This window comes from Pyxicephalus adspersus, chromosome 6, assembly GCF_032062135.1.
Source record: "Pyxicephalus adspersus chromosome 6, UCB_Pads_2.0, whole genome shotgun sequence".
Lineage (NCBI taxonomy): Eukaryota > Metazoa > Chordata > Amphibia > Anura > Pyxicephalidae > Pyxicephalus > Pyxicephalus adspersus.
The window spans coordinates 15,415,018-15,482,379 of record NC_092863.1 but is presented as its reverse complement, the minus strand read 5'-3'; the positions used below and the strand labels follow the sequence as shown (position 1 = coordinate 15,482,379).

Below are 67,362 nucleotides of genomic sequence, written 5' to 3'. Positions count from 1 at the left end.
TGGTGTGAGGGTTAGTGAAATAACCCCTGGGTATTCCGTACCCTTTGATTTGTGTATAGAGTACAATGGCCATTAAGGTCAACCTAATGTAGATGTATAGAAAGAAATGGGCCCATATACCCCTTCCAGGACCAAAAAGCTTAATAGTCAGGACCTTATGAAAACAAAAGTGATCTATAGGCCAATTCCTTTTTTTTCCTTGTATTTGGACATTGTAGAATTGATGGTATACCATGGGTGACAGAGTACTTGATCCTCTAGCAGCAGATATTCTTCCAGTGCATTCAACTGCTGACAATGTTCATATTCTCTATATTGCAGGACTCTGAAACACAGCAATTATCAAAAACTGGGACCATGTCACGCAAGATAAGTGTGAAATCTATGAGCCAGGCTCACAACTCATTCGGGTAAGTGCAGCCTAAGGCTGATTTATATTCAAACATCTGCAATATTTTAGATAAATGAATATTACTAGCAAACATTTAAGGGAAGTCAGTGGTATCTGAACCAGGATGGAACTATAAATAGTCGGGCAACTTTAAAATTAGTGATAAAGGTCAGGTTTTTTTCAAAGGTATTCATTTTTAAAATTATTAATTACATTTTTAAGGATCAAGTGTTCTTTGTTTTATCTTTGGGCTGTTTAATCTTTGTAATGGCTATTGGCTTGATTGTTCTTGGACAATTTTCTCCTAGGACTGAATATTTTTAGATTATTTCCTGTTTTAAGCAATTGTCCCTAGGCTATATTCTGGTATTATTAAACTTTCATAGCTTTTTCTCTTCCGAGTGAATGTTCTTAGGGTATTTTCTTGCATCATATTTTAGGAATATATATTCACTAAAATAGTATTAGAACATTCAATCCTAATGTCCCATCCTAGAGATACTATGAGTGCCTACAGGGTATCATCTGGACTAGAATTTAGCAGAGGCTGAAAATAACCTGGCAGATAATCTAACTTTCCCACACTCTATACAAATCAAAAAATTTTCCTTTGACCACATTCAAACTGTGATAATGCTGACATTGCACTGTGCAAATTTTACGTTTGGTTAGCAGTGTGAAAAAGTTTAATCTATTTATATTTTGCTTTCCCTGGTTCCTCTTTTCTCCCCCTCATCAGCATGCCAATTAAATGAAATAAAACTAATATTTAACTTATGGTGAACTCTTGTACTTCTCTTTGCAATGGCGGCAATTAAAGCTGGTGGAAGGGGATGGCAGGGGGTTGTACATAGAATTCTACAAATTTACAAATATTAAAGTGCCCTGATGGGTGGATGTTGGTCTGGAGGAGTGTTTCTGGGCAGATTACATTTGCTGCAGACCCTAGGTAATTCTCAAATGTAAAACTCATCTACCAGTACTAAACAAAAAAAAAGAATTCAATTGAATTAAAGGGATACAACGTGGAAAGGCTAGGGAACCAAAGACTAGATGATGTTGGACATCCAATCAAAGAACCTTCCCATATATTCTAATATATATATATATATATATATATATATATATATATATATATATATATATATATATTCTGGAGAAGATAGACTATCATGTGAAAACCTAGGTGAGCCAGTGTGTAAATATCTCGGCAGGTTCCTTGTATTATCACTTGTATATGTATACATTGTGCCATGCTGAATAAAAACTACCAATGTGTTGATACAGGAGAAGCTGCAGGATAAAGGATCCAGTTGCTCCTCCATCGGTTCCAAGTCCAGAGTAAGTATAATAATTTGTTGTTGTGTTTTAGTCTAACTAAATCTAATGGTAATGTAGTTACTGGTCCTCATGCCTATAAATAACATGGTGGGAGGTTTACTCCATTGCTGATGGGCATACAGGCTGGCATCAGCATTACAAAGGCCTGCGCATTATCTACATAAGTGGTAGACTAAATAAATAAATACAAGAAAAACATCTGGCACCAGACGCCAGTCTCGTCATTTTATATTGGCATTGCTTAATTCTTTCTATTCTCTGTTTTTTTTTAGAATCCCAAATGGAAAGACATATCCTAGTGCCCCTAATTCCCCCATTATGAATAGTGACCTTCCATTACCCCCTCTACCCGCAGTATACGAGCTTTGTGTCCCCACCATGGATGAAACAGAGACAACAGGGCCAGGTGAGTGAATATATCTCAGAGCTGACTTCTTTTTTCTATCTTCTAGCAAAGTTTAGCCTTTGGAAAGCTCTACTTTGTCTTCCATTTGTTCTAATTACCTTCCATTTGTTGTAATAAATTCAGTATACATCGGCTGATATGGGCATGCAAAATAATACAGAGGAAATAAAGTCTTACTTTTCTAAAAGAATCGTTCTTGGTTTAAGTAATTATAGTTACTCTTTCTCTTCCTTATGACTATGGCTGTCCAAGGAAGGTAGGCTTTGAGCTTTGTTGGCAGAAACTTGGACATGATTTACGACTGCTTTAAAATCCACCAGGAATGGTATTAGGTGATAGTGATGTATAAATATGTCCAGGCTCATTTTGGTTGGGTTTGGTAAACATTCCAGGTTCCTGAATCATCCTGAACATGAAAATGTTAACCTTGACACCGGCTTGTTTGGAAAAGTTATGCATTGGATGAAAACCCATTGAATGGGTACACAGTATGAAGCATTCCATTCCATTCCAATCACCTAATGATAGAAGATCTGGGGTCTCAAATTCTGAATGATACCAGCGCCTTCTTCCTTCTTTTCACCGGATCTTGTAACACTAAAATTATCAGAAAAACACTCACATTTTTGTCCTTCTCCGTAGTGGCCAGTCCTTGTCGTGTGATTACCTATAAAACAAATTTGTTAAAAAAATCAATATTGTTCTTCTCAATAAACTTTACTTAAAACAATAAACTTCTTTGTTCACCTGGAGATGCATTTTGGTATCATTCCAAATCTCCTTTTGTCCTATTGGGGGTAGTACTCCACCTTGTTCAGAGGGCAAGCAGAAGATTCTTCCTACCTCTCTTACCACTGTCCTGTTGTCAGTAATTTCCTAAGAGTGGCCATGCTGTCCTGTTGCCTAATAGGTATCATCGTAGCTACATTTTGTACATTGTAACTTCCTATCGTCTCAATGAAAAGTGGAATTGCTGAATTGTTATATTAGATTGTGGTGTCTGTGTTTGTGCCACAAACATGGGATCAGCACTATGGACAGCACATAGGAATTCCTTTCACCTGTGCAAGAAAAAGAGTCTAATTCTTACAGCTCTACAAGTCTATAGAAGATAGACTATCATGGAAGAACCTGAGCAATCCAGCAAATCTGTGTGGATCCTGTCCAAGATTGAAAACCTTTTCAACATAATAGCAAATGATATTAATAAATCCTTTCCAGGTTTACTGGATCACTCAGGTTCTCCCGTGATAGTCTATCTTCCCCAGTATTGGAGAGCTTTATTAAATCAGGCCCAACGTACAGGGCAAACTGGAAGGGGAAAATGACTTTGTAATTAAACTGTTATATAAAGCCATGGATATATCTCAGCTGCCTGCTATCTGATCAAGTATACAGGATACTATTAACTAAGTAAAGTTCTAGCAGGCTGAACAGATACTCTTTGTACATATCAAATAGACATAACAAAACATTTTCAATATTATATTTATTTGTTGGGGTCTTCATCCATTTGGGTTCTGACTTGTATTGGAAGACTTGTCAATTCAAACTTAAGTTGGATCTATTCTGACCTTGGATTGGAACTCCAAGCATTTCAAGTTCCAGTCCAACATTTCTATACCTGGCAGTAAAAAGTATAGCAAGCCACTCAATTATTACAGTTGTCAGCCCCCATGGGCCGGATTGGCTGAGTTCCTTGATATTTGTCATTGACAAGTAAAGTATGACCATAGAAGTAAAGTAACTGTCCACAGAGGCCAACTAGAACCTCTGATTTTTTTTCCTATACATTCAAAGGTAAAACATGTCTGATTGACAACAACCCCACATTAGCATTGATTCATTTTCTCTGGCTCACTGCCACTATGATGCTGTGACTTATAGTTCTACAAATAAGCCTCTTTTGTATTGATATGTTTGTATTGTTCAAAGAACAATTTATATATATATATATATATATATATATATATATATATATATTATAATATAATTTGACCTTAGAATCACCAATGATCATCAGTTATGTAATTTTATTTATTAATGTGGGATCTGCAATGTACACTCTGTAGATAGAACTGAACACCATTTGAAAGGCAGAACTAGAGATTATTTAAAGGCTATTAGAGGTAGTAAACCAACCGACTTGGTTAAGCATATTTATTGAGTGTCTAGTTAAAGTATTTAGGATTACAGGGTATAAGACATTCATTTCATTATAAGGGAGGGGGTAGATGTGTTTAGAAAATTGTGCATTTTGGATGTATTTTGTTTTTATTAATTCAAGTAAAATGCTAAGTAATAAGTATTAAAATGGGTAGTCTATTTTCTAAGTAATTCTGATTCTGATATATAAGAAGTTCATTACGTTAATTGGTTACCCCCCAAAATTGACCTTAGACTGTATTAAATACATATGACTGAGGTAGGGACATTAGATTGTGAGCCCCTTTAAGGGACAGCTATTGACATGACTATGGACTTTGTACAGTGCCGTGTAATATGATGGCGCTATATAAATGCTGTGTAATAATAATAATAAGCAAATTGTTAATTTCCATGAATACATTAACTGCAATTTTGGACTCTTCCCACCAGATGGTGCTAGAGAGTATTTTTAAATATAAGTTTTTATTAACAATAAAAATGTTTTATTATTTATATAGCAAAATTATTTTATTATTTTTGGTTTTAGCGCCTGTAGCACGCACCCACAGCAACCTTACTTTTTTGGCGTAAACACAAAGTTATGTGCTGTCTGGTATTCTTAGTTTATTATATATTTGAATGGATTTACCACCAAGAGTGTTTCTTTTTTTCTAGCCTTATTGGATAGTATTGTACCATGGTATTAGACATTTGTAATTGCTTTTAATAAAGAGATGGTACAAGTGCAGTAAATGTTTGGTGAATGTCATATTCACTGCTTTATAAATATGCCCCTTGCTGGCTTTAGATGCAGTTTATTATCTAGCCTAATCAATGTTCATTTTTATTTCCTATAAAATGGCCAGATTCCTGTAAAGTGAGTCCTGCATGAACTAGTTAATGTGGAGAATAAATATAGAGAACACATCTGCTGGTAAATCAGGGGGTTAATGGATATCCAAGCTGAATTCTCCATATCTGCCACTAGATGGCACTTTGCTTAAAATTATTTTATTCTAACCTAGGACTGTAATTTAAATGGACCTACCAATGAGAGATGATGTGGGCCACCATTGATGGACTCATTGCATAGAATACTAATTACCTGGAAATAAAGTCACACCTGTAACAAACATATAGATAACACAATTACTGAACACCTGAGGTGTATAATCATTTATTGTACAGGACAGCAATGACATCTTACATGATCTCTCAGTGATTGGTCATTTTTAAATGGTTAGCCTTTTACTGTGCAGTGTGCTCCTAAGTTTAAATATCACCAATATCATTCTGTGCATGAAACTTGCTCATTGTCCTCTTGTTTAAATAGATTTATGTGGGGTGCACCAACTTCCTCCCACCAGTGGCTTATTTGGTTTTCCCTTGTATAAGCCTTGTATGTATCAGCTTGTGTATGACTTTACTCAGACAATAGACAATGAGGGCAGGAAGTGGTGGGATGAATTTACCAGCTGTGCTGAAGCGGAATCGGTGCTATATAAATTATTTAGAAAAATTAAAGTAATATACAAGCTAGCAGCACACCCAATTGTGCTGAAAATTCAAGTTAAACCTGACCTCATCTAAGATTAAACCTCCATGGTCCAGGAAATCATAGAAAACAGGCAGGGGTCAAACTCTTTACATAAGTCCCTCATAAGTATTTAATACCACTGACTTGGATTAAAGGCAATCTGTGCAGTACAAATATCCTAAAGGAAAATTCCCTTTGCAAATTTGCAAATTCTACCACTACTCCTATGCCACCTTTTCATTCCCATATTTTAGGTCATTTGATCAGTAAAATTCAAACTACTTAGTGAAGCTGCATGGCATGGCTTAGGTTTATAGTGGCAAGAATAACCTCGGATAGACAAATGTACAAAAGGAATTTACATAAAATTAGAATTTTACTTTAAATGTGGACATAATAAGTATAAACGACAAATAATAGGTATAAATATTATTAAACAAATAGGATACAAAAATAAACACATTACCTATTAAAAACACATTTACAAGTGATATATGCAGAAATAGATTTAAGATTAGTGACATCTAGTGGTAAAATTGGATACTACTGGAAAAATAAAGATTAGGAATTTATGGTCCTAAATTTTTCTATTTATTTTTCCTGTGTCTTCTTAGTGACAACTACCAATCTTGTGTCTGGTGGGAATAAGAAGGTGAAATTTACCAAACAAATATATTGCAGGAGTTGAGATTTTAGGTTAATAGATTACAAGGTATGTGTTCAGTGAGATTTGCAGCCAAATCTTATTTTATGCTGGAGTAGCATGGGGTGCCCTGTAAGAATGTTAGGAGAACATTTCCCAAATATACATTGCCCCCTGCAAAGCTAGCATTGAACACTTTAGTCAATTTATTGTAGGAGCTGGGACTAGAAGACTCTTTTTGCAGGAGTTACATCAATAATAACTATGCAATAACCAAAAATGATCTCTGTAGATCCATCCATGAAAAATGCAGTTATCTACAATATCAATTTAAATATCAGCAGGAGTGTAGCATTGTCCCTGGGTCCTGACATGGGTATTAAGTCTAGCCTTCATAATCCCCTCAGTTTTCACTCAAGTGCCAAATTGACAAAAATTATCCAAATTAAACACTGAAAGCAGGCTTGCAATCACGTGAGCAGGGAGGCAGTTAGAATTCAAAGGGGGAACCTATGGGGTGAAATGTGGCCCTATCATATGTTTATCTGTTTATGAAATAAAGAAGCTTTTTGTTTAAAATGACATCTTTGGGGTAAGATATATTGATGATTGCATTTTGCAATTTCAACACTAGATGGCAACATTAGATAATTCTGTTCACAGGCTGGACTCATTATTGGAGTCACGTGTGAACTAATGTGCATTAAAGTTCTAAAATGCATTTATAAAAAATATTCCTTGATTGCAATTTGTGTAAAAGCTTATTATTTAAAAAGAGATTCATATTTTAAAAAAATAACTGATTTTAGGCATGCTATCCAATATGCAGGGTACATACATCACCATGATTACATTTACCATCAATCATAGTACTGCATTGACCAGGGTTGGGGATGTGGGTAACATGGGAATGCTTTTTTTTTCCTTAACGATCCTGTATTCCACCAAGTAAACCATTTAAAGCATGTAAAAAAAAATATTTCTTTACAAGACCAATCATAACATTAGACTAGCTACACCACAAAAAAAAAGATTTTCTAACAGTGTTTCTCTTGTTTTTTCAGATGGCTGGTTATCGCACGTATCACCTACAGATAGTATTGATGAATTTCTCCCACCACCTCCTCTTGATTTCGCAGTGACAGATACATGCTGGCCCAAAGTAAATGGTAACCAACACACACACAATCTGTCTACATCAAAGTTTTACAAATAAAATACAATACAAAATGTATAGATGAATAGCAAGGGGGATGGCATGCATCAACTCTACTAACCTAAAACCTAAAAGGTATAAAAATAATAATAAAAAAGTAGATGCCAATGCCTATTATTCTTAAACTTCACTATTACAGTATCTTAATTCCTGTAGTAAAACTTTAGCCTGTGCTCTTTGTCTCTAGCAAATTTGGATCTAGCGTTGCTAATTAAAATTGTCCTCCCACTTGCCAATTTTACACTACTGTGTTCTCTACGTTCTCCAAATTCCTATACTAAAACCCCCACTCGTACCCTTTGTCCTTAATATTTAGCTTATTCTTCCTGAATACAGTTGTCCTGCCACTGGGTAATTTTTCAATGCTGTATCCTATGCAGTAATTTAATTCTTGTAGTAAAGCCCCAGATCGTTGTTGCTAGTACATTTAGGCTTAGTCTTGCTCAGTTAAAAGGTTACTGCTTCATGTGATGTTTTTTAATTTATATAGTAAAATGTAAAACTTGCCTTAACTTTTTTTGTCTAATACATTTTAACCAATTTTACACTGCTGTATCATTTACTGTCTTATAATTCCTAATGAAAGCTTGCTGGAAAATGGCCCTTGGCAGGACAGAATTGCATCAGGGAGAAAAAGATGTTAACTTTTTTTCATAAAGTCAGGAGGTATGCTTACTCACCTTGTAAGATTTAATACCTGTCCAACAAACGGCACACCCACAATAACAAGTGACACTTAATACACTGAAGAAATCTGAAATATTGGAAGAATTTTATACACATGTGAAGTCATAGCAACCCAACGACCTCTCCAATTCTATTTAGTGTTGTCCTTATTCCTATTGTCATGGCTGGTGCACAAGCTAAGACAGAAAAATACAGAAGGGATAAGTGTAAAAACTGTCCTCCTGATGCAGGAAAGACAGTTAATCATTTAACATGCTGTGTACTGATTCCCTTCTTATAGTTACCATCTGCCAAAAATAATCAGATACAAAAATAATAATTATAAAGTTATGAAACCAAACCCAGTTTTTGCTCCCAAATTTACCTTAATTCCAAAGATTTACCTGCAGTACTTTTTTCTGCCACAAGATGCACTCATTATGATGGTCAGTATTATTCACCACTCATATAATTCCTAGTAATTAGCTAATTTCTCAATTAATTTGCTTTCTCTTCCTATCAGCTTTTTTCTAAGAAGATTGACTCCTTTGGCCTGACTTATTAAAGCTCTCCAAGGCTAGAGAGAATACACTTTCATCAGTAAACCCGGGTGATCCAATAAAGCTGGAATGAAAATATTTGCTAACAAATAGCCAATGACTTTTAGGAAACCCATTTGCTGGATCACCCAGCCTTGGAGAGCTTTAATAAATCAGGTCCCTTGTACTAATTCTTCTGCTCAGTGTCCAGCCCTGCTGCACATAGACATTGAGCGCTTGATAGGGTTAGCCTTTAGCATTTGCTATGACCTTGTTGTATCAATGACTAACAAAATTATTTCCTTTCCAGGGTCTCAGTTGTCTAGTTACACATCTGCAGAATACATCGATGATTCTCTGCCACCACCTCCAGCACCTGAATATGAAATGACAGATTCCTTATGGCCATCTGGAAATGGTATGCTGGATTTGTGTCTTTTGAATACTTTGCTTTAAGGTCCTGGGGAACCCCTGCTAAAACCAATTTTGGGTGGATCAATTGGAAAAAGCCAGTTAAGTGGTGGCCAGTGGAAAGAATGGCCCTTCACAGTGATAATTGGAATGCCACCTTTATAGACAACTAAGAATATTAGAGTCACCGCTCTACCAAGTAGTGATGGCACCAGAACTATGCAAGCATCATCAGCAGTTTGAGGAACCTCTAGTAACCTCTGGAGGAACCCTGGGTTTCAAGGAACTCCGACTGCTTTACAGTTCTCTCCATCCAAAATGTGTAGGGGCGTAACGGTGGGGCCAAGGACCTGGGACAGCTCAGGGAGTTATTAGATATTTCCAGAAAAGAAGAGGGCCATGACATGGGAGAAGGGATAGGGATGTTCCAGGAAAATGACTTTCTGGAAGTAGAAAAGGAGAAAAATGTGTTTTTGTGCTTTTACTTGCAATATTTTACATTGGTGGCAAGGTCTTTTTAAGGGGACCAAATTATAGTCATTCATTGTTCAGGTTACAGGGTTTATACACACCAAACCTAACCCCTAATTTCTAGGAAGAATGTATAAAATAATTAATGTTCCTGATATTGTTCATATCTCCATGGTGTCAGAAATACGTATTTGCTATGCAGAGCACAGACAGTTCTCTAGTATAGATTAGGTCCTATCAGTAAATAATTATTATCAGTATTTTGTTATGTGTATTAACAGCCACCCTATCTTCTCTCATTGTACAGTTCCTGATGTCCCAGAATGTCCTCCTTCCCTGGATGACCTCCCGCCTCCTCCAGACTGCTAGACACAGCAATTTCTCAGAAGTAATATGGGAGGGGGCACAGAGGGCATGCAGCTTTGTCTTTATTTTTCCTACACTAAAGCACATTTCAAGACTTTGAAGTTTTCCTGCGTACAATGGAAATAGAAAATGATGAGTTGGCAGTCAGTGAATCAGACAAAGTGTTGGCGCCTACTTTTGCTTAGTTTGTGGTATACACTGCTTTTCCAAAAGTTCCCAGCCTGTGGGTGCAGTGTTATGATCTGGGGTACAAAAGGGTGCGGTGGTATGATCTGGGGTACAAAAGGGTGCACTGTTATGATCTGGGGTACAAAAGGGTGCAGTGGTATGATCTGGGGTTCAAAAGGGTGCAGTGGTATGATCTGGGGTACAAATGGGTGCAGTGTTATGATGATCAGTACAAATGGGTGCAGTGTTATGATCTGGCGTTGCTTCCATTAGTCAGATCTAGGTTCAACAACGTGCCCAAAAAAGTCAGCTGACTACCTCCATAAAAAGAATGTCTAGGTTTTTCCATCAATGGAATTTTTTCCCCTCATAATGGCATGAGCATTTTCCAAAATGACAATGCCAGGATCTATCGAGATCAAATTGTGCAGGAATGATTCAGAAGGCATGAAACGTCATTTGTACAAATTATTTGACCACTACAAGACCTTACCCTGATGGATACCCTGGGGTGTGCTAGAGAAGACTTTACAAAGTGGTCTGACTCTCCCATCATCAGTAAAAGAGTTTGGGGAAAAAGAATGCAAAATAAATGTTGTGGCAAAAGCTGGTCCAACGAAATGATAGAAAACTTTTTTGAGCAAAGCCCTTAGACATGTAGCAGCAACATTCTTATGGGGCTGGATGGGGAATCAACCTGCTAATCCACCTAAGCTTAGTTTTATTTTTTTTTTCCAAATAGGTTCCAGGCAGTTGTAAATATTCACCATTAAATCCTATATGATTTTTACTTAAAGGCAGCTTTAAAACATGAACCTGTCTTTTTATGAGCCAATGTAAACACATTGTCCTGGTATAAGTAGGAAGCTTCTCCTCCAGTGTTTGGGGCTGGATCAGGCCTGGTAATCTATGTGTGTATATATATATATATATATATATATATACACACATACACACATACTATGTAATGTTTGCAGTTTATCAAATCTATGAAAGTGAAATTTTAGAATACAGAATGTTTACTGACCTTGTTTTGAGATAGTTTTGTACCATTTAAATAAACATTATTTTTACTTTCATGTGTTTGCATATTGTGCGAGGATTAGCATCAAATGGGAGGATGAAATTAGGGCAACTCCTCATCACTTTAGGGATCCGGTCCATATTTATGAACAAAATGAGGCAAACAAACAAAACAGCCTCTCAGCTGCATCAGCAACACTAAAGTCATTTAAATCAAAAGAAAAACTTCCTTCCACAGGTAGCCTGACTCACACATTCACAGCTTAGCACCAGGTGTGCTTTATAGGCTTCTTAGCCTCAGGAAAATGTGGGACCCGGAATTTGGAATCTGCCCTTCCTGCTTGTGCAGACTCCCAGTAAAACCAGAATTTTTAAACAACCAGCAGGGAAAGCTAGAGATTCTATGCAAACAAATTTCTGCTGGTTTCCCTTCAGTAATAAAACTGTAGTCCCGCATACCATCCATCCAACACTTTCCCCAGGTGATCTCTTTGTCCCTGTGTTACACTTGCATATGTAGTTTTGATCGACAAAAGGATTACAGTGACATATAAAAAGAGTTTAAGAAACAAAAAGCTTTTCCTTTGAATATGATATGACATAACAATGCATAATGGCTGCTCTATTGCACTTATATATGAATACTAGCTGCACTGTTCCCTGGATCAATAAAACCAATAAAACGAACAAATCCAGCATAGGAGTGGACAATATAGCACTCAATATTTTTTTTGTGCACAAAAGTGTTTACATTCCCTTTAAATGTTTAAAATGATATGGTGAGTGATTTTTTTTTTTTTGCAATAAATAAGAGTATTACTATAAAAAGTGAAAAAAAGTATAGGAATACAGAACAATTGCAAAAAGGTAACATGCAATGATAGTAGGTGTTAAGGTTGCCCTGATATAGCAGATCCAACTAGCCTGTCGGCTGCATTAGCCAGCCACCTTATATTCAATGTATTTGTCAGGAATGCCAGGGAAGTGTTGAATAACAGCGAGAAGAGTCCACACGTCACTTTGGAACGCAGACATTTACACAAGACTCAAGGTGTGTTATATTAGTGCTAAGTACAGCTAGAGGCACCAAATCCAGAGGCATTGTGCAACTGACACAACTAGTTATGTGTTCATTTAAAATGCTGAGATTGGCAGCTTTACCTTCACTGTATCCCCTGATCCCTATTCTATTCTTGATTCTTCTATATCTTTCTGGGTCATTGATACCTTTCTTTATGCTTCACAAAAAATGCAACTAAGCAGTATTTGCATGTGAACTGATTAGATAACTATGGTGTAATTTTAGTAAAACAATGAACCCTTTCTGTAAGGAAATACATTTGTGGGTCTGTATGACATTCAAGGGAACGTTTTCATCACTCAGGTATAGTAGTACTTTTAAAAATCTGCTAAATATGCTGTTTCAGATATACTTTTTTTCCCAAAATGTGCATTAAAGCCAATGTTTGCAGGATTGGGAATATATGGTTGCATGGTGAAAGTATCCCCCCCTCCGAACATCTTTACATTAGGGAGATTGGGACCTTCATATTGACCATGTGTGTAGATCTAGGAACTCAGTTCAAGATCCAACCAAAGGAGATGTTGGAAACCATAAGGTATGATAATAATAAACAAAGGGCCTTTTCCCTAGAATGTTAATAAAAGAGAAAAAAACTGGCAATGGATTAAATAACGCTTTATATTGAGTGACCACCCAAAATATTATTTTCAGAGGGCTGACACCTTAGAAAAAACCCATACAGTCTGGGATGTACAGGAGCTGTGTTGAGTCATAGTTTAGGAGGACATATTTGATAATCCCCTTTCTACCGAGTTCGATTAGTAGTTATATATATATATATATATATATATATATATATATATATATATATATATCCTACCACACCCAGACATGACAGTGAGTGCCCATGATAGTAATAGGAGGAGAAGTCAAGGTCTGTACAGAGAAGATAAGCTAAACGACTCAGCTTTCCATATTCACAATAGACTTTCAATCCATATTATTGATATTATACAATGCTATGACTTCTCTGCTTACAATATTTATGAGGTATGGTAACAAGGGTGAGCATGAGTAGTCTGTATTCAGATTCCTAACCTTAGCTCTAAATAGAATTTGGATTAGATATTTTTTTTGGATTTACTCAACACATTATTCAATTCATATATTCCATTAAAAATAGGTAGAAATACTACATACATTATAATTGAATAACAGTAGCTCTCCTGTGCAACCAATAGTACAGTTGGGTTCATCAAGAACTTGGGCCAATCAGTACCCTCAGTGGTAATGGTAAGTGGGTTACCAGTGAACCAGATGGGCAGTAATGCACTGTTGTAATCTCAATATAAATAGGATGATGGCCAGTCCGCCTGGAGACTGTATTTATAATACAGAGTGAAAACGAGCAAAAAGCCAAGACAAGTCATTACCAGTGATCTGGAGTCCTAGCAATGACTATAGAAATGTTTTCTGGGGCACTGTCTTGGGCCTGGAGCAGCCTTTCCCAATATTTTAACATGGGGGAACCCTTAAAACAACTTTCAGGTCTTCAGAAAACCCCTATGATTACTATATTCATTGTATATTAATGAAGTGGTCAACAAGAAGAATTCCTCCTTTATTGCTGACCCATGGGAAGAATGTCACACTCACACATAGCCAAAAAGGTCATTGGTGTCACTTAACTTATTGCAACCTCTGGAGGAACCCTGGTTGAGAAACACTGATCTAGAATAAAGCAACAAACATTAGATGACACGAAGGGTACACCAATCAGACAAGTATTCTTAGGAATAAAAACTGGGAAAAGCATATTCATGATGTATCCATGATCATAATCCCACCAGGTAGCAATGTAATGGAGCTCTTAGACACATTCCCGTGTATGATTTTTTAAATCTCTCAAAAATTGGAGAAGATAGACCATCATGTGGGAACCTGGGTGACCCAGGAATCCTTGGCTAGATCTGGTTCAGGATTAAAATAATAGGAACCTCTGAGGTCCTACCACTAATATTGTCTTCCGTGCTAATCTCTAGTTATATTTTTCATAATATACTTTCTTGTCTCCATAAACCATATCTGTAAGCCTTTGTTCTTTATTACAGAATATTGGTTGGAATAAGTAACTTTCCAATTGTACACAAAGGTCTTTGTCTGCATCACATAATGCTTCATTTTGTAGTATAAAAACATTCTCTCTCTATGTCATTAGATCACCTTGAAACATATTTAAGCTGGGAAGCCCTAAAGGAAAAAGCTCAAACTCTGATATGAAAAATCACATGATGGAAGCCAATTCATAAGAGAAGTTATTGTTTTGTTGGAAACATGAACTATACATCTGCCAGGTTTTTTAAAGATATCTGATTACTGTAGTGCAAGTAATTGTTGTACATGCACTTGCAGACCTTTCATATAAATTTTTTATCTCCAGTGATGATGGTGCATGTGCTAAAAAAAGGTTTCCTGCATTGTGCAGTAGAACACTTGTTATATATATATATATATAGTCCAATCATAGAAATTTGGTAAGACTTAAGGGAGAGTTTATTGTCCAAAGGCTTGGACTCCTGGAACATGATAATCAGTGTTTTTTAGTGTCATCTGTCTGATCGTGTTCAAGATACAGTTTTATATTTGTGTGTCCACGTGTTCTATTCCTTTAGTAGAGGACCACCTTAGAACCTTGAACATTATTATAATAGTTATATTAGGAAGCCCTAACTTCCCTGGCAAAACAATATATTTATATTTTTAACTATAGGCAGGTTTCAAACTCATTTGAAAGTTTGTGTTCAGTAGAAAACTACTTCACTGTGGCTCTGAGCATCTGTAACCTAAAGTTATACAACCCCTACTACATTATACTACAGGTGTCAATCCAATCTGTATCCAGGTTAACTGGATGATTATATCTACTACGTAAAATGCCTGTTGACCAAAAAGAATAATATTTGCTCTCAGCATTTTTTTTTCCATTTACTTCTCTTGGGAAAACATGCTGTGTTTATATTCTTGGATGACTAAGCCATTCGTTCCGTAAGCATGTCCTTGTTTAACCCAGCAATATGTTCTAAAGACAAAACCCCTCAAGCCATCCAATTAATTCATGGCATAAAAATAATATTTTAATCTCATTACCAATTAAATTGTATTTATCACTTATGAATGGTAGAATGCATCCACCCTGGTGCCTCTCCCAAAAATAAAATCATATTTATTACTTAGGCACCATTGGATGCAACAGCCTTTATGCCTCACCCATCTGTCTTAGAACAAGTTCATACATCAGATCAATTGATAAGGATGTGTGCAGGAAGGGACTTTAGGTTTGGAAATGACCATATTAGTATTTTTGAATTTTGAGATTGGGGATAAATGGGGGTGAAGCTTCTAGGAATGGTAATTCCCTAAATCACTCATCTCCACCATAGCAGACTTGGGGTATCATAGTGGAGACATGAAGAATGTGAATATGTTCTAGTCCACAACGCATTGTAAATTTCTGTTTGTTGGTGAAGCTGTATTTAAGGTGTGACAACAATGTAAAACATATATAAGGCCTGCAGTAAAGGTGAGGTAGAGAACTCAGGAAAGAAACCTTCATAAGTGGCTAAATTCTGGAATACAGAGATCGGAGTACACCCTTAAGAAAAACTACTTCCATATCCCATTTCACTTAATGTTTATTACATAGTATACAAACTCATTTTAGTCTTCAGCAGATATATATCACATGCTAAAATACATAGATATTTATTATTTTTTATAGTTAATTGTGAAAAATATAGTTCATATGGCTTTTTTCTATATTGCAAGAAAGTAAATAATGCAACAACTTCATAAGTTCAGCTTCAAGCACCTCACCAGGACCCCTTTATAGGGAACCCAGTGCAGAAAAAAAGGAAAGCAGAAAACTAACCCAATGAAGCAGTGCAAAAGTCGTAAGACTGCTCTAGTCAAAAGTCAAATGAGGAATTTCAACTTTGAACATTGCCTTTACTCTTTTAAAGGTCATTTATACTGTTTACAATATTGTTCATGGCTAAACAAAATTCTTTGAGTGAAGTTATTTTGTCATATTACATACCAATATATCAAGTGTACCATTTGCAGGAAGCAGATGGACTCTAGTATCTGCTGTCTGTAATTTGTTTGGTTGCTTCTTCACCCAACAATTCTAATTTATTGCAATCACACAACAGCTGACCGAATCAGAAGAGGAACATAATTACTCCATCCCTGTATTTGCTTCCTCTTACAGCTTTTTATGAGGTTTTAATTAAAAAGAAGCAGTTACAAAGGAAGTAACCCTCTAAAATTCCACAAACCTGTTTTGGAAGCATCCTATGTTAAATGTGGATTTGTAAAACCAAGATTTTACAGGTAATGAAAACATTATATAAAAGATCAGTTAACCTGTCTGTAAACATTAGGAAAAAATAAATCATCACTCTTTACAGTTTCCCTTTAACAAATACATACATAAAAGTGGTGCTTTAATCCAAATATATATATATATAAATAAATATATATATATATATATATATATATATATATATATATATATATATGACATCAGAGCACCTATAGAAACACCCCATAGAGATATAGTACATATATAGTACATACATGAGATATAGATGGTGTCCCAGTGATAACCTGGATCCTAGTCCTGCAAGGCCACAATACTAACCACTAAGTTTTAAAAGGAAAGTATTTGTTCTAATAGAAAAAAAAGTTTGTGCAAGTTTTGACAGCTTGGAAAATAAAATCTTACTTTTCAGTTACAATAAATATATAAATACATTGTTCAGTTCTCTGTCTGTAATTTCATGTAAAAAAATACAGTACCTGAAAATCTTTCAAAGCCTGGGATGTATACATTTTTTCTGCTGTTTCATTTTCTATGTTTTGAAAACTGCCAGCACCACAAACCCATTCAATGGGGTTTATTTATTAAAGGTGTAGGGGCCTATTCCAGCCTTTCTCTTTTTAACATAGGGAACCCTTGAAATAACTTTCAGGTCTTAGCAAACCCCTGCAATAGTTACTATATCCACAGCTCACAGTACTTTGGTGTGGTGATCAGCCGAAAGAATGGGATCCTTAAAGATAGCCAAAAAGATCATTAGTGTCAAATTTAAATGACTTGAGACTTACAACATGCTCATGGATCAAGGAACCCCCAAACTCTGGAGGAACCCAAGGGATACATGGAGCCCCAGTTGAGAAACTTATTTGTCAAATTTAACAACTGTAGGAGAAAGTGTAAAGATTAACCAATCATGTGTCACCAAGTATGTACAGATCTCATCTTACATCTGTGGTATAATAATTGAAAAAAGCACACTTCTTGATCACAACTGAAAAATCTGAAGCACCCATTAGATGTATGTAAAAGTGCATCTAATAGTAGATAAATAATTATTAGATTGTACATACACATCTTGAGTCTATATTAAAGCCAAAGTTATGGGAAGCTGCTCCACAGGCTTGAACTTTGACTAGTTGTATTTAAAAACACATTAAATTATATTTTTATTTAAAACCTAATTGCATTAAAATAAGTTTTTGTATCTACCTGGAGATCAATTTGCATTTATTATGTAATATATAGTATTCTAATGCATAAAATTACTATTTATTTCTATGTGGTTCTAGAATTTGTGTGGCAATATACCCAAATCTGAACCTGTATATCTGGTGCAGGGGGAAGAGCAAGCAGAAAATAAAGCTCATTAGGTTTGTACTTAATTAATTTATTATTTAGAAATTGGGCATATTCTTAGTAGCCTGTCTCCTGCCACCATGATGTGAAGGAAGACTCTTGTTGTCCCTGCCACCATGATGTAGTGAAAGACTCTGTTTCCGGCCACCATGATGTAGACAAGGAATCTTGATTGCTCCTGCCACCATGATGTAGCAAAAGACTTAGTGACCAATTTGTATGGGTACTGCACACACCCAATGCTAGGAAAAAGCTACAGGAAGTGTGACCTTTAGGGAGTTCTACCTCTTACTGACCAGAGCTGGACCTCTCCAGGGACCAGAGCTTCCACACAGAGAGCAAGGGTCCTGTATCATGCTGGTATGTGGCAGACTTTTCTACTCTGGTTGTGTTTTCCTTTGCTCACCTTTTGCTTTCATGCACCTAGAATTTATTTATTGGTTTGAACAGAGGTCCAAAGTTTGGGCAGCTTTGATTACATTCATCCATGTTGCTTTGCTCTACCAATTGGTCACTTGAAATTTAAAACCTGACTGAGCAATGCTTAATTATTACTCTCCACTGGGTGAAGGTTCCATATAATTCAATGAAGATACACCTGGCACCTGCCAAGATAAAAAATCCCACCTCACAAATCCTAGAACCTGCTCAGACCTAAGCTATCAAGCATTGGTAAACTATTTAAAAGCCATTCTTGGAATAATGGGACTGATTTAATAAAGCTCTTCAAGAATTGAGAAGATAGACTATCATGGAAGAACCTGGGTGATCCAGCAAACCACAAAGGGATTTGGTCCAGGATCTAAAGCATTTGCCAGCATTCTACGTACAAAATATTATGAGGTATTCCGAAGATGCATTGTCATTCATTAGTAATACATGTGATAATAATAAAAAGTCAACATTATTGGTTCTAGTTGAGTTCTGACAGCAGAGAGTAAAACATTTCATAAAACTCTGCAAAACTGTCCATTGACCCTTCAGAAGAGATTTGAACACTGGCATGAAAAGCTCAACCTAGCAACCCAAAGGAATAGAGGCTGAAAGTTGACATAACTGCATAGTTTAGGATTGATCATAGACATTGAGCCAAATATAGAAGACTCGTAACTATTCTAATCAAGATGTCCCTGTAATCTTTTTATTTTTAGGACTTGTTCAAAAGTGCCTGGAGGTACTGTGCAATCACATCAGCAGATTCCCAAGGGACGACTTTAGCTTTAAAGGTTCCTTTCTGCTTTTCTTCCATTTTTCGTATCAACTTGTGCATGGGATAACTCTTTCGAGGGAAGGTAACATCTGTGGATGTAAATATAACAGATGGGCAAAAATCGTTGGCTCCATCACCCACGTACAACAGGCCTTCAAACCTGACTCCTTCTTGAGCTCTTTCAGCAAGGTATTCGGTCACAATCTTCCTCTTACACATGTTTGCTGGACACTGGGGGCAATTATGGGTGTGATATGGTCCTATAGTCAAGTAGCCATTCTTGTCCAGCGCAGTAGGGTTGCTAATGACCCTCCGGAAGAGTGAATGATAGCCATAGCCTTTCAGATTGCTCTCAATACCAAATACATTGGCATCTGAAATTAAAACAATTTCAAATCGATCCTGGTTCTTGATCAGAAATCGGAAAAGGGTGGGCATTCCAGGAGAAAGTGGGATCTTCTCATATACGGCTTTGATGTCAGCTATCTTTACACCTTTATCTCCAAAGTACTTAAACACCCTCTGCATATACTGGTTGTAAAAGCCCTCTTGGAAAGTTTCACGTAACCAGTCAGGTAGCTCCTCTTCAGGTGCCACCTGAACCACGGAGTCATCACTGTTCTCATTGACAATGGTCTCGTCAAAGTCAAAAACCAGGAGGTATTTTGATCTAGATGTCATCTTGATGATCTGTAGGTCAAAGAAAACAAAATGTCAGTATTTGTTACATATACATAAAGGCATCTGCACAGAAGTCTAGCAATATGGGTTTATTTTCCATTAAATAGACCAAAGTCTGGGGGTCCTGTAAAGTGGATCCTAACCACTACAATAGACATGAAAACATAGCCTGGAGTAGAATGAGGACAATGACATTAGTAGACACCACCAGCATTGCCAGTAGAACTGATAACTTTATACTTGAAAACTTCTGTTAACACTTTCATGTGGAAGAATGGATTGTTGGAGCTGTGAAGGTTTCATCAAAAGCCATTTTGCGTGTCTTGCAGATTTACCAGGCTATGCGATTCATATGTCTTCACCAGGTTATTATAATAGTGTTCACGCTAAAGACACTGGGCCTGATTTATTAAAGCTCTCCAAAAATGGAGAAGATAGACTATCATAGGAGAACTTGGATCATCCAGCAAACCTGGAATTGATTTGGTAATGAATGGAAAACATTTGCCAAATAATAGGAAATTATTTTGAAAATTCCAATTTTGCTGGATTACCCAGGTTCAATTATGGTAGTCCAGTCTTGGACAGCTTTAATAAATCAGGCCTATTAAGAAATAAACCTATTCTTTTAAATGTAGACATTGAGTAGACACCACAATATATCTGCTATTACCTCTATCAAACCTCAAAAAAACTTTCAGAAATGTGTTTTACATTGTTAGAAAGGCTGACTTAAGGACTAAGAACCACATCTCACTACCCAAGGTCCAAAGAATTGGTGGCACTGCCGATATGGAACGGTGGAGCTGATGGTGTTTCTCGAACGGAAGCAGGATTTTTTTCCCACATCTGTCATTTCTAGGTGAATTAATTACATAGGATAATAATGGTTATTGGGTCAAAGACCTGTGTTTAGGTTTATTTTTTTTTTTTAGTTTAGCATTTTACTAGGGCTTGACTATGGAAATACTGCCTATATTCTGACATCTGTTGCTCCCCTGTCCATTAAAATTAGCTCATTGGCCAGAAAGTGCACCTTCAATGGAAGAAATACATGTATGATCCTTTTTATACTTCAAGTAGGTGCAATAAAACAAATTTATAATAGAATTTTATCATGTAGGTGACTAAACAGGGAAACAGGAAATGTTCTGCAGCCATGCATGCAATTACCAGAAGATTTAGAAAATATTGAAAGGGAATCCCATAACAGTAATTAAATTAAACGAATGGTGACTACACCTAAAACAAATGAATGTTTTAAGAAACAAAAATGTAATATAAAGCTGTGAAAAGTAGTTGAACTTGGCCAAAATGTCCATGTGCATGGCTAGTATTACAGCTCTAGATAAATTATAGTTTTTCAGACCTGGATATCTGCTTACAGCCAAACATTGAGAAGAATAAAGTTATTTGTTTAACGCAGTAATACCATCCTTTCTTCTGTTTTATTAAGCAAACTTGATTGGATAAAAAGTCAGTTTTATTATTTTAACCCCATATGTTTATAATTCCCATAGTTGAGCTTTACAGGTCAGTTTCTCTGGCAGCCATACATACATACAAATTTTTTTGTTATAAATAATAAATATAAGTATAAGTGGTTGTTTGTTGCTGCAGGATGTTTTTTTCATGCAAGCAACAATGACTGTGTAATATTTAAGCAATGCCAGCTTTCTACACGCCATATGCTACTTCTACTGCACTGACGCCTAACCCCGCTACACAGTTGCGTATGCTTATCCAGAAAGGCAGTGAACCTGTGCAGCTGTACTATTGCCATTACATCCTGCTGTGATTGGCATTTACAAGGCACATACAGTACAATGGATGGACCCCAATGGACAGTTATTATTGTTATGTAGGTTATATAGAACCAACAAATTTCAAAGTACTTTATATTCCAGTCCATTGTAATGTAACTAACTGCTACAATCTAATGTTCACCACTTCTATAAATGATCACCATTACTATAAACTGGTATTTTTACTACTGGAAAACCTATGATGTGGTGGTCCCTATCAAAGTGGTGGATGCCATAGATTATAATGGAGACCAGTATTGTCTATTTCAAATACCTGAATCAGGTGACATACAATACATCAGTATTTTGCCACAGGGCTAGGAAATCCCTCCTTTGTTCACTATACCCAAACCCTTTCATAGACTACAGGAAATGAACTTAGAATCTCCTCCACATATAAGCAGCAACAATAAAAACTAGCATTACCAACAAATTACCAAAAGAACAGGAATACATTTGCATTTTCTTTATACCTTGTTGAAGTTAGCACCTGTTCTGTATGTTAACCTTGTGAAAGAAACACACCCCAGAATAGCTCCTGGGTAACTGACCTTAAACCCGAGGATCCTAATTATTTGTATGAGAAGCAAAAAACAACTCAAGATGAAAAGGAATCAATAAGGTATATAGTGATATGGATATGGGGAACCTTCACAAACCATTGCTTTATGATAATAATATATTTGTATATTTATTTAAGATGCCAATAGGTAAACCAATCTGAAAAACATGATATGGACGGAATATAATGCGCCATAAGGGAAAGGCAACTTAAGGAACTCAGGAACAGAGATTCCACTACTTGAATTTCAGGTCCCTCACATGCTTTGGTTTTTAAGCTTTTGGTTGACATACACAAACCAATTGGTAAGTAAACAATTCCAATGGCTAATGTTTTTTAAGCTGCCTTTAGAGCTGCCTAAACTGGGAATCTGGTGCTAGAGATTGAAATGGAAAAAAAGGATGTTCTAAAAGTTGCATCCATCATTATTTAGAAAAGGGCTGTCCTCCAAATCTGGCATCTTGTGACCTTACATCAATGCTCAATGGCCCTGCTATCATTTTTCAATTAATAAATTATGTGCAGGGTGCTTGCTTCTGCCAGAAGGCTTTAAGCAGCTAGCATTACATAGCTAAAGGGAATAAATTCAGGAACACTTTGCTTTTCAAGTTCACCTAAGTAATTGGTGGTCTTCTTCTGAACATCCCACTCGCCTGACCAAAGCCTTAACATGAACACCACTTTTCTAAAATTGATTAGCTGCAGCAATCTACGTGTATCTCGCCTGAAACATTTTCTAGAAAAAGATCAGTCTACCCAAGGTGATTATTTCAGATCTAGGTTTTGGCTGTGGGTTTGGAGTGTATGCCCCTGAGGCTAATTATCTAATGGCTTGCATCCCCTAGGAGCTCCTTACGTGACACCTGAGTTTCCAAGACCAAGCTGGGAACTTGTCATGGAGACCTTGTTCCTGGAGATCCATAGAGATAACAGAAAACACACGCCACTGTTACAATACCTGTTCTGTGAGGACTAACTGGTTAACAAAAGAGCATGAAGAACTACATAGTCAATCATGGTGGACTAACCCTTTAAGTAATGACCACAGAGCACTACATAGACAAATGTGGCCAGGTCACCCTTTAGAAAAGGACCATGAAGCACTACATATTTACATATGTTGGATTAACTCGTAAAGGAAAGAGCAAGCACAACATAGTAAAATCTGGTGGACTAACCCTTGAAATAAATACCACAAATCACTAAATAGTCAAAAATGATGGTTCAACCCATGAAATGAAGACCATGAAGCATTACATAGTCAAATATGGTGGCTTTACCCTTGATATAAAGACCGTATAGTACTACAAAGGCAGAGATGATGGTTTTACCCATGAAATGAAGACCATGAAGCACTACACAGTCAAACATGGAGAACAAATCCTTTAGGTACAAACCATGAAGCACTACGCAGCCAAACATGGTTGACATACCCTTGAAATAAAGACCACAAATCACTACATAATCAAATATGATGTTTCTACCCATGAAATGAAGACCATGAAGCATTACATACTCAAATATGGTGGCTTTACCCTTGAAATAAAGACCACAAAGTCAAATATGATGGTTCTACCCATGAAATGAAGACTGTGAAGAACTACATAGTCAATCATGGCGGTCAAATGCTTTAAGTAAAGACCATGGCGCATTACATAGTCAAACATGGTGGACTAACCCTTGAAATGAAGACCATGAAACACTACCAACCATGGTGGACTAACCTTAGTAAGTAAAGACCACTTCATATTCAAATGTGGATGAAAACCCTTTTAGTAAAAGACCATGAAGCACTACACAGTCAAATAAATCATATTTGATATACATTAAAATGTTGTTCTGTGATATAATTAATTAAAAAAAACCTGGAAAGCATTGATGAGGGCTCATGATGCAACATGAACTAAAAGGGGATCTTAGCATGCAGACAATGGGCACTAGAAGGACATGAATGTGCCCATCTCTGGATATTTCTCTTCTTCAGCCCCTACAATTGTCTGATCAATGCTAACCCATTACACTATTGGCATTGCTCCTGGAAGGAGGTCCCAGCAATGTCCCCATGCATCAAACCTTGTCCCAATAACCTTGTCTTCATGCAATTGAATGATACCAGCCCTTGCATGTGTATACTTTATATACACACCACTAATATATTATTACCATGTATAATATAACAGTGGCTGCTCTATTTCTAGCTTTGCCCTCTAGCAAGTCATCCCCCAGCACCCCCGAGTGGTATCGCCCCCTGCCTTTGCTTTCGATGAAAGCCGGCGCAGACCAAAACTAACACGGGGGTGTAGTAGGGATTATCTTACGTTATTACGGTTCCCGTCTTCTACCGGCGAAGGTGATGTTCTCTCGGTTCCCTGTTATCTTCTTCGATATTTTATAGGTAGAGGAGAGGAGAACCGGCTGCATAGCATCGCGTCACATCTACAGCAGCCAATACGAGCTCTTAGAGATGATAAGAGGACTCCGCAACGGGGAGGGGCAATGAGCAGCCCATGGCACGTAGCCACGCCCTCTTCCATTCACAATGTGCCAGGTGGGCGGGAGTTGGGCTTGCGGTATACGCCCACTTAGGGATGGTCACGCCTTTTATGTTAAATAACATGCTTAGCAGCTTGACAGCTTTGTGTTAATGTGATCTGACATGAGGAGAGGTGTGCAGGGGCCCCAGGGGGCCCTGAGGTGTGCAGAATCTGCAAACTGGGGACAATGACATTAAAATATCTGAATAACCACTGCACATTGACTGACAATGATTTAATAATGTATTTTAGTTTAGGAGATGTGTTGTATTGTAGTGCATGTATAAATAATATTTTGTTTTGTCTTGGATAGGGAAAGGAAGGGTTAAAACCAATAGCCAACATCAGGCTCCTGTGCAGAACTGACTTGGGGTCTACATGGAGGGTCCTTGGCTCTTGTGAAGACCATCAGTGACCCATCGCTTTTTATCACTGATCAGGGTGGAATGAACATTTTGCACACAAGGGCTCTCAGAAACATAGGGGCCCATTTGTAGATGGATGCTAGGACTTCTTCTAACAGAGCTTCTTAATATGGGGTCAAAAAGCAAGAGAAATTAGCCCTTGTCACAAGTGTCCCCATACACACCTGGTAGTACTGAGTAACACAAGGGGCAAATCTGACCAAGTCTGCCCAATAGACGATGTGGTCAGACCTTGGAGATCATACATCGGCCATATTTAGGCATAAAACATAAACATATCAGTACAATATAAGAACTTACCAGCAAAGTAGTATAGTATATCTTTTTTTCGGAAAAACTACCAAGCTTATGGTTGGCCCAATAACTTTGGGGACAAGTCTCATTTTCATGGGGCAGATCGGTAAAATACCAATGAAATGGGAACCCTATAAACAAGTCAGCCAGAGGATGACATGAGGGGAAGGTATTTTCAGCACTGGAGGTGGTCATCTATCCATCCAGATCTTTCCTCACCTTGACTGGGCAAAGTACAGGGTTCCTTAAGGTCCAGGTCTATAGGAATCCATGGATCAGTCATTCCCAACCAAGGTGGAACCCTAGGGAACCTCAAGAGGTTCTTGATATTTGTCTGGTTGACCTTCAATGTGTAGGTGAGCTTGTAGTTTTTTGGCCAATGCCATTTGGCAGTCTTTAGCATGACCCCAAAGCCATCTGTAAGGAGGACATCTTTCCTCTGACCACTGATGTAAGATGCATTTTTTTCATTCAATGCCATGGTTTTAGTCGGGCTTCCCAAGTCCTGAAAAGGATTACAAGGGTTGCCCAGGGGAGAAAGGCTGATGTACCATACTACCAATATTCTGATAATATTTGTCTTTTACTGGAATCCAAACCTCAATTAGTAGAGATGGTGATATACCGGATTTACTGTAATTTCTCATGGCTCTGTGCTATCTTCATCCTATTACATATCTTGCTGGAAATAATAGATCAGTAAGGTTTTAAGAGATACAATGATGAGTGTTAGTAAAACAAATACATTTGTAGACAATTGAGATGTAAATAGGGTTTAGAAGGCAGATTAGGTGCGTTCTGCTTTGAGCTGGTTCTATGGCCAATCCTGCTACCTCCCGATCTCCGATTTACTCCCTCCCTCTCTCCTCATTCACACGTGTGTCTAACCAGTGGTAAACAGTAGCACCATGCAGATTCCTAACTTCCCAGCAGTACAAATACCAATTGTCCTCATTCTTTTCCATTGGCAAACCATTATGGGACAATTCGTCACTTACAGCCAATACAAATTAAAGTTACATTGGTGTCAAACTGATAATTTATCATATGTTCACACCACAATGCAACTCATTCATTTTTGTGCTTTTATCATATGTTGCATTAGAAATCTCATTCATTTCAAACACTAAAATAATTGCAGTGCTGTCGAGCAGTTCAGGTGTACTGGGTTGCCATTCAGAATTAATGGCACTGTAGCACACCATTGCATGTGTTTAGGCAAGGCTGCATAAACACATCAAATATTCATAGCCTGAGACGAGCACAAGCGTTTGTCTCAGGTGAGAATCTGACGCATACACCGGTCGCCTGACATTGTTCATCAATTTGCCATGGTAGATCCAAAAATGACCAAATAGGAACGGCTATGGAGGAGAGCACAGCAGGGCATCGCTTGCTCATCCTCCTCCCTCCCCTTTCCATTGAACAGAATGGGCACTGTGTGATTGGCACACTTTGAAGAACTTTATTGGTAATGAATCTTCAGCATCACATCTGGGTTGTGTTAGAAATCTAATTCTCGTGTTTTACCCAGGGACACAGAAACATGATGGTTACCAGATGGGAACACAACCAAGTCCAGTTTTGAGGGAGTGGGCAAATTGGACAATTCTCTACTGCCAGAACCTTCTCCAGGATCCATTCATAGAATAGCAAGATTTTTCCTATGAGTTTTGTTTGCTGACAGTTATCAAAGGTGGAATTTATACTTATCTTCTGCACCAGCCAGAATGGTCAGTGGGTCATAAAAGGGGTAATTGTCTTGGAATTCACAAAACCCAAGAACCTGACAACTGATCTAATATATAAAATTATTTTGGCTTAAGTAAAACTTAAAGGCAGTGCATGGTTAGATGGCAATGAACTACCTGCTACCCTATCAAGTCAGGCCAGGTCCTTCCAATGCATCTACAGAAAGTGGTGTTGAAAAGCCAAGCCCAACATCTAAAGGCTTGATTTTAAGCTTTCATGGCATGAGACAGCATTTATCCACCTAATGTTTGATGTATTTCACAACACAGCACTTACTCAAAAGGTTTACTTCAAGTCTTATGAATGAGTAAAATGTTGCAACACGTCTAGAGAACATGTCCAGTTCTCTAGATGACTTCACTCTCAGGACCTTGATTTGAAAAAAAGTTTTCATAAGTTGGATTTTACTTAAAAAGACACTTTTTATTCTGAAGGAAATGTACAGTGCCATGCAAAAGTGGAGTTTGGGGGGTTAGCACCCATTTATACAACATGTCCTCCACTTACCTACATCATAAGTGTGCCAAGGCTTTGTAGAGCCACAGTTTGATATGATTATGGCAACTGTCTTGGGGTATGTCTCTATTAGCATTTTTGGACATTCTTCATGGGAAAACTGCTCCAGCTCCTTCAATTTAGATGGGTAGCATTGTTGTACAGCAATCTTTGTTATCTGGGCTCTGACTAGGCCATTCCAATTGGACATTTAAATGTTTTTTATATCAGCCATTTTTTATACCTTATTAACGTGGGGGAACCCCTGAAATAACTTTGAGATCTTGAGGAACCTGCTATTAATTCTTTATCAACAGCTCGCATGATGGTCAATGGTCTCCTTTACAGAGAGCCAAGAAAGATCATTGGTGTCAATGATAAATAACCCTAAAGATCCACAGTGTTCTTGTTTCAAGGACCCCTAGCAATCTCTGGAGGAACCCTAGGATTCCACAGAACCCTGGTTAAGAAACACCACCCAACATTCCATAACCAGCTCCAGTTAGACTTTATATCTGATTTCTTTGTAATGATGAACTTCTCTTTGGCTTAGTGGTAAGATTGTTACATTCTTGTGAAATTGAAGCTACCAGCAGGTAAATTATAGCCTGAGAATAACTCTGCTACACCACAGAGGGACAACTGGACCTCAAAGATCAAACATCACATTGTGAAAACATCTAACCCACATGGCTAACATAGGGCTCCTGAAGACATAATTACAGGGCGTGCTTAGCCGCTCAGAACTCACCACCTTCAAATCAACGTGCGTTATTTTAGCTGCATCTCTCCTCTAACAGAGCTTGTACTTATTATCTCCTCTTTAATTATAATAGGAGAACCACTGCCAAATGGATCATATGGTGCTTGTTTGTGGAAGGGGATATAAATAGCGCACAATGTGGTTTCAACGTTGATTTTTGTCAGAGATCCAGATGGAGGACGTGGAAAGTGTGCTATATTTCAGCTTTTCATGTGTATTCTGGTGTCAGTTTATTAGGAGATAATAAATGTTGCGAATTTAGGAACATTGAAGTAGATTTTCCAGGTTTTATGAATGAGCTCACTGTGAGACTGATTTAAAAATACCAAAATAGCAAAAAGAAACTTTTCATATTAAGCACTATTGGTGTAGCTGCAGAGGTACAAATTTTGTTACACAACATCCGCATGCTTTGCAAATCTCATACTGACACGCAGTGAATTTGCAAATGCTATAGTGAGCCTGGTGCGGGTTAAAGTCCCCAGTACCCGGTCAGCTGACATCATGGCCAAGCATACAATAGGGAGGTGTCCTTGTACCCAGCATGGGCCCTGTGGTTTTTAAATCCTGTGCACTGGGCAGAGACCATCTGTTCTTTGGAACCAGCAGAGGTGTTATCAGATTCTATAGGACTAGGGATGGCACTTAGTATTTTAAAATTGGATTTGTTGCCAATTGTATCAATAGGAAAAGGGCAACACTCCCTGCTGCTCCTCTTTTGCAGCCACTGGCACTTTGGATATGGGTCACTGTGACCTCTCCCCGTTAGGGTAAATATGTAATACCTGTTTTCTCTAACTTGCAGTGCTCCTGATGACTACTTATGTACCTAGCAAACCAAACAGAACCCACCACCTTCCAATCGGCATTCATTACAAAGCCATTGTTACATGACGGAGAAGTGACATTGTCATTTTCTCTGGTCACTAACACTGCTAATTTCAACACTGGCTGTGACTACGAAGGAGCAGCAAAGGAGCACAGGTAAAGTCAGGGGGTGGAACAAAACAAAAAAATGCAATAATGTTTGCCCGGATTGTGGCGCTCTACAGAGGTCCAACATCTCGCTCTTACCCTGTTCAGTGCAAACCAGCCTTTCTCAAACTCTCTTACCTCTGAGAAACCCTTAAAACTACGTTCAGGTCTTTTCAGGAAAGTCCTTTTTGATTAGGTGACGGAGTAACAAATTCACCTTACGGCAGTGTTTTGAATGCTACCATTAAAGAAGGGTAAAATAATCTCTGGTGTCACACTGATGACTCCACAGTAGTGTTGGCTCAAGAAATATGCAGGCATTACAAAAAGGAAGGTCAATCAGATACAGCTAAAGAAATCTGTGGGGGGACCCTAGGCTTCAAGGGAACCCTGATTGAGCATGGCTGGTCTTAACCTAGAGCTCTGCAATTAGTAAAGTTGCCTTGCCGATTGCAGAGCTCTAGCTCTGACTTTGGGGGAGTACCAGACCTCTAGATAGTGATCTAGAAGAGAGGGTCTTTCTAAACTGGCTGCTCTAAGCAATGCCTGCATCTGATGCTCAAGATAAAAGAACTGACAATCGATGAAAAAAAAAAAAAAAAAAAGAGTGTGGATCAAGTAATCAGACTGGAGAAACTAGATAATGCTGGATGTCCCCCAGCTAGGAAAAGTAACAAGCTCTATCTTACAGGCTGCACATTGCAAGAAGCTCACAGAGTGCAGCCACATCACAGTCAGCAATTTCTGTATAGAAGAGAAGCTTGTACAATACAAGCCAAAAAAGAAGACTAGAGTTCAGCTTTAAATTTTTCCCTAGTCATGCTGAGATAGATAAAAAACAAAGTAATAGAAGAGGTTAACGGTCTTTTCTTTCAAAGCATTTTTTTTTAGTAATAAATACAACCAATTTTCCTTGGGTGGTACTTAAGAAATAAAATGAACGGTTTCATGGCTTTGCTTAACACAAGTCCAGAAATACCTAGAGAAACACGTATTCAGCCTCTTTTCCTTAAATTGTTGGTTACATGGAGTAAAAATAACAAGAGCAATAAACGTGCCCTGTAGTTTTCCAGGCTGTGTGAACACAGGGCCGAGCTTCAGCTCCGACCCCCTCCTACAGCTTTTACACAGGTTTCTTACTCCTAGAGTTTTCATTAAGGGGTCTCTACCTTGTGGGGTCTAACTTATTGATAAAAACTTACAAAATCAAACATTCTTTTTGGCAGATATAACAGATGGAAATGATAGCAGCTCTGCATTTCCTAATAGATAAATGTATGTTTTATTTAAATGCAAAAAGTGTAAAAATCTGCATTTGGTTGGCAGTTCCCTGTACATCAGAGGAAGAATATATTTGCTCCACATTTTATAAATGAGCCACCGTTGCATGCTGTTAGGCATTTGTCTGTGAACATACACTTTATGGGCTGATGTTTAGTTGCTTGTTGTCTTCTTAAGTTACTTGTTAATTCCTTTTGCATGATCAACACATCAAGTTCCCAACTTGCCCTCCCACTTATCTGGTATGTGTTGAACAAAGCGCTGTATATCTTCTGTGACTATTTCTGGACACTCGAACAGATTATGGCTGGCTGCAAGATTTGGTTTTCATTGCTTCTGCTTTATTGACTAGTTGGGTCTGTGCACACATCCAATAAACGTGATTGTTGTGGTAAATTATCTTTTGTGACGAATGAATGAGCGCTGTATACACAGCACCATTCTGCTAAATGGAGAGGAGAGGACAGGTTAGTGGTACCCCGCTATGCTCTTCTTTATAGGAATGCACAGAGAATGTTTCTGATCAGTTGTTCATCAATCAGCCATGTAAAAGTCAAGCCTAAAGGTAGGTTCATGTTCGCCATGAAGGATTGATGAACAATGTCAGGGAACTGCTGTACATGTCAGATTTTTTAGCCAAGACATGTGTACAGCATCCAACTTGTGGACAGCAGTGAATAATCTGGGGTTGTGTACATAATTCTGGCCCATAGCTCCTTGATTCATCTATCTTTTTGTTTATATTGCTGTGCAGAAACTGTAGATTAAACATTTCTTGGGCAGAAAATGATTGGGCAAGGCATGTTTTGTTTGAAAATTGATTTTTAATGGGATTTTTTTCCAATACAGACCTTTAAGGGAAAAATCGCAGTGTATGCCTAGCATAAGACACAATGTGAAATAAGACCTGCTAAATCTGCAGCAGGGAGCCTACAAACTGCTGGAGAACCTGTCCCTCTGTTCCCTTTTTTGGCACACCTTCTCCATTAAAGTTCCTTTTTTTCAGGAGCCCAGGGAACTTAAAGTGTCAAGTCGAACATTTTTCTAGTTTTGGAAAAAGTGGGGAAGGAGTAGAACTCCCATTAAGCGTTTACTGCCATATGAGGCTGTTATATTTCCTTTGACTTCCTCTCATCCTTGGATGGAAAAATCTACAAAAAGAACACATTTGTCAGCAGGACAGGAAGTGATGATAAACATGCCCAATTGAGAGCTAAGCAACTTTAAAACCTGAGAGGGGCTCAAACTTCCCTATTTTATCAAAAACTAGAAAAATAAAAGGTTGAGCATTACATACACTAACATCAGACAATAGGTGACCTTATCTCTGGTTTATTTCATCAATACGGCCTCATGTTAACACTGGGCTTGTCAATTTCAACACAAAGTTACAAAATTTTTTGAACCAAAAAAAAAAAAAAAAAGCTCCAGCTCTAGTAAGCCCTTTATTACCAATGTTGCAGGTTTGTGGGATAACCAATATATTATAATATAAATTCACATAGTCCAGTTTATAACACCTCAATTACATCTGGGGTTCCCCATCCTGTGTGCCCTCTCAAAGGTATCCCCGTCCAAAGTAATATTTCAGTTTTGGGTTGGCGTTGCAGTGGAGTGTTGAATCACCCAATGGATTCTTACACCTTTCTAATAATAAAATTGCACTACCAAGGTCCCCAGCTTTGCTCATACCCACCAAGCAGCAGAATTCTTTTGCAGCAAGTTTTAGTCAGTGCTCTGTAGGAAAGGAGCAGACTAGGAAGTTATGTCTTCAGATTAGAAGAGGGTGATCAGACCCACCCACGCCAATCCAAAACTAAAACAGCAATTCATGTTGGACTGATGCCTTCATTGCTACAAAGTATTTTAGTGTCAGATTGCATGATTACATTTCTAAACTACATATCTGATGGAAACAAGAAAAAAGGCCATTCCCTAAAATGTCAGTTATCTGCAAGTACATTTCATCAGAGCACATCCATGTATGTCACACCATGGGGACAACCTAGTTCTCTTTAAAGTGCTTGGTACTTTAGAGTTTTATTTAATTTTTTCACTTTTTTCAGTGGTCGAGACAGGTGGAAAGACATGATTTTTTTTTTATTAGAAAACTTATTTTTTTTCAACATTGACTAAAAGGGAATATACTTTAAGAGTGCAGTTTCGATAATTCATTATGTTGGTTTTATACTGAGAGAAATGCTACAATTAGACAAAATGAAGAGGAACTTGAAAGAAAATGCCAAGCATAACCAGTTTCCCAGCTGTTTGTACATGAAAGGGGTCCCAATTTTGGAATATACATGCATCAAAAATGAGTGGTAAGAAAGACCAGCTGAGTGCCTCCTGCAGGAAAAGTACAGCGCAAACAGAAAATGTTGCATCATAATAAATGTGCACTGCCACATCACACTGAAAGCACTTTACTTTGTCATGCAAGAGGCCACAACCACTGTTCCTCCCAATACAAATGCCAAATATTTTCCTGTGTAATTTACAGTGCGAAATGCACTTTGAAGTTGATCTCCTGGGGTAGTCTCATGACACAGGACCCAAGGCTCATAGTCTCAGACACTGCACCTTTAAAAACAAGGCAATGGCATCATCCTTATGTCTAACCTGAAAAGTTCAATTAGGCCTGATATACTCTAATTGCAAATGTAAGCATTAAAATGGAAAGAAGGGACAGCAGCTAATTGACATCTGCAGTATGGTGGGGTTTCCTGTACCTGATACGTAAGGTCTGAAAAATTGGTTATGCCAGGAAACGCCACTCCAGTAGGTTCTCAAGAAGAAAAAATAACTTTCCCACTAGTTCAATGATTGTATAAGCTCATGTTGTTAAGTACCTATATACATAAGTAACAGAAGTCCTCCAGCATGTTCATGTTGCAAGGCCATGTGTGCCAACATTGGAACATTTTATTTCAGGGTGTGAAGGAGAGACTACTTGTGAAATTGATGTAAAAGGAAAACTTTAGCATTTCTATTTAATTCAATATAATTTGATGTGGTTGAACCTCCTTCCAAAATCCAAAAAATGTGTGCAGCCTGAGCCCTTATTTGAAATCAGCTGTATTGGGCAGGATGGCCATTAGTGACAGCACCATAGAAAATAATGACTATATTAATACCTCTGAAAAACAAAAATCTCTCACTGCTGGTTTCAGAGAAGAGATCAAAGCTTCACATGGCTCTCTGTGGTGGAAAGTTGAGGCTAAAATCCAGGCAAGAGGAAAATATAAATTAAGGCAACTCTGTACTCATTACTTTGAATTTATTCACTGTTAAGTACCTGAATTTGAATTGTTATCAGCCTCTTATATACCCTACATAACAGAACGTATAACACTCATTCACTATCCAGACAGTGAGCCTGTTATGTCTACATTGCTATGATGTGTTGTACAGCAAAATAAGAAGCTTCCATATAAGTATTTGGTTTGCTTTGAGTTCCACATTAATGAACTAGGAGCTAATATAAATATATATATATATATATATATATATATATATATATATATATATATATATATACACAAAAAGTTTAACTCCTTCTAGAGAACCTGCAAAAGAGCTGTGGTTGTATGACAAACTGAAATCCTATAGAACCAGCAAAAGAAACTGCACTTTTAAAGTTGGGAAAAAAAAAGTCCTAAATGTACACCACTTTTACAAATTGGGAGCAAAAAGTATTATCAAAGGCCAAAAAAGGAAGATTGTGATTTAACTCTTTTCCAGATGGTTATAAAAAACAGGGAGGGACAGCTACACAAAATAAAATAAAAATTACACATCTTTGTTGAAATACATCAGACTAGATTCAGCCTATACAAAAAAAAATCCTCTAAAATAATTTTGGTAGTAAAATAATACAATATAGGGGCCATCCAATCGTTCCAAGATTTGATGGCACGCCTTCCTGGGGATGTAACATGAAGTGTGAAGGGATGGGGAGAAAAAAATATTTAATGCTTTAAGGAACGGTCAGACTCAGACATTAGTATACAGTAGGGAGCGAAAAGACCCTATTGGTTCGTTCTTTGCCTTCCCAACGTATCTTGAAACTTGTCCGTCTGGGGAGCTCTTATTCTTGGCGTTCTGTTATTTGTTAACTCGTTTTAAGCTTGGGTAATCGCAGACAAAGGGTTAGTGCCTGTACCCCCCCTCTGCCACTCTGCGGTGCTACCTGTAGGGGGCTAACCGATAACACGGCCGTGATAATTTATAGGTTATAATAATGCATTGTGATCTTGAGTCAGCCAACCCCACTGGGGTGACACGGCTCTACGCTACAGTCATTTCCTGAAACATTGTCTGAATGCGCTTCATTTTCATGACCCCTTAATATGCCCTTCATTGGTACAAGGGCACGTCACGTAGTTGTAGCCTGGCCAGTACGATGTTCGCTCAGACCCACACTCGGTGAACCAATCCTATCAGGTTGGCACTGCTATTTGGAGCCTGCCACCGGCATTAATGGTGCTGTCCTGTGCTGGCCTTTTCTGCCAGGTGCCGTAGGAAACTGTCGTCGGGCTGTCCGCGGTGGTTCAACGCCTCGCTCTTAAACAGAGCTGGCGGTGGAGGCAGATGTGGGACTGGCGGTACTGCCAGGTGGTGTGGGTGGGAGTGCGGATGCAGATGCAAGTGAGAAAATGGATGCGGGATGGGCCGAGGAGGCAGCGAAGTCAGGGCGTTGAGGTTTAGAGGCGGCGTAGGACTGCTTGGAGGGATGTGGGCTGTTTGGAGGTTAGTGACACCTTGTGATGGGTTGTTAAGAGCAATCTGCAAGGCTGGTGGAACACCCACTGGACTGGTGACCCGGAAGCACTTCTCTTTGTGAGCCTTTAGCATGTTGGAGAAGCGAAAGCGCATACCACACACGTCACATGGGTAAGGCTTTTCTCCTGTATGGGTCCTACGGTGCCGTTTCATGTTTGGGCGACTGGTGAAGCTCTTGCCACAGATTTCACAGATAAAAGGTTTCTCTCCTGCAAAAAAATATACATATACAGAAGTTAGCAAACATTCTTGTTTAGATTACTGCTTTTTCAGAGATTAACAGGCTGGTGGTAGGAATGAACAGATCTGTTGCCCAAACAGTTGTGCACAGTTGTCTGCATTGCCTCAACAACTGAACTACTGGGTCACCAGACTGCAGGTTGTTGCTAAATTTGCTTAAGTAACTATGCAACACTTTTGCATCTGGCACCTAATACTGGATTCTCCACCTAGTGTGCAAATCCAGAAACCTTTTGATGTTAGTTAGGTACCCTTCCAAGGCATTTAAAGACAAATCTGACCTATTCAAGCTACATGTACAATAGCAAATTTGCATGAGGAAAGAATCAGTTATGATGCAAACAGAAACGCTAAGCGTAGTTTTTACCAGATACAGCAGCTAACCCAGCTGCAGTCTAGTACAGAAAAGAACACATCAAGGATTAGCCCACATTTCAGACACTTCTTTGTATGTTGTATATAGATGAGATGTCAAAACATGAACAGTATTTGTACAGCTAAAATGTGCATCAGTTCATTAGGAAAGCTTGTGGACAAGTGAATGTTAAACTGAATAGGCTTTGTTGTCTTTTCCCTAATACAGTTGTGGCCAGCTGCTACAGAACATAAAAAAAATACAGTGAGCTTCAACATTTACCAAACATTTGATTAAATTCCACCAACATGTGGTTAAAGATTCAGACATGTTAGCACATCTACTAGGTGTTAGATGCCACTTATTTTTTGGGGGAAATATTCTTACTTCCTGAGCAACTGATAGATACAGGAAGTGTCCACAGAAAACATTTAACATTCCCCAGCCCATCGAAACCTGAGAAGACAGCTCTGACTGTGAATTTAGCACACATTATAATAGACTGGTAGTTAATATTGAGTCATGACAAATTGAAAAAAACAACCTTTAATAAAAACAGATGAATCATATTATGTGAGTGTATGGTGAGAAAAGGGAACTTCCTGCACTAATCTCCCTAAAAATAACAAAGAAGGAAAAGCTGAATGTTTATGTCCAGTAACATTGTACCTTTGTTCTTTTCCCTGACTCTTAGGTTACTGCTCATTAGGAGTCAGAAGCAATAAAAGTAAACAAACAAACCTGAAAGGTTTGCTTCTGCCTAACTAGAGTCTCTAGAATCTTGCATGTTACAGTATTATGTACTGTACAGTAAGATTTGGTTCAGGACCTAACTATTGTTACTATGAAATGTGGCAACTTACCTACAAACAAATGCAAACTAAGACCTGTGTTCTACTGGACAGGAAACATGATATACATGCAGAGAGAGAAAGCTCACCAGTGTGTGTTTTCATGTGTTCATCAAAGTACTGCTTCATGTTGAAGTCCTTTCCGCACCACTGACACATAAACTGTTTGTGACCGATATGAATGCTCATGTGTGAACGCAGCTGATATTTGTACTGGAAACGCTCATCACAGTTCTGGAGATAGAAAAGCAGAGAGGAAGCTACATTAGATGTAGTTTTTTTGTACACCACATTTAGGAACAGCATCATTTTTTTTTTTTACTCAACAGCACAAAGTTTAAAACTTTTATATAAGTGAGCCTAGACTCTAGTAATATCTCACCCACCTTGGAGGCCATCTTCTCATGTTAAACAACAGGCATTTTCACTTTTTTCATGCAGGATATAAAACATCCAGGGAAGCCTATGGACAACTTTTTTTTTGGTTTGGAGTTTAGCTTGATATTCATGGCTTGTACTGTACTATGTTCTTATTGGTAAAAGCTCATACTGTGCCATCTAGGAGCTCTAGATACCTGCGTCTGTGGACATGTTATCTCCAGGGCTCTGAGTGTGAATATTTACTGACAGCCATGACAAAGTACAGCGCTGACTTGCCTCTAAATGTACAAGCTTCACCACTAGCATCCTTATTTAATTCACTGAGTAACTGGAGTCACTAATCTAGAAATCATATCAGTCAGTCAATATAGTCAGCAGTCCTGACTTCATTGTAAAATAAACCACAAACTAAAGCCTACCATCACACTAACAGTTCCTAGATAGTAGTTTAATACTTTTGTTGGTGGTTACAAGAAGTTTACCCAAAATAAAAGAATCCTTTTCAGAGTTTATATTCAGCCACTGGTAGTAAACAATTCAGGTTCTGATATCAGAAATGGGTCAGATGACATCTTACCTCACATCTGAATGGCTTCTCCCCCGAGTGCTGCAAGGAGTGCACCTTCAGTGACATACTCCTCTTAAATGACTTCCCGCACGTCTCGCACGTAAAAGGCATGTCCTTCGTATGAGCTGGATAACAAGAAGATTGAAAAATTAAAATGAACAATTTTGCAGACCTGCTACATAGGTTGTCACTCCAGGAGAAATTTATAAACTGTAAAACCGAAAACTACTTAGCCAAGTTAGGGACTAAGGCTAACTTACTTACTACCTAGTCAAGACCTGCAACTTTACTTTAGTATGAATTAAAAAAACAAAATGGAAAAGCAAAACCTAAGTTTTACTTTAACGTAGACAATCTGAAAGAAAAAAAAAATTCTAAAGAAAATAACATTTTATATGTTCAAATAACAGTGCAGAGAAGTTTTGCCTCACATGAAGAAATGAATTCCAAAAAGATCATTTCTTAGAAAACACTGGAGAGAGATGCAATGTATCCTTGAGGCGGCCTGCCAAGTGCCATCCTCCGATATTGTTTACTAGGAAGATAGTATTTGGTCAGGTTGGTGAAGATTTACATTCTAAGTACTGAATCGACAAGACATAAAAAGCAGGCATCTGTAGGTACAATTACATCTCATGCACCCAAGAGCCACCCATATCTGACCTCTCCATTTCATAAAAAGGGGTTTTATAACTCTTGTGGTAGTGGTAATATTATGAAAGCCCAGAAGACTCCTACTAGAAGCACTGATGCTTTCATTATAGATGGAGATCCATGCGCAGGGAGCCGTGTGTCACTCAAACGGGAAGAAACTTCCCCCAGAGTAACGTCATGATGCCAGAACCTGCCCACCCTACCATCGCAGGTCTGAGTCTCTGGACACAACCCGCCCATCGCTCTGAGCTTGTGATTGTACAGGGGACTTGGTCGCGGCTCTAGGCTGTACACCCTCCCAGCAGGGTCTATCTCCTGACACCATTGGGGGGGCGCACCGACCAGATCCGCAGACCACCAAAATTGGCTTGTGGACCACCGGTTGGCGACTGCTGCTTTAAATGACTTTTATTTAGGCTTAGTCTACATGGACTGTTTACCCAGCGTTTAATCTGTGGCTTTTAAAGCCCTTGTTTGAAGTCCCCATGCATTCCAATGGGCTAATCTACACCAGGACGTTTTCTTTCAGGCACGTTTTTCAGCGTTATCTTAAAGGTTGATTGCAACGTTTGAAAAATTCAAATGCTGGATAAACAAGGGAAAACGCATGAAAATGCTTGGAAATGCTTCAATTGAACTCAATGGAGGGTTTTTCAAGCGTTTTTAAGCTTTTTTGAAAGCTTCCATTGAAAACAATGGGGGCTTTTATAAACATTTTTAGCAGGACTTTGGACTCTGGAAGCCCCCTTTAATAAGGAGACTCCCGGCACCCCACCCTGGGGAATGAGTACAAGGTACATAAAACCCCTTACTCATTCCCTGAAAGGGTTCAAATATATGTAAAAAATAGGATGAGGCTTTAATGTTAAATTATTTCATTAAATGTGTGTGTGTTTGTGTAACAAAACTTTTTTTTACAGGTTATCCCAATGACAGGATGATTCCCAGGGTTGCAATGAGCACAGCCCTGGAAATCCTCCTGACAGTGAGGGATCGCAGGGCACTAGGGGTTACATGAGGACAAGCCTCTCCATTCACCCCCAGCGCTCTGTGATTGGCTGAGGTTTTACTAGATGTGAATGGGGAGACTTGTGCCCATTCACCTCTAGTGCTCTGTGATTGGCTGAGAAATAGGAAACCCTAAAGACAGCTCAAGCATCATCAGGATTTCCCTTTCCTTAGCCAATCAGGGTCAGGAGGATTTCCAGGGCTGTGCTCATTGCAGCCCTGGGAATCATCCTGTCATTGGGATAACCTGTAAAAAAAAAAAAAAAAAAAAACGTTTTGTTACACACACTCATTTATTAAAATAATTTAACATTAAAGCCTCGTCCAATTTTTTTTACACATATTTAAAAGTAAAACTTTTATAAACGTTTATGTAAAATTGCGGCAATTCGCGGTAAAACGTATCATAGGCGTTTATAAAAGTTTTTTAGTGTTTTAAAATTAAGCTTTAACACGCTTGTAAAAGTGCATATAAACGTGTTAGGAACGTTTATATGCCTTTTTGAAATCGTTCATGTAGACCCAGCCTTAAAGGAATGTGATTATTTGCTGCACGCTATCTATCAGTATGCGCTGCGTATAGATCAAGTTCCATAAAAAACAACGATGAAATATCTCCATCTAGTGGTTGAAAATAAAAATGGTAGCTGTTTTACTTTTCCTTATCAATAAATATTCAAAATGCAATTAGCCTTAGAAAGCATAAAGCTGGAATATGAAATACATTTTAACTATCTAAGCATTTTCAACAACAAAAAAAAAACAAAACAAAAGGCTTTTCTTTTTGTCTGTGATCGCATATAGTAAATTATTGTTCATAGAAATTCCACCTAAGGCATTGTGTGATCCAGATGTAAACCCAACACCGCTGTCCTCCCTGTACCAGAACATCCTTCTGTACGTTAACCCAAATGGGGGAGGACACAACTTTAACCTCCATGAAACTTTGAAACAGAAGTATACAACCAAAGGAAAACTCTACTCAAATATTTGTACAGGAGTGGGGTGTAGGGACCTGAGAGTTATTTATGGTGAGCAGCAAGTTTAGTCTTCTAACCCTTAAAAAGTTCTGGGTGCTGCTGGTATACATTTTCAGTCCTCAACTGGGTGCAAAAGCAGCAATAAGATTTTACTCCCACATGGCACGTATTCCTCCTCTTTTACAGTTGTAACTGGAGTAACAATTTTTACCCAACGACAGGTTCTCTTTAATGCCATTGTGTATGTAGTGATAACAGTTCTGTACTATTTCAGTGAGTTTTGAGTCATTGCTCTGAGCCCACAGTGAGCAGGCAGACAACTTACCAACCAGATGTTTTCTGACATGGGCCATCGTGTAGAATTTCTTTTCACAGATCTCACAAGAAAACTTCTTTTCGGCGTAACCATGGACAATCTTAATATGCTCGTGGAGGGACCAGAGTTTCTTAAATGTCTTGTTGCATGTGATACACTGTAGATAAGAGCAGAGGAATCAGAATTTCCAGCTTTAAGACAAGAAAAATGCACCAACTACTGCAAAACAAACAAAAATATTAAGCAGGATGACCTCTTGGGTGAAAATCGCTGTTTAAAAAAAATGACTTCTGATTGCAGACTTGACTGATCAATTCATATTTTTTGGTTACCAAACAAGTTAATTTATTGTACTTTGCATTATAAACTTTCCACATGGATGCCTTAGATGATATCGGGACAGGTCACTTAATCGGAATGCCAACAATTTTTAAATTTTTTTTGTAACATAAATAGGTAAATATTAAAACCTTCATAATTAAAATTCTGCCATTATTTTTTGTCAGCCTTTCCCAACCTTTTTAACATGGAAAAACCTTCAGAATTTAGAGAACCCTGCTATAATTACTTTATCCACAGCTCACGGTAGAGTAGTGTGGTGGTCAGTGAGTCACCCTTACAGATAGCCTGACCCGAGAACCACAAACTGCTCATGGCTCAAGGACCCCCCAAGCAATCATTGGAGGAACCCTGGTTGAGAAACCCCGGTCTTCAAATGTTCATAAGCCTGTTCACAGGTACTTAAACTTACCTCTCCACACTCCTTCGCTGCATCTATACATGGTCCTCCTCTGGGTTCAAGATTTTTAACCACCTGTATTGGCCTGGCCGAACAACGAATGGATGAACTTTGGATATAGGATTTATGCTAGCGGGTATTGCTGGCTCTAACATTTGCAAGGGGTATAGTTAGACCTGAAATTTGCTAAAAGTAATCATTGTTGGTTCTGTCACAAGCTGGGAGTTAGCATTGCTGTCTGTCATATTAAAGGGGGTTATTAATGTTGGCCCGGGCACTTGCTGGACCTTATTAGTGTCCTGTCACTTGCAGAGGTTTATTATTGCTGCCATTGTGCCAAATATTAAGGTTTCTTTACTCCCACAATCTCTTCTTTGTACCCCAAGCCTTATTTTGTCTAAACAACAGCAAAGCAAACGAGTAAAGAAGTGGCACATAAGAATTCATATACTGTGAATAAAAACAACAAAACACAGGGCCGTAAATTGACTTCATCAGACAAAATCTGAGGGCAGGTTGTAGGGTGCAGAAAAAATAAGACCCTTGACATATCTCCCCCCCATTTCCACATCAGCCCCAATTACTTTTTACGCCAATAAACTGGAAACATTATCTGTGGAGAAGACTAAACCTCCTGATAGTGAAATGATACAACTATGCTACCATTTTTTCTTTACCAGTTAAAATTGTGAATGTACACCAACAGTAAGACTCCTTCTAGACTTGTGGTCTAAAACAGCTGCTATGCACCTAGAAGCGGCAAACATCACCACAGGTCAACACCTTTGCGTGCCCTTGTGTTTTTGTACCAGAGGGAACACATCACTTACAAGAACTGTGCAGCAACTCCACCGCAAGCACAAAGTGGTTCCCAATTGCAATCATACAGCTGAATGGGAGCAGAGGTTGCCTGCAAGTCGGAAAGGCCTCAAGGTACTGAGAGCAGACTAGGTAACTCACATCAAAAGGAAAAGTGGAACCTGTCACACGGAACGTTATATCCAACCATGAAATCCACAAAATCCCCAGCTATTAAGGGATTAAATTACATCTACATCCAAACAATATTTTTTTTCTGCTTTGAATTGAATCTGGAAAAAGTAAAATCCACATTATTCTTTTCCTATATCCCACTGGACAGATTTGATTTCTTTCTCTCCTATCCAAGTACCACAAGAGAAAGTAAGAAGGAATCATTAAGTGAGGGAAAACCCTCCTCGTCAGCGGAACAGACTTTCTAAATGGTAGATTTGACCTCACATTGTGTTACAGAGGCAAATGCAAAATAACATATCGCTGACAACAGTCACTATACAAATGGAGAGAATGAATCTCCTCAGCTTGGACCCAGACAACTAAAAAAAACTTGAAGCTACCAATTATTCCCCACTAAAGTTTATTTTTTTTTTACAACAAACGAATATGTAAAACCGGGGTCACAATAATTTTTTAACTGGCAAATACATTCACCATCCATAAATCTGGGATATTCACACACAAGCAGCACATGTATGCAGGTTCACATGAGATACACTTTATCTGGTACAGACAGAATGACCTTGTGAATGACTCAAACTGTCAGACAAAATCATTTTAATTGACGGCCTATTTTGCTACCAGCATATTACAATATGCTGTGCTGATAAGGCAAACTAGAGGAACTTGAATGCTTTTTTCCACCAAAGGCAAACATCTCCTAATCCACATGTGAAATGTCAATGTCAAATGGGCGGTTATTTGTCCACACATTGAACACCTTACAACATGGACCTATATAGACAAATATTGGCTGTGTGCATGGAAGGGAAAATCCTAAACAATAAAACTAATCCAAGAGGCAGTAACGGAAAAGGGAAACCATAAAACCAGTCCTAAAGATGTCCCTATAATGATGGGGACAACAAGGCTTCCCATACACTCCAACGGTAGGATAAAAAAGAAAAAAAAACTGTCCTATTTATAATATATATTTCATATTTAAGAAGGAAATAATATATAAAATGTATACGCTACTACATATTGGTATCAAAAGAATATTCACAGAACAATACCAATGGTGATGACAAATCTCCTGACTACCTACAGTAGACACGTAATTCTTACACAGAGCAGCAGACTTGCAAACAAAAGTCTAATTATCAGAATCCCCCTGGAACTGGTTAATGGGACACGTCTGCTGTGTAATTTTCACAGGGATTATGCAGTTACATAAATATATCTCCTCTACCCATCCTAAAATGATATTAGTACAGCCAAACTAGGAGTTCAGAAAAATGTTACTGTGAGTCTATAGGCAAAGCGGGCTCATACATTCTGTAAATAGTGATTTAGCCTATGAAAGCCCACTGAAAACTCCATATCTAGTTTACTGGCTCAGTACTGCATTAATAAGCGCTGCTGAGCTTTAAATCCCGCAGGTTTACAACCATTGGTATACACTGTACACCTAGGGAAAATTTTGGCAATCTTTAGATGACACTTCTGTTTGTTAAAGATAAATCATAACTGTGCAACTTATTTAACTAATAATGTTTTAGGAAAGGAGATACAAAATACAAGAGGAGTAAAGGAGAGGTGCATTTGGAACATACCTTAAACCCTGGTTACAGGGTTTAAAGTGCTTTAAACAGCATAAAAGCTATCCAAACACAAATTTCAAAAGCAGACCCTGCACTTTAAAAGAATGCCTGTGCACACTTGCCCTGGGAGAGCATCTAACTCGTCAGGTTTTTATTGTGTGCAGAGATTTTACATCTGTCCTAAAGCAAATGAGAACTGATAAGTGTTCAGGCCAGGGAAAATAACATATATACTAAACCCAACAAAAAACATTTACAACAAAATATTGACAACACTATATTATTTATAACAAACAGAAAATAGGATAAGCATAAAACTAATTCAACGTAATAAATAGCACTGCACAAATGTAAAACATCTAAACACCCCCCATACCCCCTTAATGTCATTACCACCAGTCCCCCTAAGTCCAGAAGTGTTAAAGCAGATCTTGCTGTAGAATGCAAGGGCCACCATATTGTCCGACCTAATAAGCGTTCATAAATTTACCTATTTTTAGAAGATGTGAAATAACCAAAAATGGGAAAAAAAAGTTTTATCCTTAGCTATATTTTCCAGGACATTATACCCAAATACTGATTTATCAGTTGTGATCACTTCTGGGGAATTATCCCAGCTAGCAGTTTCTGGTGAACATTGGAGATGGAGTTGCACTGGAATCATATTTGAGTGGGAACATCCAAAGGTAAACAAGATCGGAGCCAAAAATATTAGCAGGGAGATGACAGTAACAGAACCGGAGTGGTTGCACAGCCCTCCTGACTAAATTTATGACTTAAATGTCCTTTTTGGAAAGGCCTGTCGACAAGTAATCTATGTCCAAGTAAAAGATATTGTTTAGAATTCATTTAATGACAAGAAGCAGTACTTGCAACAAATGTTCATATGAAGTAGTGCTTCAGAAATAAGTGACCTGTTCTAGGGACTACTTATTAATGTTGACATTCACAAAGAGGTACTTCATAAATAATTAAGCAGCAAATCTGCTACCAAATAATTAACATGCAAAAAGTCAACAAAAACAAAATGTGCATATCTAATTCTCACAAAAATTAATTGCTGGGCTGGATAAAATGCTCACATTTTTCTAGTGGATTGGAATAAGGTTTAATACTAACGATATTCCACCAAAAATCTTTTTGTTTATAGATAACATTCTTCCTGCTGACCACTATGATAATATACTGCGAGCTGTGAATAAAGTATTTATAGCAGAGGATTCTTACGCCTCAAAGTTACTTCAAGGGCTTCCTCATGTTAAAAAGGTTGACAAACACTGCCCTAGACAAATGAGAATTTGTTCCTTGTATTGTGATGGGGCAAAGACAAAACCTGAAACAGAAGAGCCAATTGTGCCTTCTGCTGAATGGTAAATCGGTTGGAGGTCCCAAAAAACTGCACATACTTGTATGGCATCCTGCTCTTACGATCATCCATAAACGTATTTAGATGCACTTGATTGTTAATACACATGACATAACCAGTGCACTTTTAATCTCAATCTTTAACAACATGTCCAGTCTATTTGCAACTACTCAAGACACATAGAGAACAAACTATCTCTATGACCAATGAGGTGCTGAATTCCCTTTAAATCCGTTACGTTATCAGCCTTGTCTTGAAAATCCACCTATGTGTACTAGCCCTACTCTTTTCTCCAGCCCAGGGCACAGCTTTATACTGTTAACAAGTGTTAACATCTATCAGCTACAGTATCAAATTAGCAAAATCCTCAGGCTGACAGTCGGCTTCATTTTAGGGCTTAACCGGCACTCATAAATCTGATTTATTGACAAATATGTTGTCAGAATTACAGAAGAGAAAGCGAAAGGATTTGTTACTTGACATTTTTACTATGGGGTATACCTCTGCTGTCTTGTAGTTAGCCAATCCAGAAGCTGAAGCCAAATACATGACAGCCAAAGGTTTTGAAGTTATATAGGTTGCTTTACGATTCCTTTCACAATATACAAGTTGTGACTCCAGAATTTGAGATATATGTTTTTAGATAAGTTTAAATAAATGACTACTTATAAATGGAGATGAGCTGCAGTAAGAGGCGAGTTGCAGTATTTTCCTTCCCAGCCTCTTTTTCTTGAAAACACAAGGAAACTACATGCAAAGTAAACTAGTTTGGTCAACAGAAGTACAACAATAGAACCGTCAGGTTGCTTCCAGTTGCTATTACTCACCATCTTTGGGTCCAGATTACAGGAACCCTGTTTGGAGGAAAGAAATTTTACACATGCTGTCTTCATGATGACCATCATAAAAGTAAAAAGCAGAGGAAACTTTGAGGAAAGGCAGCTTGTCTTTTAAAACGGTCAACTCAAACATATAATAGCAAAGTAGAAAAGAGATTTAAATGGGAATGGGTTTGCAGGTTCTTTAAATGATCAAAGCAGTGACCTTCCTTACCCAGCATTTTTTCATTCAGTGCGGGGTGTTTTCTCTGTGTTATCACTCATCCATAGGGCAGGTGTGTTTTGCTAAGAAACTGTACTAAAGATGCAACCAACTGAATTTTATAATGCAATACACCCAATTGAGAAAGGTCCAAAAGCAGCCAAAGAGGCTTTGGGGCTGATGGCAATCAAGTTTTATTTGTCATTCCTGCAGACCAAATTTGGGGAAATGTCAAGGATTCACATTGGTTGCCATGAGCAAAAAAACATTTCAGTTTGCAAACAATTTTCCTACAGAAGTTCCTTTGTGGCTATTATTCTTGGAGTTGAGCTCTGGACACAAAAACTGTAAATATGTTCATCAATAGCCACAAAAGATGTTAATCATCTACGTGTTCACAAACACTTCATAACTGCATAAGAAAGAGCAGCGGTGACTGGACTTTTTTTTTACATGAAGCTTCTGCACATCAAAAAGGTACATTGCAAACAAAAGAATCCAAATAAAAACATACATGCATCTTGTATTTAACCAAAATTGCCTATTCCAGAATTTAGCTTAAAAGAAAATAAGGAACGTATATTTGGCCATAAGAAATACAAGTGATGACAATTATAATCAAGTAAATTGGAAAAACATGCACGATAAATCACACCACATGTCAAAACCTTGTGTTTGTAAATTTGAATGGGAGAATGCTACGCTGAAAAGAAAATCACATTTTCTTTTTCCCTTTTCTGTCTCACTAAGAATGTTTTCCTTCACTTGTCATTATGTTGACAAAACAGGTAATATTGGGAAATCGTTTGCTAGGCAGTGGCTTTAAAATTGTCCCCCACAATAACATCTGGCAACTATTTAGCTTCCAGTTGCAACTCAAAAAAACAGATATTCCCTCTTTTCTAGACCCGGTCCCACATTATGTAAATATTTCCCATTTTAAGGTAAGAGGTCATGAAGATAATTTTAAGTTGGTGTCATGGCCTGTATGGCAGAATACTATATTACACCCATGCTGAATGACCCGACTCTAAGAAACCGTGCAGAAGCAGTCAAGCATCAAGCTAGTGCTAAAGACTGAGTTCTCTTGGACTACAACCCAACTTCCTCCCAAGTTAGTTTTGATAGCTCCTAATGCTAAACTTCCATGTGTCCTGAGAATGTTAAGTAAACCCTGGAAAAGAAAAAAAGGCTCCAGAGGATGTGAAAACTAGTACAATTTAGGGAAAGGAAGATTTAAATCTTTATGAATAATACCATGAAAACTGTACACACCTGAATGTTTTTCTCACAATCTGTCTGAAGATGTAGAGACAACTCGCTCTCCAGGACAAACTTCTTGCCACACTTGTCACAGATCTGCATCCTTCTATGTGTAACATTCATGTGCTTTTCCAGGTACCACCGCGTGTTGAAAACCCGTGGACATTTGTCACATGTAAGGGTTTCCTTCTCCTCACCTTTACCTTTGTCGGAAGGAGATTTAGGATCTTTGGGAGTTTTCTTCTTACGCTTAGGAGCCTCTTCACTTTTAATCTGCTCATTTTGAGGGTTGGAAAGTGAAGTCCCATCATTGCCCACAATGTCAGAGTTCTCAGTTTTTTGGTCCCGGTTCATATGCTCCATACTGGACTGGTTGTCAGCTGTGTGAGAATCGTTTTCTTCATCATCCTGGCTGTCGGGGTCATCATCTCCAGAGTCGCCTCCCTCCTCGTCGCTGCTGGTCTTCATATGAGAAGGATCCTTGCCCACCCCTTTGTCTCCTTTGGAAACATTTAAGGTTTGGTTGTTAAGGTTTACTTCTACAATTATCTGTTCTCTTTTGTAATTGACATCATCCTCATCTTCTTCCTCATCATCGTCGTCGTCGTCATCATCATCATCATCGTCGTCCTCAGATTCTCCAGAATTCTGCCGCTCACCCTTAACAGGCGGCACCTCATTGGTTGGCTTACTGTCCCTAAAAAATGTCTGGTGCTCTGGTTCAAGAAGATGAGGTTTGCCTATTTTAGTGTCCATCATAACTGAAAAAGGTCCTCCTGTCTCTCTTTTAAACTGCTTGTTTGACAAATCAATCTCCTGATTTGTACTGTGGTAAAACGGAGGTGGAACAGCAACTCGTAAGGGGTCGTCAAAACCCATGCTGGAAACATCTGGAGGGCGAACATCTAGCAGTTTTTGGCAGGAGTTGGCTGCCTGAGCCATCGGGTCAGGCTGAAGGTTTGAGGGACGCAACATTATTAACGTTCACAAAATGAAAGGAACGCTTATTGAAAGGCCTTGATAAGAGATTTTCCTAGACTGTTTTCATTTGGGGTTTCCAGGGACCAAGACCAGTCTATTACTTGTAGAGAATAGAGATCTTTGCCTAGAAAATAAAAAGTACACAGTTAAAAAAAGATAAAAGTAAGTACACGTATAAAAATTAAGCAAAAACAAAACAGAGTAAAGGAGGGTTTTTAGGCAAATGTTGTATTAATGATAAATTCTCATAATACATAATAATTCCCAAGGAAAAAAGATAAATCATCACAGTTTTTCCATATAAAAACATAAGGCCAAAAGAAGTATACTGGCAATACCGGCCAAATGGGGCACTAGACATAGGATCTCTATTTAGATCAAACAGCCAAGTGTAATTTGTGTTGCATGCCTATGTATCGTTAACCCGACGCGTTTCACCGAGGCTTGGGCTTCCTCAGTGGTAGCACTATGCTTAGCAGATATGCACAATCACTTGGTGGGTATCTAGGTTTAGTAAGATATACATGATATAAATACTAATCAGGGCAGAGTAAAAAAACAGATACTAGGCCACTTTACACCATTTACCATTGGAAGAGTAAACCCTGCATTTCAGCACTTATAAAAAATGGTTACATCTTTCTCAACATCTTACAAGATAAAAACTGTCACCCTGGGTCAATCACAAACACCCAAAAGCATTTCACAAATTTGGCACCAACTTCAACAATCTGTCTTAGATTTACAAAAGCTAAAGCCATAATTGAATAAAGAAAATCATGTAGATTACGGTTATTTATAAGTATTTGCTCACCACCTACTTTCTGTAACACCATTTTCTCCTCATAAAGACACATGGCTGCCACTACAAAATCATGATAGGAAATGTAGGCTGGAATATATTGTTTATCACATGGTGACATCTGATTGATCCTCCCACTGGCTGAATTTAGAAAAGAGAGTCAATGAGATGCAGTGCAGCATGCAAACACATATTGTCTAAAAAAATTATGTTTATGATTATACTTCTATGAACTGTTTGCATTCATTTATCAACCTGATTGCTATTCGAACGTCCACTTTTGGGGTTTAGTTGGTCTTTAAATGGAATACAATGAAAACTTTTACAGAATACTTTTACTATGTGAAATTGAAGGCAGAGGCTGTGTCATATGATACTATATAGCTGATCAGTTTGCAAAGAGACTTGTTACAGACAGAAAAGCATTGAATACCAAAACAACTCCAACAAAGGAGACATTTCTCGCCTTCCACTCATCATATGTCAATGTGTAGTATGAAATGACCTTTATGTAATTCTCACAGCTCCAACAAAAATGCACTGCATATATCCATGTGGCAGCAGAGCTAAGACAAGAACATTTTATAGAAAATGAATGCGGTTGTCACAAAGCCACAGTAACTTACTTAATTCACTACCATGGACTATGTACGTTGCATACGGTATAACACAATAAGAGTTTAATCTGTTTTTTTTGCTAGAATTCACCTTTAACCTTCAGGTCAGTAGCTGTATTGCAAAAAATGGAACAATTCTATTAAACAAACAGGGATGTAACACACAAACCTCTTGTTTACAAAGGAATTGTAACTAAGGTAATTTTGCTTTATCCCACAGCTCATGCATAAAGCCTCCCAAGAATATATAGCAGCTATGTATTTCCACAGCTACAGTGCAGGGCAGCTACTCGGGTTTAACAGAATAATCACAGATGATGTTCTTCACCGAAATTCAATATCAGCCTTTAGAGAAATGTCACAGGAGACCGATGGGCCAATCAAAGGGAGACCAAGCAGTCTCGAGATGCAGATTCTAAATGCAGCTCTATGGACATCACAAGCTTACGCTATGCACGCAGCCCCACCTGCACCGCAAACAACAGGGACGTGTTCCTCGGCATAAAGGGACACTGTCAGCTGGGCACAAAGGAATAGATTGACAGTGCTTAAGGCAAACAGAAGTAACAATGGAGAACACTTAATATAAAGAAGGCTGCATTTGCAATAAATTAAATATTGAGTAGACAACGGTCTTTACCAGTGAAATCAGGACAACCACTATTGTCCGTGTTTTCCCAAAGTGTGGGATGAAAACTGCTGGTGATGCTCAGTGAGGCTCCCAATTTATGTGTGGAAAAGCAATTGTCAGTGGCAGGTATTATAATAGGCCTTTTGTTTTTTTCCTTCCTGCTCAATAAAAGTGTCTGTGTTCATGGGCTCCAAAAGACATTTTAGAAAACCCAACTTGCTTGGAGGCTAGCAGTACAGTTGGCCTCCAACTGGAAAACAATGGTGGTACGCAGGAATAAAGACCTCCCTGCTAGAATAGCTCACATCGCAGACTATTCTTTTCTTTACAAGAGGTCAGACCTTCGCCAAGCACAGGACAAATAACCCCAATTACACGTATCTTATGCGGCACAACCTAGTAATGAAATTTTGTCTTGGGGTGTGACCTCATAATTAGGCCTTTTTTATGAGAAAATTTTTTTGTGACTTTAGTCTGTCAAGAACATAAAAAATCTCACCTGTTTTATTAGATGGGCATCTCTCCACATCACTACACTGAATGCCCCCAAAGAAAACTGGATGAAAAAGATAAAAATGGATTTCCTTTTCTTCAGAAACCCCCATATATGAATTCTGTAGGTAATCTTTGGTTTTGCACTCAGCTCTGAAAAGTGTGTTCACAAGATATACCAGTACTCTAAACCTGCTTTTATTTCCAACCTAAAAGCAGTATATCCCCATAGCCCACCATGCAAACACAGATAGAAAAAAAGCAGAGCATGTCCTACTTTGTCCGCCCAACGGGAGACACAGATTTTGTTTTTTAAATGTGGTTTGGTGGATGTTAGCAATCCAAATAAAACAAAATAATAGCTGGTTTTGCAGCAAGTATAAATTAAAAGGAGAAAAAAAACAAATCTAATAGCATTCATTGCATTGTCAAGTTTACACAGAGTGTTTACAAAGCAGCTTTCTCCACTCCTAGAAGAACAAAAGAGTGTATATGTGCTCCTCCCCAGCCGGTATACAGGTCAAATGAACACTCAGCAAGCTTAGCAGACATTTAGCTGTTGTGTGCAGATCAGGAAAATTGCACATCTACAATTCCAGGGAATTTCTGAAACTGGCAAACCATTTACTGAAAAACACACATACATACATACATACATACAGGAAAAGGAGAAAGTCCTGCCAGCTATAAAGCTCAACCTGCTTCTATCACCAAAACAGTCCAAGACCCCATTTGAACACACCTTTGATTTTTAATCTGCTGCCCCAGTAGAGGGGTTCAATTTTACTTTAGCAACAACTGCTTGAAAAAAAAAAAAAGAACACTTGTACAGTTCTAATTTAACTGTATGTAGGTGTCCATTTCCCCGACGCTGCATGTATCATCTGGAAAAAAAAAAGTTGTCGCCGCACGGCTGTCACCTAACACCAGTCAAAAAAATGATTACAAAATGGGCCCATTTAGCCCATTGTTAACTGTATGTTTATGCTACCAAAATGAGTGGACTGCCTTAACAAAACACAAGTACAGTAAAGCATAACAAAAATCTGAAGTTGCACTAACCTCCAACATGTTTAAGATTTACAGTCAGCTGTTTAATATAAGGGCTTACCAGAATGGATATAAAATAAATTATTTGGATCTGACACTTACAAAGTGTGTAGATTATACAATCAGTCTATACCGTGTGACTTAAATGGCCCTTTTAGCTGGGTGCACCCACCTGGCACTTTTCAGTAACCATCTGGCTGTTTTTGGGGTGGTTACTGAAAAGTTGGGACACAATACAGCAACCACCACCTACATAAAGCTTCCTTCCACCCAGGTTAAAACATTTCTGGGAATAACACGGCTCTCTTCCTATACAGAGATGCTGATCAAAACCTAATCCAGGAAAGTTCAATATTCCAAATCCATTGAGAAGTACAGTATTTATCAGGAGCCCTCTATGTAAGACCTCAACAGCCCTAACAATGGTCTAATCTGGGATATTCTTGATCGCTATGTCACAATAGATGATGATGCACCAGGCCAACTGAAGACCATTTGTCAGCCCGAAATCTTAAATGCCACAATGGGGCTGAAAGACTAAAGGAGCTGGGAATTTCACAATCCTGCGAAAACCAAATTTCCTTTTTAAAAGACATATTAGTTCACAGAATTTATTGTTTAATGAGCCTATGGGAAGACTTTCAGCTCCCGCAGCTGGCATTACCTGTTTTCCAGCTTATTCCATCGACTTGCAGATTCTTCTGACTTCAGAAGGGTGAAAGACAAATTGAAATTCAGGCAGTTTATTTTTCTTTGTCTTAAGCAAACCTCTAGAATTATGTGTAATTAGGCCCAGAAGACACAGAGCAAGTGTCTGTGACAGAGGAATGGGAGGTGGGCACGTATCTCAGGGGTAGGGACAAAATACATCCTTACTATACACAAGACGTGCCGCTATCAGAATTTAACAATACACTAATCACCACATGAAATCTATTACGGCTTATTTACACTTTGCTGTTCATGTGCATTGCCCTAACACATCGTGTCACAAGGTAACTTACACTACACCACAAAGCTTAATACGAACTGACCTGCACTGCAATACATGTGATGGGGTTGGGCCCCGATTTTCCTGACATACTATGCCTAATAAAAACTAAATCCATAAAGGGGGAGTAGGCAAAAAGATTCAAGGAGAGGGCAGACCAGGGTAGTAGAGTACATTTTAATATCTCTAAGATATAAGAAAGCAAGTACACACGAGATGATTCTTGCAAGATACAAACAGTCAAGGTTATCCCAGGTGAGAATCTCACATGTGGCTTCCTTTTAAAGACCATTAAAGCGGAACATAAAATTGATGGACCATTAGAAATGTGTGGGGGCAGATACAACAATACAAAGGTGTCAGAGTTTTGTATACCAGGACGGCCTGGGATTTGGGTCTTACAGAAAGGTATGTGCACCTCTTCGGTTTTGCAGCAGTTTGTCTCCCTTCCCCAGTTACATATAACCATAATACAAATAAAAAAATATAAAACTCCTTTACACAGATAGCATTTTAGCCTAAAATATCCATCCCCTAGCAACCTAAAATAAATTATGGTTAATGAACGAGCCTGGATTTGACCTAGATTTATAAATATGCCACAAAGCTTGGAACCTTCTGAATATCTCTTCTCTCTGAAACCTTACTAAAACTTTAAAGACAAGCATACAGAATCAGAAATACAAGGTGCAGCCTGATACTTGAGGATAGGATGGAGAATGAACACACATGTAAATATTCATGTCTCAAATTATACGTCCTGTATGCAAACCAAGAATGACACACACCATGTAGAACCAGCATAAAGTACTTAGGCTTCATTGACACAAGCGGCAAGTATCTGTATATGCTAAAATATGAATAATGACAAAAGATGAGGTAAACAAATGTGACTGCAATGTAGGAAACTCAAAGCATTACAGTAACAGTGGTCTAACAACTTCTATGAGACTACAAATCTTGCAGGGCTCGACAGTGCCGTCCTTCTGAAACGGACAAAAGCCTTGGATTATTCAGGTGGTCAATTATTATTATTATTAAACAGGATTTATATAGCGCCAACATATTACGCAGCGCTGTACATTAAATAGCTGACAGGTCCTCTTTAAGCTATTCTAGCTAAAAAAATAAAAACATTTGTTGAGATAACAGTGTAATTCACTAAACAAAGCAAATGTGCTAAAGTTAGGATGTGTACCTGAATAAATTATTTATGCAAAGCAGGAGCCTCCACCTCCAGTAAGGGGCCAGTAGGAACAATCTTTCTAATTCTTTACTATGAAACGTCTTTCGCTCGATTGCTGCATTCATAATCATATTTAGAAGTTTTGAATTTCTCTTGTTTGTTTTAGGATATGAGCTAATAATGATTTTAATTATGGATCAGCTTGTGGGTATTAAACAATCTTCATGTTAAACCCCAAATGATTAGGCCATGTTCACACTGGCCAAGAGGCTGTGGCGTGGTTGCTTTGGGGGGACTCTACATGTAGAATCTCCCCGTGGCAGCCGCATAGAGAATGAATTGGGGTGGCAGTGAGTGTAATGTCTAATGTACCCAAACAGCTGGCAAGGTGTCAGCTGCCAGGAGCCGTTTATGATTCCTGAGGCATGACTGAAGCAGACCTTAAGCTGGCTTTCCATGTGTCAGCCAGTGAGCAGCGTTTTCCATTATCACCAATTTAAAAACAGGACTACTACCTACATGTTAGGCTTCATATACATTGCAAGGATTAATTTTACATTTTAATATGAATCTCCCTTCAAAAACATGGGGGCTATCAAATTGTTTAAAATTTTTTTTTGAAGCCCCTTACTATTTCTGAGCACACATAAAGGACTCTATTAATAAAAGGATCAATGAGCAATGGTTCAAAAATGAAGTTTACATAATCATATAAACCCTGACTGTTACTATGGACAAGAGCTGTACTTTCCTTCAGCTCAACTGCCTGCTTGTCTTACAAAGTCTCTATATTGAATGATCAAGAACACAGCCAGTATATAAATTTTGGGTCAGTGTTTCAAGAACAACAAGACAACATTTTCCCAAAGGTGTTATCACAAATGGACATAAATGTTAGTGATGGCTTCCAGCAACAGAGCGAACACAGGAGCGCCGTACAGAAAGGGCTGCTCATTTTATAGAGAGGGAAGGAGAAGCTGGAGGACACCCCGCTGCGTCCTCCTCCTTATAAAACCGCAGCAGTCATTCAGTGTTCTCCAAATGTTAATTTAGAAAATCTAGCGCCTGTATGAGGCTTTTGTTTCTGGGGGTAAAAAGGCTTCTGTACCATGTCAAACATTAACTATTGCTGAAAAACTATCTCAGATCTACAGCGATAGCCCAGAAAAAAGAAAGCTGGAGGTATAGGCAGGAATGACAGAAATGTGTTCATTCATAAGAATGTGTATAGATTTCATTCAATTTTGCCTACATTTTTTTTTTATCTGTATAATAAAAGCAACAGTGCCACCGACAAATGTTTCTAGGAAGTTTATAGGAAAGTGTATTATTTTCCACCTAGATAACTTAAACACCAGGTATGTTTTATAGAAAACCTTGTGTATATCTTCCACCCCCCTCACCTACAATAGATAAGGTCAAGCCTCAGACTCAGCTTATTCCCAAACACAATGCTTGGCTTTCCGCTGAGCTCGAGAGTGTTTGCTATTCTTTTTCTTCCCAATGTCTGTGTTTTGATGGCTACGACCTCCATACAGGTAAATGGAAGAAATCGACCCAGCTGTCTCATTCAACTCTATGGATTGTGAATATTCACCTATGCCAAGAAGAAAATTGAAAGTAAATGCTGACTAAAGCAGCAAAACACCGGGCAGTATAAAGGGCAACAGCCTGGGCTGAGGTCTAATATTTGCTATTCTAGCTAAAAGGGAAACTATGAATGGGTTTTCTTATAAAAATACACTGCATGTAACACGTAGATTTTAAAAGGTGACAGAGTCTCTTTAAAGTACCATAGCTCAAAACAGCAACCCTGCTTCAGTCTCTAACACCATCTTCAGAGTTTTCTCAAAGCCAAAAACTGGGTGGGGAGTCGCTGTAGACGGGTGATCAAAAAGTGAGTAGGACAACATGACAAATTTAGTGCTCCCAGTTGTTGATGTTGTCATAGGAATGACCAGTAACCCCCTATAATTCTGTCCACTTTCTCCCACCACAATGTACTTTGCATTCTTGTTTTATGCCCTAAAAACAGCTGGAAAAGTGCAGGGTGGTACACGGAACTGAAAAGGCCCAGAAGAACACCGATCTGTAATAAACTTGTTATTCAACTTGCTCAGGAATCCATCACTTTTAATTGCGTATAACCCCTAGCTATTTCTTCCCATAGACAGGAAATAAATATATTCATTCTAAGCATGCTGAACACACACATTCTAGATAAGATTCACCTGCAGCTTTTAGAGCAGTGTTCTTTTTAACAGAGGGAAAACTCTTGAAACAACTTTCAGCTCCTCAGTAATTTTCTTTTATCGAAGATCCGCAGTGTGAAACTTCTCATGGTGTCGAAAACAACACTCCAAAAAAAAACACGGTGCAACAAAAAAGTGAAGTGCTCAAGTGTACCACACAAAAAAGTGCACCAGGTGTCCTACATGGTCCTGTCCCTAAAGGGACTAGGGCCTCTTTACCTGAACCATACAGGGTGCTCCTGACGGGACAAGCTTCCCAAAACTGAGCATACCCTACCTGAGCCGTAGCCTAGGCAGAGTACCTCCATACTTTGAGAGCTGACCGGAGCCATGCCCTCTCAGCATAATTGCTGTATCCACAGCTCACAGTATATTAGTATAGTGGGTCAGTAGGAAGAATTGCTGACCAGTGAGAAGAATGTCATCCCCACAGATAGCCGATTGGTGCCACCTAAACTATTTGAGGCACAAATTGCTCAAGAAACCCCTTAACAAGCACTGGAGGAACCCAAATAGAGTTTAAATAAACATGACCTCTCTCACTAGATCACTAGGAATACTACTTTTTAAAATAGGAGAACTTTTACTTATTCTGACCCTTTTGTTACATAAACTAGCATGACGCCGCCACGTTATATCAGGGACAGGTTTTTTCTACGTGCAGGATGACAACACCTAATGACGCACAGCCTTTAGACCCAAGATGCTTTGTGCTACTTTTAGAAAAGCACTGACTTCTATTTCTGCTATTGGCTTCCTAGCAGCACACGGACCATGTTCAGGTGAGCATGCAGACGTTGCATACATGGCGGTCGTCATTCTATGACCTCTCTTTATTGGGGAGATCACCCCAACCATCTCCCCAAAACCAACGACTCCCCATATGTGATTCAATATCCATACTGGTGATCAATGGGAATGTCTGTAGATCTGGCACACCAATGATGGCTACTGTCACTCCTGCAGCTCATCTTCCCCTCTCCATACAGCTGTCACCCAATACAAAGCTTACAATTGTCCCCGCTGACAATCATTGGGGCTTTAAAGGGGAATCACCCTCACTTTGGGAGATTTACCCAACTTCCTGTTGCCTTTCTGGGACAGAAAACAGAAGGCAGATTTTCCCAATGATGAGGGTTTGCAATCCTTACCTATTATATGTATCAAGAGAGCTGAATAATCAAAAACAATGCAAGGGGTGTAGTACAAGGTCTTACATACACTGCCCATGTAATTGTACAGCTGCTTCATGATGTGTGTGGTGACATGGAGAATACATGGCTAGGTGTATGGGCAACCTAAGCAAGAGGAGGGGTAAGAAGGCAGGGTGGGGTAAGTCATAAAAGTGAATGCTTAGGGCAGCTATTCTATTGCCCCTCCCTAGGCCCCGGCCTACCTGCTAAATAAAGCGTTGTATACAGCAGAGCTGACCTCCTGTGAATAGAAGTCCTGCAGCATTAATATTATCATTGCTAAGTGCGGCCTAGCAAGCCACAGGCCTGGAGGCTTCACAGGCAGCAGCTGCCCCCCTCTGCAGGCCTCAGCTTTTCTCTGCACACACCAGGCCCGCATTCCCTTCTCTCACTCACCCTCCCTCCCGGAGTGTCTCGGTCCATGGCTCCCGGTAAGCTTCCTTCCTGTCTTCGGCCTCCTCCTCCTCCGCCGCTCACGTCACTACACCGAGCGCCCCCCTCCGTGCGCGCTCCCGGCGCCGCGCAGCTACGTGGCCGCTGCCCGCTCCGTGCCGGGGGCGCGCGCCTGACTTGGCTCAGCACCCTTGGGATATTCCACGCATGCGTACTCGTCTGGAAAAGAAGCGAGATCCTCGGTACGCCGAAAGAACTTTCACAGCACAGGCGCAGTAAGGGGGGGGGGGGGGGGATGCGCGCGTAGCCGCGTTCGACTCTGCACATGCGCAGTAGGCAACATTTTTTTTCTAAAGCATGTCATAGGCAAAAAAAAATGTGTTTTCTAAGAAAAGATATTCAATCCTTGTTAAATTGATTTGTCTTATTTCTTTATTAATTTTACGTTTTTATTCTTTTGTTTCGTGTACTATAGATGTCTGTTATTTTGGTCTCCAGTAAAATGGCCGCCACCTAGGCTGTGCAAGGACCAATTGAAGAAAGGGTGATTGTTGTGGGCGGGGCTTTGCTGGTGACACAGCAGTACCCTTGGAAGGACCACTGAATTAAAAGGGCGATGCCTTACTGGATCAGCAGATCTCCCCTGGGGGGTCTTGGGTTTGTCTGGTGATTGCAACTTCATTTTCTTTGGACTTTTTTTTTAATAAAACATGTAATGAGATACTGGTTTTTACCTTTTTATGCTTTGCACATTTTTCCCATTGAGGATTTCTGGGTGACAAAACTTTATGTATTTGGCTAGTTCTAGTTTCCATTTGGAACCCATGTGACAAAGGGGTGACAACACAAAAGCAACAAAGAGACAAAGTGTTGTCACCAAAGCACATGCCATGCCTGAACAATGACCTACCTGGTAAAAAAAATAATCAGATATATCTTAAACAAAGCTGCACATTTAAAAAAATTGACCTTCATACGTTCAGTTGCTCTAAATTACATTGCTGCTGCAGTCACTGAGGTTCTCCCATAATAGTCTATCTTCCCCAGTCTTTGAGAGCTTTAATAAATCGGGCCTATAGTGTTTCAGCAGGGTCTGCTAATTTTTTAAAATCCTATTGATTGCACGCACTGATTGCACGCAGTGTGATAAGAGGTGGTGGATGCTGGAATCAGCTAGCAGCATTTGATTCTATGTGGAAGTCACAGGTCCGGTTGGACATTGAAAATCCACCAACCACCCAGAACACTTGGCATGTATCTCTCAGCCACCAGTGAGCCTGGATAAATGAAATAAGTGGCGAACAGGCTTATGCTTTGAGCACCACCTACATTTTTGCTGATCATGCTCACATGGCCATTGTAATCCAACAGGGTCCCTGTGCACTTGGAGCACTAAAAGTTATAAAGGAAAAGGATTGGCATATCAGGGGAGGGGGTAGGTTGTAAAGGCATTCATTCTCATAGAGCTCTGGTATCTAACCTGTTACTTTAATGTGGACATTTTCTCACTTTTTTTCCTGGTGAACCATTACTGTTTCTTGTATTAGCTCCCTGCTGGTTAATGATTCTGATCTGTAAGACATCCATAAATTGTGTCAGATGCTAAAGATTCATCAGCTGCTGGGGATGTTAGAAACAACCAGAATCCCTGGCCCATGAAGAAGGCAGACTAATTTTTGAAGTATAATCACAGCTTCCCCATTGTTAAGACCGGTATATGCTTTTTGAAAAGGGTCAGTATAGGGGACAGGGTCTCATTATATCCACCAAGAACAAAAATGTGTAGAACATTGCAGATATGGGGGTTATTTGTTACAGTAACACTTCCTGTCCCAGGGTGACACTCAATGTGTTATATCTATAAAGGAGTGACACCACAGAGAGAATTATATAACTGAAAGTGACAGAACACGCACCAAGGAAGTTATAAACTCACAAGATTTCTAGCAGATATAAAAAAAAAACATTAACTCAGTATATTTAATAGACCGGAAGGGAGCCAATGAGAGAAGTCTATTGTTAGCGCTTACACACTAGTCATCAATTTTTTTGTGTAACTTTATTGTCTCATATGAAGAAAAAAAAGCTATGACACCAATCTTACAGATCAATTTTTTAATGAAAAGCCTGAATGCAAGTCAAAGTCTGAACAGACAGCCCCCACGAAAAGTCCCTAAGTGAAGGAATGACAGATTTAGTAGCCAGATAAGAATCATGTATAGAGAGGAGCAGCCTGGCTATCCTCATGAAGAAGTGCAATATTTTAGTAAAAGGAACCACTGCAGTCACAAGATGCATAGCAAGAGACCCTTCGACCTGGAAATGCTGGCTGTCAGTGAATAGAAGCAACACATACATATTTCTGACCTCTCTAAATCTGAATACTTGTTCCAAAGAAACATGTAAAGAAAGAACATGGAGTTGGAGATGATCTAGGTACACAAGTCCCAAGTATGGATATTAAGCGCTATTAAAGCTTCAGACAATATACAGGATGGTAAGTACACACTTCCTAGGACATGATAGATTACACAGTACATTTAGGGCTGTCTGTTCATATGAAGAATTATAACTATGCCAAAAGTGACTAATTTTGTATGTGGGTCAATTAAATACCACAGAAGTACACTGGAATGCAGTAGCCCATAATGACCAATAAAATATACATTTTCATTGGTTCCACAAAGCCATTGCAAGCTAGATTTGATTGGCTATCACAAGTTACTGCACACCACTTCAACTTTTGCTGTGGTATTATGAAAGAAGCAAAACATGTTTATTGCTTCCAGATCTTAGTCAAAGCCCTTATTGGGGACACATACAAATATGGGGGAGGATTAAACCCTGAATGGTTACTGTGGCAGTTGTAGTAGTGTGGACTGTCCTGAGGGCAAGTATGTGATATTACGAGAACGAGACAATTGGTAGGCGATATCTTCGGCAGCTTCCAGCTTGCGCAGTTCGATTAAGCCGTCACCAGCATCAGCCAAAGATGCTGCAATGAGTTCTGCAGCCTTGGAATCTCCCTCAGCTGAAATGATGGCTGCCTTCTTCTGCTGTTCAGCCTGTAGACAAAGAGAGAAGATGCTTTAAAAGGAGCCAAACTGTGCAAAAGATTTAATATATATATCTCACAGTAGAGTTCTATATTCTTGTGTTGAGATGAGAACAAGGTTTTATGGGTGAAGCGATTAAACACTGTAAAATACAGTGAATCTTAAAGGGGCTACTCTACAAAATCTACTGTAAAAAAGGTAATAACAATATTTATTAATGCTTGCAAAGTCAAAAGATGTGCAAGAAGTAGGGTGGTGGTCATTATTTCAGGACAAATAGGTTCTGCATGTTCCCAGCTTTGCTCCCTATCCAGAGACAGTATTTCCAGCTATATGACAGCTCTGATCCAGTCATTACAGGGGAGTTCATATCTCTGAGAACTCATTACTACTTTCACTCCTGAAAGCTACGCAGACCTTGAAGGAAGTATGTGTGTCAGTAAAGGTGTGCATGTGCACTCATTTTAAACGATTTTCATTTCTAAGATCTCTGTTGCACCTCCTTTGTTCACAATCTAGACAATTTGGCCACTATAGTCCTGGCATTATTTTACCTTCTCCACGATGAACCTGGCTCTTTCTGCTTCTTGCTGGGCAACTTGTTTGGCTTCAACAGCTTCTGTGAACTCCTTTCCGAATGTCAAATGTGTCTATGGGAAGAACAAAAATACTTAACACTTAATTCACATCCTGAGCAGCAAATAAACCACAAAGCAAGAAAAGCTACACCCTGCTAAAGAAATATTAGCTACACTTTGTGCTCCCTTGTGTAGCCTAATACAGATATAAGCTCAACTGGAGTTAATACAAACAGTGCATAGTGGCAAATCGGGGGATAGAACATATATATATATATATATATATATTTTTTTTTTTAAAGTCATATGTGGCGTACACTGCATCAGCTCATCTCTAAATTCAGCTATGGAAGGGTCAGTCAAGTGCAACTTTGTGACACCCAAGATAGGAATAAAAATGGATGCCAGACATTTTCTAGCATCTCTGAATTACACAAAACAGGACACAATAAATGTGCATTGTTTTTTTTTTAGCAGCAGCATGACCATGGACATAATCAGAAGGTCTGTCTGCCCCAGAGCATACTGCCAGCATTGTTCACCTCCTTTACAAACAGCCTGATTTATAGAAAATTTGTGATGACCCAAGCAGCAAGATTTTCACTTTTGTTTAAACAAGTAGGGTTTTCAAACAAAGAAAAAGTTACTGTTTTACCTTACTCTCCTTTAAAATCCAGCACAAAGAATGACTTACCAGAGACACATCATCCAGGATAAGCCCAAAGGTAGCTGCTCTCTCTGTGAGATCATCACTGACCTGCCGAGAAACCAGCTCTCTCTGTGTGATCAGCTCTCCAGCATCAAACCTGGCCTGTTAAAGAATTATATATAAGTCAATGCAAACCTGTTATTAAATATTACTAAAACAAAATATTTCAACACAACACTTAGGCAAGAAGTAAAGAATCTGTGTTACAGATCACTGCAAAGCAGGCACTTTAGGAAGCATAACATACCATCCTGAACATGCAGTTTGGTTAATTAATGGAAGCAATCGAGTTTATTACTGTACTGTATAATTTAAAACATAGAACACACTTCCACAAAAAAAAACCTCTCCAAATGCACAATATATATCTGACTATTAACATTTATAACAAGCAGCAGTAAAGAGATTGTCGATGGTGGGAGCATGTGATTGCTTTAGGGGATTCTCCTGAAATTAATGTTCAGAGGATTCGGGTTCTTACATTATCTTTCTATTCAGGCTAAACTGAATCCGTCGTCTTATTCAACCTAACATATGTAATACAACACATGGCACTAAATAATCAAATATCTCATTACTGACAGGCTATTATGTAGATTTGTAAGATCTGAATGCTATAAAAACTCACCACCACTGATTTCAGAATCTCAGTAGTAATGGAAGGTAAAACTCTTTCATCGTAGTCCTCGCCAATGCTGGTGTAGATTCTTGGCAACTGATTGGCGACCGGCCGGAAAAGAATACGCAGAGTGATGTTAACATTCTGCAGATCTAGGTGGAAGCCACAACAATGGTATTAGGTAAAGCATCAGAATTTCTATTATTATTGCTACTTATATAATCAACACTCACCTTTACTTCCTGTAATCACAGGGACATTGCGGGGACGGGATCGGCAATCAAAGATGATTGGTTTCTGCACCCAGGGAATGAGGAAATGTGTGCCTTCATCTACAACTTCTTCTTGAACTCCTCGGAATCGGTCAAATATGACAGCTTGGTGCCCAGCATCCACTGGTGGGTAAAGAAAAGAAATATTACAACTCAAGAACACCACATGTGTAAAGCAGGAGAAGAACCAGTAGATAGTGTCACAGAACAGACTCACAATACAAAAAAAAGGAAAGTTACCTGCAGGATTAGCCATAGGAGTAAAGTTTAATAAAGTATTCAGTTTAAATGGGCGAAATACATCGAAACACATAAAAACTAAAGCACTTCTTGCATAGCTTACACTAGGTATAGTTGGCCACACCAGTGGGGTTTTTGTGAGGGTTCGCCTTAAACTGCTCATCTAGCCATATGCAGGAAAAGGTGGCTCAGTGGGTATGATCTGGCCTATGCAGTGCTAGGTCCCAGGTTCAAATCTCGGATAGGACACGATCTGCATGGAGTTTGCAGGTTCCCCAGGTGTTTGCGTCGGCTTCCTCTCACATTCCAAAAACATGCAGTTAGGTTAATTGGCCTCTCTCCAAAATTAAACTTAGACTGTGGTAATGACATATGACTATGGTAAGCACATTAGATTGTGAGCCCCTTTGAGAGATAACTAGAACTTTCAAAAGTGCTGTGTAATATGTGGCGTTATATAAATACTGTGTAATAACAATATCTATTTGACATCTCAAGGAGACCTCCTAATTCTTAAGTGATGGTAAATAATGTTGTGGAGATCTGAGAGGAGGCAGAGGAGTCCAGTAGAGTCAACTGGGCAGAGCTTACAGTCCTAAGTCCACAAAAAAAGAAAAAACTTTTGTCACCCCGTAACAGGAGATGAGTGCACTTCTGGCATATCAGCCGGTATTTTTCTGCGTGGACTTGTAAGATAGAACATTAAAAAGAGAATGTCCATATACTGCATGTATTTTCTTTCTTTTACATTTTGCCTTGATACAGAATTTATCTTTACAGAGAGGATTGAATAAAATGTACTGATGAAATAAAAATCTAACATTTTCACTCACCATTATAAAGGGCTGACTTTACAACACCTCCTACCATTACCAGCCCAAGTCCAAGCTTTCCAATCGACTCAAAAAGTTTTCCTGCCATGGTTTAGGATTGGTCCTGCAATCAAAATGAAAAAAAAATATTGTTACTGGGTAAAACATTATTATTTATAAAGCACCAACATATTGTTAAGCATTGTACATATATAGGGTTGCAGATTACAAACCTACATAATAGGCATGCAAACAATGACACAGGAGGAGGGGGCCCTGCCCAATGGAGCTCGCAATCTAAGATAGGCTTTTACAACCTTTGTAACACTGGGGAACCCTTTAAATAATTTTCAGATCTCAGGGAACCCCCTGCTATTATACCCACAGCTTAAAGTATTTTAGCGTGGTGATTGGTGGGAAGAATTTCTTATACATTACCGGCCAATGGGAAGAATGTCACCCTTATAAAAAGCCAAAAAGTTAATTGGTGTCAGTGGTAACTAACCTGAGGAGTCCAATTTGCTCACGGAACCCCTAGCAACTTTTGGAGGAACCCTGTTTGAGAAACACCAATATAAGGGGTGGAAGGGGAGTATTTTACAATAGGAAGAGAGTTGGGAATGGATCTTTTACACAGAGGAGAAACACCGCAGCATGCTGGAAAGGGACAGGCTTTTCCACTCCGGTTGTGGCTACTTGGTAAATCAACACATGGTAATGCATTGGGCTCTCACTTAGAACCGCATCCCGATACCGCAATATAGTATAGAAGAAGGCAAGCCATCACTCCATAGACTTTAGTCCAGTTCTAGGGTGTCATTGCTGCAGAAGTGAGTTTTTACCACCTTCCTCTATGGGAGGTAAGTATATTACGTACTTAATCCTCATGGATTTTAGGAAGCAGGATAAGCCCCATAAATTATTTTGAGGTCTTTATTTTGAATATTTGTTATGAACTACCCCACCATGTATATAATTGGCAGCACATGCTTGCCCCCCATGATGTCAGTACTTCCATGTACAGGACATCATGTGACCTTCTCCCCTAATTCCCATGATGCAATTATCAGCAACCACTGTCAGAGAGAAGGTCATTATCCCCCACACAGAATAATAGGAAAATTACACACACACAGAAAAACAAGGCACCCCTGAGAATGAATTGGCGAGAATATAAAGATAACCTGTCACTTTGCCTTGACTGGGGGGAAAAACATGTTCCCTGGAATAACTGTTCCTCCTATTACCTCTCTATTATGTATATGTCTTTGTACGTGCTTTACCCCCAACATTATCACTCACTGACACAAATAACAATCTCTATCACCCCCTCCAGCGTTCCCGGCCTCCCCAAGCTCAGCACTCACCTCCTCACTGCTCTGACCTCCACATGAGACGAAAACCAGCACTGCGCATGCGCGACCTGTGTCCTTCATCAAATAGCCTGCTATTCGCCGATTGACTCCCCCCACTGCATTCTGGGATATGTCGTTTTCCGTTTCCATCCTAAACTGGATTGCACGGTGGCAAGGACTACAACCCCATAAGGCTGCGGGGTAAGCAGCGCGCGCTGATTGGTGGAAGTTTAAAGGTCATTTTGGCATGTGTGACAGGAGGGAGGAGAAGGCGGTGCAATTCACTCCGATATACTGGTGGGGAGGAGCAAAGGAATGTAGTGAGGGGGATTTTTTTATTACCCTGGCTAATTCGACCTTCATGGGTTTCTAGAAATAAAGGAAAGCAGCTTTCAGTGCTGCGGCTGCTTTTTTAAAGACAGTTGCCTTGTGGAAAATACTTGAAGTGTCAATATGATAAAATATTTTAATGTCTATGTTTGTTGCTGTGTCATTGTCTCTAATTATTATGTTGATATCTATGAAAACCTGGCTGATTGCACTTCCTTTAGGAAGGTGACTACGCTTTTTTGTGGTCCTCCTGTATGTGCAATGTAGTCACCCTTCTCTGCTGCCCCCTAGTGCTGGCACATAAAATCATTGTTACGCAGGAGAACTGTAGCATGAGCAGATTAGTGTCACCTTAATAAATGCAGGTGGAGGGCTTCCAATGACAACTCATTGTAAAAAAAAACTCAATAGGTGTAATTTGCTCATTAAAAAAGGCAAAGAGGGGGTTGCTTTACATAGCAGGCATGAAACTTCCCATTGGCTGTCGACCAGGGAGTGCTCTTAGGATCCAGAAAAGGAGAGGGCAGCAATAATGTAAGTGCCCCCATTGGAGGATCTACCTTCTATTGCTGTTACAGTGACAAATTTAGATTTAGGTGCAATAGGTCACCAACAGGGCAAGATTTTCTCATTCCAACCTAGGCCATGGCATAGGATGTGATGACCACTGGCAGGGTGGCATTATAACATCCATAGATCTGGAACCTGCCAACCAACTCTACAGTAATAGGAAGTATAAAGTGATTAAACAGGGCTGACTCACTCCTAAAACCCACACCTGCTCCCCCCACAACATCCTTCTCTGCCCAAGACATT

The 67,362-nt window shown here is 38.8% G+C and overlaps 4 protein-coding genes across 7 annotated transcripts in view; 1 reads left to right on the top strand and 3 right to left on the bottom strand.

Annotated features, from left to right (window-relative positions):
- Nucleotides 1-11,382, top strand: part of ABI3 (ABI family member 3) — a 16,815-nt gene extending 5,433 nt beyond the window's left edge. The window contains exons 4-9 of the mRNA XM_072414747.1: nucleotides 322-410; nucleotides 1,679-1,732; nucleotides 2,005-2,138; nucleotides 7,531-7,635; nucleotides 9,198-9,305; nucleotides 10,077-11,382. Of these exons, the coding sequence (XP_072270848.1) occupies nucleotides 322-410; nucleotides 1,679-1,732; nucleotides 2,005-2,138; nucleotides 7,531-7,635; nucleotides 9,198-9,305; nucleotides 10,077-10,138 (552 nt within the window). The 3' untranslated portion in view covers nucleotides 10,139-11,382. The remainder of the gene's footprint in view (nucleotides 1-321; nucleotides 411-1,678; nucleotides 1,733-2,004; nucleotides 2,139-7,530; nucleotides 7,636-9,197; nucleotides 9,306-10,076) is intronic.
- Nucleotides 11,383-19,206: 7,824 nt separating this feature from the next.
- On the bottom strand, nucleotides 19,207-24,881 carry PHOSPHO1 (phosphoethanolamine/phosphocholine phosphatase 1). Of its 2 annotated transcripts, none has more exons than XM_072414746.1 (2): nucleotides 24,637-24,881; nucleotides 19,207-19,987 (listed from the first exon to the last, which is right to left on the bottom strand). In XM_072414746.1, exon 2 carries the CDS (start codon nucleotides 19,976-19,978, stop codon nucleotides 19,235-19,237), a length of 744 nt encoding a protein of 247 aa, XP_072270847.1. In that variant the 5' UTR covers nucleotides 19,979-19,987; nucleotides 24,637-24,881; the 3' UTR covers nucleotides 19,207-19,234. The 2 variants fall into 2 exon arrangements, with proteins under 2 accessions (XP_072270847.1, XP_072270845.1); XM_072414744.1 differs by having other exon boundaries at nucleotides 24,664-24,880.
- Nucleotides 24,882-31,668: 6,787 nt separating this feature from the next.
- ZNF652 (zinc finger protein 652) lies at nucleotides 31,669-58,773 on the bottom strand. Of its 3 annotated transcripts, none has more exons than XM_072414741.1 (7): nucleotides 58,579-58,773; nucleotides 48,000-49,092; nucleotides 46,511-46,537; nucleotides 41,009-41,156; nucleotides 38,051-38,166; nucleotides 37,182-37,326; nucleotides 31,669-35,855 (listed from the first exon to the last, which is right to left on the bottom strand). In XM_072414741.1, exons 2-7 carry the CDS (start codon nucleotides 48,960-48,962, stop codon nucleotides 35,341-35,343), a joined length of 1,914 nt encoding a protein of 637 aa, XP_072270842.1. In that variant the 5' UTR covers nucleotides 48,963-49,092; nucleotides 58,579-58,773; the 3' UTR covers nucleotides 31,669-35,340. The 3 variants fall into 3 exon arrangements, with proteins under 3 accessions (XP_072270842.1, XP_072270843.1, XP_072270844.1); XM_072414742.1 differs by lacking the exon at nucleotides 58,579-58,773 and adding an exon at nucleotides 58,386-58,520; XM_072414743.1 differs by lacking the exon at nucleotides 46,511-46,537 and having other exon boundaries at nucleotides 58,579-58,771.
- A 1,902-nt stretch (nucleotides 58,774-60,675) lies between these two features.
- On the bottom strand, nucleotides 60,676-66,358 carry PHB1 (prohibitin 1). Its single transcript, XM_072414740.1, has 7 exons — nucleotides 66,229-66,358; nucleotides 64,883-64,985; nucleotides 63,771-63,932; nucleotides 63,547-63,689; nucleotides 62,904-63,020; nucleotides 62,186-62,281; nucleotides 60,676-61,640 (listed from the first exon to the last, which is right to left on the bottom strand). The coding sequence occupies exons 2-7, from the start codon at nucleotides 64,968-64,970 to the stop codon at nucleotides 61,428-61,430; spliced, it is 819 nt and encodes a 272-aa protein (XP_072270841.1). The 5' UTR covers nucleotides 64,971-64,985; nucleotides 66,229-66,358; the 3' UTR covers nucleotides 60,676-61,427.
- Between the last annotated feature and the right edge of the window lie 1,004 nt (nucleotides 66,359-67,362).

Bases quoted from the DNA above. Each gene is read 5' to 3' on its own strand.
- PHOSPHO1 (XM_072414746.1), bottom strand. From the start codon at position 19,978: ATGACATCTAGATCAAAATACCTCCTGGTTTTTGACTTTGACGAGACC.
- ZNF652 (XM_072414741.1), bottom strand. From the start codon at position 48,962: ATGTTGCGTCCCTCAAACCTTCAGCCTGACCCGATGGCTCAGGCAGCC. The intron at 46,538-47,999 runs GTGTGTACAGTT...TCCTCCAAACAG, and splicing joins ATTGTGAGAAAAACATTCAG to GGTTCCTGTAATCTGGACCC. The intron at 41,157-46,510 runs GTGAGTAATAGC...TCTTATCTACAG, and splicing joins GTAATCTGGACCCAAAGATG to TGTATCACATGCAACAAGAC.
- PHB1 (XM_072414740.1), bottom strand. From the start codon at position 64,970: ATGGCAGGAAAACTTTTTGAGTCGATTGGAAAGCTTGGACTTGGGCTG. The intron at 63,690-63,770 runs GTGAGTGTTGAT...GCTTCCACCTAG, and splicing joins TGTGATTACAGGAAGTAAAG to ATCTGCAGAATGTTAACATC. The intron at 62,282-62,903 runs GTAAGTCATTCT...TTCTTCCCATAG, and splicing joins TCCTGGATGATGTGTCTCTG to ACACATTTGACATTCGGAAA.